We start from the raw sequence: 72,089 nt of genomic DNA on the forward strand, positions 1-72,089 counted from the left end.
AAACCTACGTTGTTGTTTATATCGCGTCTCTCCATGGCATCAAATCTATTTAGAAACAGCTCTAGAGATCTAGAACGATTGAAGAAATACCGATATAGACTTTGACCGGGACGCTTCTTGTGTAGCGTGGAATGATATTAATGCCCATTGCTGATATAAATGTTAGAGCAAATACATTGAATAATATGATTAGTGCTTTATTTGACAAACATGCCCCGCTACGCATTGTTAAGACCGCGCGCCGAAATCAACCTTATATTACTTATAATATTAAGAAAATGATAGGATTAAAAAGAAAAGCATTTCAAAGATATCTAAAAGACAAATCTCTTGTTAAACGCCAGTACCATGTCGAACTGAGAAATTATATTAAGAATGCTATAAAATGTGAAAAAAAGGCTTACTTTAAATTTATTGTAGAACAAAATAAAAATAATAATAAAAAACTATGGCAGAATTTTTCAGAATGGGGGGTTCCTACAAAATCAAACATCGCTATTAATATTCCTAAAGAACTAAGTGACCCTAATGCAATAAATAATTATTTCTTGACCCGGATATTCAAAAGTTGATCCTAATACGTTAAGCTACTATCAAAACAACAAACTGTACAATAATGTACATTTTAGTATTAATTTAATTAATGAAACAGATATTTATACTAACCCAAGGGAAATAAAATCTAGTGCTTACGGTACCGACAATATCAATATAAAAATGCTAAACCTCGTATTGCCACACTGCATAACTCATATCAAAAATATATTCAACAGCTCAATCATATCTGGTAAATTTCCTTGTGCATGGAAATCAGCTAATATTCTAGTTCTTCCCTATATCTAAGGTATTGACGCCCGGTTCTTTTGGTGATGCCGACCTATCAGTATATTACCGGCTATATCGAAATTATTCGAAAAGATAATTAATTTATAAACAAATTTTAGAGTTTTTGGAGGCTAACAATATTCTTCCAATGGTCCAATCTGGATTTCGTGCTAAACATGGGGCATCTACAGCTTTGCTTAAGATTGTAGATGATCTTTCTCGCGCCATGGATGGTTCTAAGTGTACAATGTTAGTTCTCTTGGATCAGAGTAAGGCATTCGATTCGGTTAACTTTCAATTGCTTTTAGCTAAGCTTTGATTCATCGGATGTGATACTGCTGCATTGTCTTGGTTTGAAGATTATCTAAATGATAGGACACAACGAGTAAAGCTGAATAGTTTAGAATTATCCAACTTTAGCGTGACAACGAATGAAGTGCCCCAGGGTAGCATCTTGGGCCCACTCTTATTTTTATTATACACATTTGATTTGCCATCAGCGATTCATAAGTGTCAAATGCATATGTACGCTGACAATGTACAGATATATCTGGAAACTGCCATTGAAGATGCTGGGGACTCTGTTACTATTTTGAACGGCGATTTGGCTGCTTACGAAACATCGTGTAGTAACCATGGACTAATAATAAATTCTAATAAAACTCATACACTTTGTGTAGGTAATGCGAGGAGTAGAAACTTTATTGTTTCCAATTTTGATTTATCTATTGGTGGTACTCTGATCCAATGGGTCGATGTTGCCAGAACCTGGGAGTTTACCTAGACAGCGGCCTGACTGAACATCACTGTAATAAAGTATACAAACAAGCTATGTTTAAATTGAAGGGCATGTATAATCTGAAATTTTTGTTGGATGAAGCGACAAAACTTCACCTAATAAAGGCGCTGATATATCCACATTGGGACTATTGCAGTCAGATTTATTGCACTTTATTGACAAACTACAACCAAGCAAAAATACAGAGAGTACAAAATGCATCGGTGAGATTTGTTTGTGATCTACAATATAGAGAGCACGTAACTCCTCACCTAATTAAATTGAATGAGCCTAGACTCTCTTTACGTTTTCAATACCTTTATATTATGTTATTATATAAAGTCTATACATACAAAGTTCCTCCATATTTATACAATTTACTTATAAAAAGATCAGAAATCCATAGTAGAGATATTAGATTAAATACTTTTACAGTCCCGCGGCATTCTAGTTCAAAATTTAAATGTAGTTTTTCCTATAAGGCACCTTTATTGTTAAACCCAATACCACAGCTTACAGAATAACATAGCTTTGACACTCGCCAATTTTTCCCACGCTTGAATTTAAAACGCCCCACTCCGATAATGCGCTAACTGAATTAAGCGACCGACAGTCAGCCTCATTCAGTCGATGCATAGCCTCCATCGGTGGCGCGTAGGGCCGTATTACGGAAGATTTTAATTCGATTTTTTCTTATATTTAACCAGAGATATTTGGTTGCGTTTAATAATGAGAATAAAAAAGTATTTTATTTATTTGATACACCACACTTATTGAAATCGCTTCGCAATAACTTAATGAAAAATATTTTTAAAATAGATGATGGCAATATATCCTGGAAGTTTATTGAAACTTTTTACAGGAATGATCAAAATTACCCGATAAAAGCAGCACCAAAACTTACCGAGGCGCATATTAATCCAAATAACTTTCAAAAAATGAAGGTGAAATATGCGTCTCAATTATTTAGCAATAGTGTGTCGGCTGGATTAAACTTGTATATTAGATTTGGAAAGCTGCCTCCAGAAGCAACGGTAACACAAGAATTTGTACAAAAAATCAACAACCTTTTTTGATTTATTGAACTCATCTAATATTTTTGGAGAGCTACTTTATGCCAAAATGCCTATAATGGCAACATTAACCAGGAAAAAGTTCTTGAAGAGTGCTATAACCTGTTTGAGAATTTAGTAGTTCTAGATTCAAATGCAAGGCAAAAATGTTACCAAACGAATAAAATGTATCCAGGGTTGGAAAGTTACGTTAAGCAGTATAATGGATCTTTGGGATGAAATAAAAAATGAAGATGTTACATTTTTGTTTACAAGGAATCTACAGCAAGACTGTCTTGAAAACTTTTTTGGGTGCATCAGGCAGCAAAACGGTAATTGCGTTAACCCCACCCCTATACAATTTGTTAGAAGTTTTAGAAAACTTTTTTGTATGAAAATGTTAAATTCTGGAATGGAAAATAGCGAAGAAGATGCTGCAAAATTAATTCTAAAGATTGCTGATATTCCACAAAATCAATATGTCGATGTGTCCAATAATAATCGGCAAGAAACATCTAGAATCGATAAAGACTATGCGAATAGCGATATTTTACAAAAAAATTTTTTAGATATATTTCTGGATACCTTATAAAGAAATGTTTAAATATACATGAATGTTCAGTTTGCCGATCTTATGGAAACAAAGTATCGACTGAATTGGATGATTCAAAAGTATATTCACACTTTAGAGCTTTTCAAAACGATAAAGACCACTGATTTGGAGGCTTGCTAATGCCAAGTAACCCTTTTGTTTATTTTGTGTCCTCAATGGAGGCTATTTTTCAGAACAATTTTGAAGAACTTTCGTTAAATGAAAATATACTATGTAAATTCGTTAAATTATTTCAGAAAATTAAATTCAACCACCCTTGTCAAAATTTTCCGATAATGTATTTGTTAAAATTATGCGCAAAAGTTAGAATTTATTATACCTTAAAAAATATTAATAAGAACTTAAATGTAGTAAACAAAAACCGAAAGCTCCTAATTTGGAAACATTCGTAAATATCTATAAGTAATCAATGTACCTATTTCATTTTGCTGTTATTTCTAGAAATAAATTAATTAATTTGTTTTTTAAATGTTTTTCTTTGAGAATGCATATTTATTTAAAGTCAACAATTTAAAAAACGTGTATCTAAATCATGTTCTAGCACCAGTCGAATATTTTTTTACGTCACGTGTAAAATTTTTTTGAATACATCTCTGGGCTGACTGGCGCTTATGCGGCTATTGGTTTTGGCGAGAGAGCTCGCCGCTCTAGTGTTCCCCCTCTTCCGAATCGCAAATCCGAGCGTAAAAAGATCAAAGCGGCACGCTACACTGTCCGAGCTGGTTTTTACTTAAGCTGTGCCAATACTAGATATACTAGATTCACCATTTTCAAGATATAAATTTGAGATAAAAAATCGTTTGTTTGCTAATTAAAAATAATACATTATTGTCTACTAATTGAATTAATTTAAAATCGTTTTAATGATCAGCTGTTTAAAAAAAAATATATTCTTTATTGTAATTATTCTTTTGCATTTTTTTTATAATTCGAATTCTAAGTGCAGAATCATTTAATTTTATTTTATGGTGGAGTGGAAGAGTGGCTAACGCCAAACTCCTACCAATTATTGTGTAATATTGTATATTTGTAATATTACTCTTTATACAATAAAAATCATTATTTATTTATTTATTTATTTATATACTACTTGAAAGAAGTGCAAGTTCACAACTTACAACAACTGTAAATAATGTATTCTACAATATGATTTTTTCAATTTTCTGGTCAAAATACTAAAAATGTCACTTGTTAACGTTTCTTCTTCAAAATCTAATCCTAGTTTTAATCGAAACATTTTCCCTTTTCACCAGCAAATACACTATTTGTTGAAGAATATATTTGTCAAATGATGAACCATTTCTATTCCAAATCCATTATTTATTGTAATAAATATTTCTAATAAAAATGAATCTTGATTTCTTTTACACTTTAAAATTATATTGGAATTGTCAATACAGAATTTGGAAGAAATGTTTCAATTGAATTGTAAATTTAAAGTATAACTTCAAAATGATTTTGTTTTCTTTTAAATAATTAAATTATTTTAATGTATTTTTACAGGGTGTTTCAAAAAACATGTGCCATCTCTCGTGGGGAGATTCCTCAAGTAAAAATAAGATTTATTTTTCATATCAACATAGGTCTAATTCTGCTTTGTTTCATAGTTACAGGGTATTAAAATCTTAATATTCTTTCGATTTATTATAATTTTCTTCTAAGTTCTTTTAGTGATTCCAATGAAATTTTGAGGGTAAAAGTTACTATAAGTGCTACATATTTTAATGCTGAAAAAGTGGAGATAAATGCATCAGGGACGTGAATATGGGTTATCACTTGCAAATCTTTCCAAAAAAAAACATTTGGGCCACTGACTTTTTTTCTTTTGATATCAGAACTATGTAGGCTGTTTTATACCAATTAAAAGTTATCTCTTGATATTTTGTCAAATTCGGCCTCCTTGATGAGATAAACGCAATTTTATTAATCACGAGTAACAAAATAAAAATAAAATTAATAAATTATATATTCTAATTTATTATTAATAAAATTGCGTTTATCTCATAAAATAAAGGAGGCCTAAATCGACAAAATATCAAGCGACAACTTTTAGTCGGCATTAAATTGCTTACACTATTTCGCTAACATGAGAAAAAAAGTCAGTGGCGTATATTCTTTAAAAAAATACTCCAGTGATAACCCATATGAACGTCCCTGGTGAATACGTCGACACTACTTTAGCTTTAAAATATATCGTATTTACAGTAACTTTTACTCTCAAATTTTCATTTGAAACGCTGAAAGTGCATGGAAGAAAATTGTAATAAATCGAAAAAAATATTATGACTTTAACACCCTGTAGCTACGAAACAAAGCAGAATCGGACCTATGTTGATACGAAAAATAAATCTTATTTTTACTTGAGAAATCTCCCGATGAGAGATGGCACATGTTTTTGAAACACCCTGTATAATGACTATTTTAAATTTTATTCACAACCTTTTTTTATCAAATATAACACAGTAACCAATCTGACGAAGTGTTAATACATTTTTTTATAGAACCTAAAGTGTAAAAATGTTTGACTCTGTAAACAGTTCATGTGGCCAGTCTTCTTTTTTAAACTGTTGCGCGCTGGTTGGGAAGGACAGCATCTCAAAAAAATCTTAAGAACGTTATTTTGTGTGGTTACAATAATTTTTATTTCTAAATAACCACTTTGTTGAGAGACCTAAAGAAAAGTATTGTGAGGAGTGTAAAGAGACAATTTTGCATAGTTCGTGGGCTGGTCATCTACGATCAAACTCACATAAAAATAATTGCAAAACTTTGAAGGAACCAGGAGTACAAATTATTAAATCAGCATTCAAGGAACGCATAATATCATATAGAGTATCCACAGAAGAAAATATAGTAAATATTAAACAACATTTGGAATCAAAAAATCAATGCATATTAGACTGAATCAGCTGAATAAGCATAGATGTATTAAAATTAATATGGAACATTTTGGCTACTATTATAACCCCACTAGTGAAAAATATGATGTTAAATAATTTAATACACCTTTCAATGTAATTTGCAAAGGCACAGAAACGAAAGACTTAATGGAAAAACTTATAATAATTATTGATAAAAAAGCTGACGAATTTGCAGAAAGGGATTCTGGTAAGTTATATTCATATATATATATATATATATATATATATATATATATATATATATATATATATATATATATATATATATATATATATATATATATATATATATATATATATATATATATATATATATATATATATATATATATATATATATATATATATATACAGGGTTGTTCACCACATACGACACGGAGTATTGTAGCTAAACGATTAGATTTTTACCAATTGTAAGTTTTGGGTTCGTTGAAGGACTCTTAGAGCTACAATTTAAACATATTTTTACAAGATACAGAGTGTACCAAATAAATAAAAAATATCAAAGTTGTATTTTTTTAAATGGAACACCCTGTATATTATTGCATTTTTAGTTTCTACGATTAAAATAAAGGTAAATTTGATTAAGGTTTATTACACTTAAACCCTACCGTTTTTTTAAATTTTAAGGCTTCATTTCTCCGAGGATATCAAAGTTTTTAATACTAAATATTTACTGAAGTTTATTTATTGATCAGTTATTGTGTTGCAATAATAAAAATTATACTACCTTATAGAGAGTGTTTAAAAATTTATTTTAAATAATTACTAGCTTTAAACAGCAATAACCTATTTACTTTAAATAGAACACCCTGTATATTTTATGAGAATCAAATGCACAATTTAATTGTCTATCAAATTGTATTATACCATTTCATACCTATACCTTCAAGTTTTCGTAGAAAATGCATTTTCTTATAATTTAGACCTCATTTATCAATATACCCATGGAATATTGACATTTTAGATTGTTTTTATAACAACAAATGTACAAAATGTACAGACTAGTAATATTATCGTTATTACTAAAACGATAATATTACTAGTATATATATATTATATATATATATATATATATATATATATATATATATATATATATATATATATATATATATATATATATATATATATATATATATATATATATATATATATATATATATATATATATATATATATATATATATATATATATATATATATATATATAGTAAAATATTATCGTTTTAGTAAAAACGATAATATTACTAGCCCATTTGTATGCTAAAAGAAAACTATTTAAATCTTTATAAGAGTATACCATTAATTAAATATACCACCAGTATTTCCGCCCAAATACTAATTAACTACATACTTAATTGTGTTCGTTAATAAATTCTTCTAAATAAATGTGGATTTGAATCAGAAATCAATATAATAATAAGTTATGAAAATGAACGTCTCTGTTGTTATAAATAAGCATTTGTCAAAAAATTAAATATAATTTTTAAGATGTTACTTTTTACCACACTGTCTAATACACATGCATAAGTCAGTTTTTTAGTATTTGGAGCAATTATTATTAATCAACGCAAACAGTCAATTAATGTAGTTTCAACACTGGAATCATATTTTGGTCCTCTTTAACAAATATTTAAACAGTTTTTTTTTTAATTTTTTAATGAAATAAACGAACTATATCGACAATATTAGTATCTGTACTCTTTAAAAATTTGGTACATCTTTAAAAATAATCTAAAATGTCAGTATTCCATGGGTATATTGATAAATGAGTTCTAAATTACAAGAAAATGCATTTTCTACGGAAACTTAAAGAGATAGGTCAAAAATGGTATAATACAATTTGATAGACAATTAAATTGTGCATCTGATTCGCATAAAATATACAGGTTGTTCCATTTAAATTAAACAAGTTATTGCCGTTTAAAGCTAGTAATTATTTAAAATAAATTTTTAGACACTCTGTATAAGGTAGTAAAGTTTTTATTATTGCAATACAATAACTGATCAATAAATAAATTTCAGTAAATATTTAGTATTAAAAACTTTGATACCCTCGGAGAAATGAAGCATTAAAATTTATACTGCAATTTCACAAAATTGAAGATATTTCAAAAACGGTAAGGTTTAAGTGTAATAAACCTTAATCAAATTTACCTTTATTTTAATCGTAGAAACTAAAATGTAATAATATATAGGGTGTTCCATTTAAAAAAATACAACTTTGATATTTTTTATTTATTTGGGACACTCTGTATCTTGTAAAAATATTTTTAAATTGTAGCTCTAATAGTCCTTCAACGAACCCAAAACTTACAATTTGTAAAAATCTAGCCGTTTAGCTACAATACTCCGTGTCGTATGTGGTGAACAACCCTGTATACTCAATAGGCAAGAATTATACTATTTTTTAGGATGGGCTCTACTGAATCTTTTTTTAGATTAATACAAATAAATTCAATCCTCTGAAGGCATCCTCTTTCATTGAACTTCCAGTTGAAATTTCAAGAAGCAAAGCTGTTGTTATCATAAGAAATAATGATGACTACTGTTTTGCATGGTCAATTGCATGGATTTTGACATAGCATCATACCTGCAGTATTCAACAGTTTTAAACATCACAGGTAATGATTGATTTCCCTAGGTCATTAAAAGACATAAAAACATTGAGAATTAAAAAATATTTCTATTAATGTTTACGGCTTAGAAAAGTATTTTGATAACATTTCTAATGATCAGAAATATGAAGTAGTTGGACCTCTACATTATTCATGTGATAAGAAAGAGAAACGCATTAATTTGCTTCTGATAAATGATGATGACGGTAATTTTCATTTCATGCTAGATGAACTTCCATTAAAAATAACTTTAAAACAGTTTGGTGTTGTTAATTTAGACAAGAAGCAAAACAAAGGATCTCATTGGACTGCTTAAGTACCAATTTGGTCTATGAACATTTTTGTCATTGACAAGAAAGTGTTTTCGATAGGTTGGTTTCTTTGTATAGAAGGTGTAGATGTTGCGAAGTTAAAATTGACATCAAAATGATTATCCTGCATCGAAGTATTGGTATGGTATTCTATGCTTGAACTCACATGCGTCCTGGCGTGAGTAAGCCTACTGTTCCAAGCCAGGGAAGTTAATAATTAAGTAAGATTGTACCAGGACATGTTGTTTTGTTGTCTGATCGATGGTTCTATGTTTCTGGTTATCCAAGTTTTTTCCTAGCACAACACTTTCCATACTAAAACTTCTGCCGGTAGCTGGGCGCCATATATTCGAATTTGGTTTGGACTATTTGTTTCTTATTTATTGGATGTTTTACTTATTAAATGATGGAACACGTTTTTAGATTTGTTTATTCAAATTCAAATTCAAATTCAAATTCAAATTCAAATTCAAATTTCTTTATTAGACCCCATTAAGTTTTACAGAATAATATTAGTATTAATAAATGTGTGTCTAAAGGGATCGCACCGCGATTAAAAAACCGATACAATGGCACAAAGTGGCAGAGTGGTGCGACCCCAAATACAAAATAGAAATAAATTAAATTACAAAAATAAACAGAATTAAAAAAATTAAAATTTTATAAAAAAAGTGAAAATATAATTTTATCAGGGATGAGCGGAGATAAGCAGAGAGGCATAATGAAACAGTGTAAAAACCGGAACAGCAAACAATGACGGGCATATCAGAAGAACAAGATCTCACAAATCAGTCGAAGAAATTATAATATTTACGAATTTAGTAAATGATTCTTAATGTGTTTTTTATAATCTGTAAAGGATTGAAATTTAAAGTTATTAGAAACATGATTCCACAAATGTGGCGCTATGAAACTGAAAGATTTTTGGAAGTTAGCTGTTCGGTGTTGAGGAATTTTAAAATAATGCACTTGTCTAGTCGAATGATCATGGTCAACATAGTGAAACAATGAGAACAAATAGGGAGGCTGCTCTGTAGTTAAAATTCGTTAAATGAATGTCATTAAATGAAATTGTCGTCTGTTAGTCATGGATAAAATAGATACATTTTTAAGATGTGGCGTTATATGATCTCTAAAAGGAATGTTAAAAGAAAACCGTAGACACGAATTTTGAAGTATTTGAATTTTTCTAGAGAATCTAGCGTTTATAGATGTACCATAAACAACACCGCCATAACCAAATATTCAATATATTTATAAGTATTTTAAAAAGAAATCAAAACTTAGAACATGCTATTCAGTTAAAAAAGTTTCCACCAACCATCAACGCAACTTTTACCTTTTTAGACAATACGGAACTTCCTTGTAGAGTTCGTGTAAAGCTTGATTTTCATGCATCCGTTGTCCGACAATACGATGATACGACATTAATTTTATTGGTTGAATTTAAAGACTTCGATTAGTTAAAAAATTACGCAGTTTTTAAATTTATTGTATTTTCCTGCCTCCGTTCATCGGATGTACGTTAGTGTTATCTTACATTTTCGTTTCCACATTACGATTTCGCTGTTTTGGCGTTAAATACTACAGAAAATAATGCTGTCACAATTTTTAATTATCTCACCATTCTTCTAAATACTCTTACATATAACTTTCTAAAATAAAATTTGACAAATGGAAGAGAGAGATTTCAATACCTTACAATAATCAGCGACAATGAGGATACAGAGACAGTAAGTACGTAACATATGTGTGAGTAAAAGTTATTCACTTTTATCAAGCTTTAATTATTTTAAAATCCATAAAAACTACACAATATACGGCCAAGGACCTATTGATTTCTTGTGTTCAGGCAGGACCAGCCTTGTGGGACTCAAGACTGCCCTTGAAAGGTCGAAAACAACCAGGGATAAATTATGGCAAGAAATTGATGGACAATTTGGAGCAAATACTGACTTGTAGTTTTCTGTTATTGCGCTTTTACAGAAAAGGTGGCGAAACCTAAGAGACAATTTCGTAAGAATAAAGGGCGAATACAATCCTAGCCGATCTGTTGCAAACAAAAGTATTCTTCATTTATGATTTTACATGTTGGTAGTAATTAACAGGTTGAAGAAAATCTCTCTTAACCTGGAATTTCTTTATCACAAGGGTCTTGTGACTTGTGAAAAAAATTAACAAAACCTAGCTTCCAAATCCAACAGACGAATTTTATGTCCCGTTTTAATGGATGAAATGTCCATTAAGAAACAACTAGATTTTGATGGGGGCAAAGTATGGGGTTATATCAATGTTGGAATACCCATTGAAAATGATGAATTACAAGCAGCAAGTGATGCTCTTATAATTATGATTTTTGCTCTTATAATGCTCTTATAATGATGATGTTATTTCGCAAATGTCATTCAAGACGACGAAAAAATATTCTTATCGTTTTAGCTTAAAATTAATGGTAATTATAATTAAGACAAATTTTATTTAAAGTAATAATTGGTGATGGATTTAAAATAAATATAATGCAGCTTTAAAATAACTTCATACCTCCATTTATTTAGTATAAAAGTAAGTCAATATGTGGTTTTATTATCGATTATTCAGATATCAGAGCCTCTTTTTATTGTTTCTCATAAGTTATTTCGTAAATCTCATTCAAGATGAAAAAAAGCTTTAGTTTAAAATTAATGTTAATTATAATTAGGAAAACTTTATTTGAAGTTTAATTGATGATATGGGATTTAAATAAATATAATGCAGGTCAAAAATAACGTAATACATTTTATTTAGTATAAAAATTAAGCCAATATAATATAATTTTATACTGTACAAGTATTTATTTACGTTTTGCCCCATCGTAGTTGCCATTCATTCAGAATAGTGGATTTTAAATGTTCGATAGTAGGATGGTTTAACTACCTTAATATCAACTACTTCTAGACAAGAATGGTGTGCAGTATTATCTTCTTTTTCACTCCCAGCTATTCCAACATGGCTTGAAACGTGAAATAATATAATTTTATAGCCCTTCCAGATGCTCATGTCTTCCTTGTAGTTCACCCAATAGAATCGTTCTCGCAGCTTCCTCTCAAGTTGGTAGTTGCTATTCATTCAGAATAGTGGATTTTAAATATATTTGGTAGTCGGATGGTTTAACTATCGTAACAATAACTACTTTTAATAATTCTTTTTCTCAATTCTTTGCACTATAATTTGCATCCAACGTATTGTAATATTTTCCTTTGAATTTCGTTTCCTATTGTCCCATGGCTTGAGACGTAATGTTATAGCCCTTCCAGATCCTCATGTATATGTCCCTTTTCCTTGTAGTCCACCCAATTGAACCTTTCTCTTAGCTTCCTCTCAAGTTGGTAGTTGCCATTCATTAAGAATAGTGGATTTTAAACATGTTTCGTACTCGGATGATCGGTTAACTACTGTAACATCATAAATAAATTGTATACCAACACATAATGGCCAAACTTCAACAGACTTTAATATTCATAAACCTCATCAGAAGAAAATATTTTTTGATCCAAAGTTTTTTTTTTCGTTATTAGAATAAATTACCTGCAATTTGTTAATTCATTACAACATTGAATAAAAGATGCAAAGTGTTTATACATACTATAATAGATAAATCTTCATTTAAAATTATGTGATAGATCTGCTTGCTTGTAGGATCTAGACTCATAAACTCAATAATTTCTTTTATTGATATAACCAATAAAGTGGTAATGCTGAAATTTTGTTTTTGATTTGAGCAGTAGGGTCCATTATTTCCATTATTTGATGCTGTTATTGCTCTACAAAATGTTGATCTTTATCAAGGGATGTTTATGTGTATAATATTATTATTTATGTGTATAATAATACTGTATGATCGAAAAAACACGGCGTCCAGTGGGCTTGGAAATGAACATCTCGATGACATTCTCCATATCATTTTACATATAAAATGACAGCAATCTTCATTTCATAGGCATCGCTGACGCCGTTTTTTATTCGATCAAATTGTACTTACGTGTATAATATTCATTTAATTGTTCCTGTTTTAGTTGTTGGTGTTCATATTTTGGTTTTTTATTGTGTTGTTTCTCTACAAAATGTTAATATTTATGTGTATAACATTACTCTTTCTGTGTATAATAATACTTATGTGTATAATATTCATTTAATGATGCCCTTCTTGCTTGTTGCTGTTGTTGCAATTCAGAATTTAAATTAACCTGAGGCAGTAGGTAGAGCTTTATCCTCCAATATTTTCCTATGTAAATACTGAAGTGGACAGTATTTCTGATGACAATTTTATCACAAACTTTAACATCTTGTTCTTTAAAATGAAACTGCCATACCTTATCTGTAGATTTCAAAGCAATATCTAAATGCTTTTGACCATCACTGTAATCTAATTCTTGTCTGAAAATCAATACCTAATATTATCCTGATGATTTTGATTTTGATAGATTATTAAAATACAGCACTTACAGTTAACTATATTTCTTGAAAGTACCTACAATTTTATGTATTTCCTACTTTACTTGTTTAAAAAAATGCCAACAATTTGTGCATGTCTGTCAAACTTTAAAATCATTAAAAATAAATTTTATTTAGGTTGTAACTTTATAAAAAGGATTGTAAAAATATACTTTGTGACATGTATGTCAATAATCTTACGAAAAATGTTTACTACACTTTTGATTGACTCTAATTTTTACATATAATACAAATAATACAATACTGAATTATATTATGTATTTTACATACCGTAGGCTTTGCCTTTGCTCTTTATTTTTCCATCAGCTATTCAATCAACTTCGCACCACATACACTTTAACCATTGTTAAATAATAAATAAAGCACAAAATATTGATAAACAATAATTATTTTATATTCAAAAACTCTGCCTGAAAAATAAAAACAATTTTTTTTGGGTAATGTTTGGTTTACGAGTATTTTTATTCTCTTATCTATGGTTACTTTTCATTTTTTAGGTTCATGCGTTTTTAGCGCCACTGTGGTTATTTGGCGAACCCTTATTCTTCCCATTTTGTGACCACTTTTTAAATAAAAGTGCCGTAAGAGTTATTTCTCCTTACCTCTACACTCCATAGTTTTAACTGTTTGAAGAGTAATAACTTTTCGTCCGTATCTGTATAAAACTACTGTGTAAAAAAATATACATTTTCGTGACATTTTACGTAGAAAATGTCTGTTGGTAAAAATCGCTACGAGCAACTGTTCTTAAGATATTCAGAATGGAAACAGTCAATACATGTCATTATTGACAAAATATAAACACGTTGAGAGAGAGAGAGAGAAATAGTTATATATTATATTTTTTTTAAATTAATCATAAATTTTTCTTCGAAAAAAATGATGATAAAACAGTTTCTGTTGAACTTTTGTAACAAAGACATTTCAAATTTATGATTTCATGAGATGAAGACATGGTTTTGTCATTCAGAAAATCAGGAACAAAAAGCTTACTGTATATTAGATGCATGCCACCTGCTAAAACTTACTATAAATAATTTTGCAAATGTAAAAAAAATTAAAGATCGGGATGGAAATACTATTAATTGGAAATATGTTACAAAATTATTTGCATCTTAATAAATTAAATAAAAGCCATATTGAATGGCAAAGACAAAAAATGAAGATAACAAATATAACTTAAAAAAACTGTGATAAATCTATTATGATGAAGCAGTGTGGACGATGATTAATAATTCTTAAGAAAATTACATTGGAATATTTGTCAAAGTCCAAATCAAGTTTGATTTTATAAATTATGTTAGATTTATATTAATTTTAACATGCAAACACAGTAAGCAGTATACATGGTCGGACCACCAATGTATTCCAGAAACTTCGGCAGCATATTCTACAGATAGAAATAAGTAAAAAAAGCTCGTATAAATGTATGTCCTAAAATGCTTAGTTTCGGAGATACAGGGTGTAGAAGTTTTATTTTTATTTAGATTTTTTCCAAATAATTTTTAAAGTAACGTCAATATTTGAATGAAAATTGGTGTCTGTGAGGTTTTTGACATGAAAAATTCGATTTTGATGTCAATATGACTTCTATTTGTAGGGGGCGCCACCTACATTTGTTTTAACTGTTTGAAGAGTAATAACTTTTCGTCCGTATCTGTATAACACTACTGTGTAAAAAAATATACATTTTCGTGACATTTTACGTAGAAAATATCTGTTGGTAAAAATGGCTACGAGCAACTGTTCTTAAGATATTCAGAGTGGAAACAGTCAATACATGTCATTATTGACAAAATATAAACACGTTGAGAGAGAGATAAATAGTTATTTGACTGAAATAATAAATTTGGGAAATTTTTTTTTTTAAATTAATCATAAATTTTTCTTCGAAAAAAATGATGATAAAACAGTTTCTGTTGAACTTTTGTTACAAAGACATTTCAAATTTATGATTTCATGAGATGAAGACATGGTTTTGTCATTCAGAAAATCAGGAACAAAAAGTTTACTGTATATTAGATGCATGCCACCTGCTAAAACTTACTAGAAATAATTTTGCAAATTTAAAAAAATTTAAAGATCGGGATGGAAATACTATTAGTTGGAAATATGTTACAAAATTATTTGCATCTTAATAAATTAAATAAAAGCCCTATTGAATGGCAAAGACAAAAAATGAAGATAACAAATATAACTTAAAAAAACTGTGATAAATCTATTATGATGAAGCAGTGTGGACGATGATTAATAATTCTTAAGAAAATTACATTGGAATATTTGTCAAAGTCCAAATCAAGTTTGATTTTATAAATTATGTTAGATTTATATTAATTTGAACATGCAAACACAGTAAGCAGTATATATGGTCGGGCCACCATTGTATTCCAGAAACTTCGGCAGCATATTCTACAGATAGAAATAAGTAAAAAAGTTCGTATAAATGTATGTCCTAAAATGCTTAGTTTCGGAGATACAGGGTGTAGAAGTTTTATTTTTATTTAGATTTTTTCCAAATAATTTTTAAAGTAACGTCAATATTTGGATGAAAATTGGTGTCTGTGAGGTTTTTGACATGAAAAATTCGATTTTGATGTCAATATGACTTCTATTTGTAGGGGGCGCCACCTACATCTGTTTTAACTGTTTGAAGAGTAATAACTTTTCGTCCGTATCTGTATAAAACTACTGTGTAAAAAAATATACATTTTCGTGACATTTTACGTAGAAAATGTCTGTTGGTAAAAATCGCTACGAGCAACTGTTCTTAAGATATTCAGAATGGAAACAGTCAATACATGTCATTATTGACAAAATATAAACACGTTGAGAGAGCGAGATAAATAGTTATTTGACTGAAATAATAAATTTGGGAAATTTTTTTTTAAATTAATCATAAATTTTTCTTCGAAAAAAATGATGATAAAACAGTTTCTGTTGAACTTTTGTTACAAAGACATTTCAAATTTATGATTTGAGTCTAATAACTATTTTGTCAACATATTTAATTTATGTCAATGATGACAGGTATTGATGATTTCTATTTCAAATATCTCGAGAAACATTTCTCGTAGCGATTTTTACCAAGAGACCTTTTTTACGTAAAAAGTCACAGAAATGTATATTTTTTCACTCAGTAGTTTTATACAGGTGCAAAGCAAAAGTTATTAGTCTTCAAAACAGTTAACTTACATGTAGGTGGCGCCACCTACAAATAAGAGTCATATTGCCATCAAAATCAAATTTCTCATGTCAAAAAACTCCCAGACGCCAATTTTCATCCAAATATTAACGTTACTTATTCTTTATTTTTGTTTAAATATGTTTAAATAGTTTTTAAAGTTTGAGAGTGTTGTTTTAATTATTTCTTGTTTTTGATTTTTGAAGTTACTAGGTAATGATATAATTTTTTATACAAAATTCCAACCAGGTATTCTACATGGTCCTTCGAGCCGGATACTGGAAAGCGAATCTCTGGTATCGGACAAAAGTTGGTTTTGTTTGGCCGAAAAAATCTTAGTGGTTAAACGCTAATCAATACAGCATGTAGTAGTGAATCACAGCGACCGACTTTCTTCAGGTGCATCTCACTTGGATCAAGCCTGATTATTGTGTATGGCCAGAAAAGGGTTATGCGTGAGTAAGGTCTAATTCAATTTTTTATTGTCTTTACTTGCAAATGTACTTGTATTTGTTTTTTTTATTGCATAATCGCCCATTACTTATTTTATTTTTGTTTCATTAATTTTAATTATTTTTGTACGGTTTTGTTGATTACACGAAGTTAAAAAAATTGATTTATTTAAAAAGGCAGCGAGGCGCTGCACGGTGCTTCGTCCCATGGACAAAAATCGAAAAAAAAAAGTTAAAATTTACTAATATCTGAATATGTAATTTTATATTTATAGCAATGTTCAACCATCCTGTATATTATTTTTCATAAACAGCGTTTTTTGTTAGCAAATATTTTCACTAAAAATAAATTTTGCGATCATTATCTTATATCAGTGAAAAGAATAACATTCATAGTAGTTCTGTATATGGAGTTAAACGGTACGTACTTAATTGAAAGCCACTATGGATATTGTTAAACAAGGTATGTACTTTAAATTTATTTCTAAACAAGTTCGTGATTATTTAGTTTTTATTTATTTTTAAGATGATTTCTAATTGGGTATAAAAATTTTACGTTTTCAAACTTCAAAAAGGCATTTAAAAAAAAATATCAAAACATATCGTATTTATTGAATATTTTTGTTGTCATATTCATACACTTTTAATTTTTGTATAGTTCACCTGCGTCTGCTTGCGACGAACTTTATTTTATAATACTTTTCAGATGGAATAAAATTGATAAGCAGGGCCGATCTGGTTAATACTTGGCTTGATCATAAGGACAAGAACTCAAAATTATTTGTATTTCAAAAAATGTGTTCTTTATTAGATACTGATGAACCTTCCAGTCAAATGAGACACATTGTGCTTGAAAAAGCCCACTATGTTGGAGCGAACCGTCGGTCGCATAAAAAAGTTTCCATCTTTCAATTTATTATAAAACCTCATACCCAAGAAAAGGAAAAAATAATATATGGATATGGTCTATTAAAGAGGTAACTATTAACATCCGAACCCCTCATACCAACAAAAAGAACAGTAACAACGCGAAAAGTAACATATTAGAAAATGATGTACAGAAATATCTTATATGTGAGGATATTTCATCTACCTGTGATTTGGATACTATAAATTTGGAAGATTCTGTCAGCAGTGATTCTTCTGAATCAGAGTAGTTACGATCTATGCATTTTGTTGTCCTAAAGTAAATTTATAGTATCTTAATTTTTTTTTTAATTAAATATAGCATTAATGTTTTTTTTTCATTAAAGAAAAACATTTTTATCTTATATTAGGCTTATATTGTAGGAATCATGTTCTAATGTTATTTCAATTCTTTTTTATCACAGGATGTATTTAATACTTACACCGTTTTCATACTATAAATTATTATTTCCTTAGATGGAACACAGCTTCAACATTTTTATTATGTATAAGATTTTTTTCATAAACGTGGGACTAAGAACATCATCATTTAGTACAATGAGAGTACTCATCATTTGTGTTCAAATAAACCTAGTTTGAATAAATTGCCTACAATAAAAGAAGTTTTGCATTTTTGCCCTCTAGAGCCATATGTTCGAAGCACTGTGCGCTGTAAAGGCCAGCCTTACAAATTTTTCTAAATATGTTGATGATAATTTCAAAGATAAAACAGATTTTCCTGGTGCTCTTATTATTGAGTTACGCGAATAAAAGTGGTATTGAGGGTATTTTGCTTGAAAAGTTTGGTGATATTCAAGGTAAAATTGAAGCTTCCTGCGAGGACAGCGATTTAGAAAAGGAGTTTAAAGAAACGTCTGATTTTGAAAATAACTATTATGCCATATTATCTGTTGCAAAAAAAATATCTTTACGATAATGAAATTTCAGTGAAGGTTATGTAAGATCCCAATAAGATGCATCTTGTAAAAACCCTATTCAAAATATTAAGGTGCCAGACATTAATTTGCCTATTTTTGATGGGGCAATTCAAAACTGGATGGAATTTAGAAATACGTTTGATTCACTTATAAATAAAAATGGCAATTTGACAGATATTCAAAGGTTTCACTATCTAAGAGTCTCCATTAAAAATGAGCCTGCCCGTTTAATTTCTACTCTAGAATTTTCTGCAAATAATTATAAATTAGCTTGGGATTTGTTAGCTAAACGTTTTAATAATGACAAAATGATTATATAAAATCATATTAAAAAGAGGTTCAAAAGATATTCGAACACTTTTAAATGATCTCAATAAGAATATGCGGGCATAAGAGCAAATAGTTTTTTTTTAATTTTCTAAATTCTAAATTCTAAAAAATTCTAAATAGGTTTACCTATAAAAGAATGGGATATACCCATTGTTTATTTAATTGGGACTAAATTAGATAAAATCACCTCTCGGGAATGGGAGTCACAAAAAGCCAAAGCTCAAAAATTTCCTTCTTTAAAGCAGAGCTTTTTGATAACTTAGAACAAAGCCGGGTTGATAAAATTGCAACAAGGGGTTTATTTGCTGTTGATAGTAATTCTAATGAGTCGTTTTTTAATCAGGTTAACGAAACAGGAGCTAAATGCGTTTTTTTTGTAATCACACTATATACAAATGTGTCCACATTTTTTAAAGATTCCAATTAAAAAAAGAGGCGAATCTATTATATCCTTAAAACTTTCCCTAAATTGTTTGAGGCCGGGACATTTCAATAGAAATTGTAAGCGACCACCTTGTAAAAAGTGCCACGGAAAGCATAACATTTTAATGCATTATCAGCATAACGACAAGTTTAAAAAACTAATTTAGTTAAAGATAACGTACAAAAGGAAATTCGTCTACTTCGGCAAAACCTTCGGGTTTGGAGAGTTTAAATATCACAAACAGTAATTCTAAGAACTGCATGATAAGCGATGTTTTGTTATCGACCGCCCGTATTGATGTTATGAATAAATTTGGCCGCAAGCAAGAGCTGCGTGTTATTCTCGATAGCGGTTGTCAATCAAGTTTTATTACCGAACAAGCATCTGAAAAACTTGGCTTAGTTCGAGAAAATGAAAATGAAATATTTAGATCTTAATTTATCAGTAAAAAAATATAACATATTAAGATCTGTCGTAAACGTTCTACATCAAGACTGTTTCCCGAGCTACCAGGCCCTTGTACAAACCAAACAATTATATTTACCAACAAACATTAATGTCACTGAAATATCAGCCGAAATCAATCTTCAGGAAGTTCGAGAATAAACGGCGTCAAGCATTTTAAATATATTGACAACTGATCAGTTGAATTCTCGCTTAAAGGTAATTTGCAAGTGGGGTTTCGATGGTAGCTCGGAGCATAGTCTTTATAAAAAAAAATTTAACCAAGACATAAATAGCACGGATGAATTTATGCTTTTAATAGCGTTTTCACCCTTAAAATTAGTGGACTTAACAAGCGATTCAGTTATATAGCAAAATTCAAGAACGTCCTCAACTCTATTTTGCAGACAAACACAATAAAATTCGTATTTTTAAAAGAAAATGCAGAGTTAGTTCGTTAGAACAAGATAAACTTAAAAGAATAATTAGTCGGTTAATTGGTTACAACACCTGTTACAAGGAAAGAACATTAATATTTCATTCGAGTTATTATTTACTATGTTCGATGGGAGTGTTGCAAATATTTTGTCCAACACTAATTCCACTTCAAAATCTTTAGTCTGCGGAGCTAGTCCCAGAGAAATGAATAGAGACGTTGCACTTAATAAACTCCCTAATATTCAAAATTATCGTTTCGGACTATCCACGTTACACTGTTGGATTCGTTTTTTCGACTGCTTGTTACATACCTATTGCTTATCGGCTACCTTTTAAGAGGTGGCAGGTAAGGGGAACTAAAGATAAAAAATCTTTGAAACAACGAAAAGACGAATCCAACAGGATTTCAAATGTAAAATGGGATTGATGGTGGAAAAAACAAAACCAGGTTACGGGTCAACTAACGACGGCAACACAGCCAGAAGATTTTTTTATGATTCCGAAATGTCTGCTTCTATAACAGGAATTGATAAACAGTTAATTTTGAAATTTTCATTAATTTTAAGGGCATTAGTTAGCGGTTATAAAATAGACACCGCTAATCTTTGGCTTTTTCAGAAGAAGCTAGTTTTGTTATTCCTGAGCCACAACTATCGCTTGTATGCAGTGATATATATGTATTGCTACACGTCAAAGCGGGATGTTTAGAATTTAGAATTTAGAATGAGTGGGAGGGGGGTTAATCACTTCGACCTTACAGATCCATTGTGTCCCCCTTTCTTGAATCATAACTCATCATACAGTCCCAGGGCTTTGACAAAAGCCAGTATCTGGGACGGTTTTATAGAGGGGTAGTTCTCCATCTCCAATATCAGTCGTACCAAAATTCATGGCACGAATGGTTGTCGTCTCGGCGCACTCAGTGATGAGGTGTACTGGTGTTTCACCATCTTCCCCACAGAATCTGCATTCGCCGTTTCTTCTTAGTTTCAATCTACTGAGGTGTTCATTGAGGAGACAGTGTCCTGTTAAAAACCCCGTAAGCGGGATGTTAAATGCAAAAAACAAAAATCTTGTTACATAAGAACAAGCAAATTTCATTTTAGAGATATACAAATAAAACATTTATATCATAAATTGTATAATTATTATAGTATGATAAACTGATCTCGTTGATTTAATTTAAAATTTATTTTCTTTTTTGGTTTTATTAAAAGCTTGTTTTTAAAACAGGTTTTTTTACTATTCATTTTCTTGTTGCAGGTATCTCCACAATGAATACTACCAAGTGTCCTGTGCTTGTTGATGACATCGTTAAAAGAAGTAAGGGCGTCTCTGAGGTGAGAGAAAAGGGAATACTGGGCCTTATTTGAGCAAGCAAGGAACGGAAGGACGACAAACACCGAGGTTTCTATGGTTTGACAACCCTTTTGATTCATACCAGTTGTCGTAAAAATTACACCCGAATTGACACAATTAAAAAAGATGTTAGGGAGTCATCCACATCCAAGGAAGAGGCAGGGCCATCTCAGCTCAGGTCTTCAATTCCCAAATTTAACTTTAAGGACAATTGTTTATTATGTGCACAATGTACAAATGAAAAAAAGAAAAGTCCTTTGGACAAAAGGAGAATTGTTCATTCAGTTCAGACTCTAACTATTCAGTATCGTATCAGAGAGGCGTGGTTTATGAGGAAGGATTCTTGGGGTGAAGAAGTTCTTGGTCGCCTGTCCTCCATTAACGATCTTGTTGCTGAGGAGGTAGTATATCACAAAGACTTGTACCACAAATTTGTGAAGCCTATCAGTTTCCCTACTCCGAAATCTGAGTTACCGAAATACAGCCATGCCACACAGGCAATGGAGGAGATTTTCCCCCTACATGGAGGGAAACACGGATTGTCAGTTCTCTCGAGATGAGATACTGGGTGTTGCAAAAGGGGACAAACCCCAGTGGCGAACTATCAAGTCTGAGTTGGAAAGGAAATATGGGGACCGAATACTGATCACTCCAGGGACCAACAGACTCAATGTGCCAGTGGTATGTTTTAGAGATAATGGGTACAAAATTATTAGTGAAGCATGGTACGAAAAAATGGGTCAAAAATTGAAGAGGAGAGGTTGAGGATTGTTGCTAAAGCTATAGATATTTTACGTCAAGACATTTGAAGTGAAGTATACAACACAGACACATATCCACCCAGCGACGACTTCCTAAAGGATCCAGGTACACCGCCTCAATCTCTAACCTTTTTTATTGAGGGACTTCTATTGGGAAAGACAAAGAGAGTAGAAGAAACTAAAAGAAAATGTGTTGCCCTGGGAAATGCCATTATTGCGATTATCAGACCAAGGAGCTTCTTATCACCCCTATGGTGCAGCCTCTCGTTGCTTTTGTACAGAAAGTACGCTTCGAAGCACTTGATTGACCTCCTTGCCAGTTTGGGCTTCTGCGCATCATACCACGAGGCTCAAAAGTGGGAAATTTCTGCAATTTACTCTGCTAAACCAACCATATTTTGGTTGCTTACCCCTATTTTTTACGGGTTCCTTGTGTGGTGTAGCTGGCCTCAAGGTGGATTTATTCCAACGGCGATGCTTTGCCTTGGGTTTATTTTTAGAATACTGGTCATCGTGATGAGGAAAGATGATATTAAGGATATTCAAACATTTAGACGGGTATCTTCATCCCGCATGGATAATCGGTTGATAACTGGAGGAATACATATGGGAGTATTGGTACTTGTTGCCATTATTCTTTTCATGGCGGTGAGGCCCCTTGCTTATGCTCATATGGAAAACGTTGCGTCAAGCACCGGAAGAGCAATCACGGAGTTTTCTATTTTTCAGTTTGGGTTCTCGTTGCAGAACCCATACTCAATATTGAGGACATTCTGGGGTTTGTTCGTGTGTTCTTGGCTTTTCTTTGATGATTTGGTTACACCAGGAGTGGCCATTGGAGTGGCCACTGAGGTCAAGAGGAAGTCGGATAAAGATCTTGGGCGAAGTTTGGCTGGGATTTATTCTAATCCATGGTTAATAGGTATGTTTCTCATAGTGTCGCAACACTGGGTTATGGGAAGTTATTTTCATCTCCTGCTGATGTGTACATCAGTCGTTACTGCCGGAATAACGTGGTGAATGGTTGGAGCCCCAGCCTGGAGAAGTAGAGGACAAGTCGTGGTACTAACGGAGACCGTGGTGGCATGGACCTTTTTGGTGAAGGAGTGACAGGACGGAGAACCTTAGTGGTTAACGCCACTCTGGTGATAGTTTTTTTTGTTTTGGTTGTCTGGAACATCGGAGCTATATGGTTTTGACCTGTGTGGTTGGATTTTTCATCCACAAGAGTGAACATAAAGGCTATTGTTTTGGGCTTCTTGACTGGGAATTTTTGCCTCCTATGGATGGGCTTTACATCTTCAAGGACCTCCCTTGGTAGCTTGCAAGGAGCAAGTGCCCCCGCTTATAATCCTGTGGTGGACTTACATTCAAGCAAGGCTTCTGAACCTCCCCCTGAACCTGGGGAAGGTTTGGTAACCTTGTAGGTCTGATGAATATATATGACGAAATTTGCTGATGGATTACGGACACGAATATGGCTAACGGAACAAGACATTGGTAGTATGTTAATTCCTGGGGTTTTCGGTCATCATTCAGGTGTGGTAGTCGACCACCTACTGGAACAATTACTGGGCTTGCCACACTATACGACCAGGAGTTTTTAGTTTTATCATTTCATTTTCATTATCATCCCTATCAATTCAAAATGTACTCTACAATTTCGACTATTGGCTTGAATTTTAACTAATTCCGATGATTTGTACGAAGACGACTTAGGAGGTTTAGATTTACTGTCTATGACAAAAAATGCTGAAATGTAGACATAGACGGTTTTGATTTGAGCAGTTCATTTATATTCTTAAACTATTTTCGATATTATAAAATATCTACTACTTCCACATTCCGAAGGGAGAGGAAGTAAGTACATAGTAACGGCAAAAAAATCAATTTTTTTTGCTTAAATCAACTTAAAATGTCTTGCAATGTAAAAGTAAACCAATTTTGGCAAAAAAAATTGTGTCTGTTAGTTTACGCGATAACTTTTGAAGGAATGGACTCTATTAGTGATGAAGTATTTTGACATATTATTTTTGATTCCAAACAAAGAATTTAATATAAAGAATTTAGTTCTAATTTTATCGTTAATTGATAATGTCAACCTAATAACTAAAAAATCGTGGTAATATAACTTTCTTTTAGTTACACAGATAATTTTAGCCAACAGAGTTCATTTTCTGAATAACTAAGAAGACATCTTTGTTTGGAAACAAAAATCTGTCAAATTTAATGACGTCACACTAATAGAGCTAATTGAGCATTGGGTATAGAGGGTTTAATCCATAGGACATTGGTTCGGATTGTTTTTGAAAAAAAAATCGTTAAGATGGTTGATCGACAAAAAAATGCTTTTTTTGTAAATAAACTAGTAATATTGTTTTTAAAAGATTTTTAAAAGACAGATATATTTTTAAGCCAAAAAAATGGGGTGGGAATAATAGGGGATGAAAATTCAAATTTTTCAAAGAATTGATTTGTAGGTATGTTATTTTATAGGTTTTTAAGTGTGTACATTTCAATTTTATTTTTTTAATTTTGACAAAAAATAAGCAGTGGCGCTATACATTTGATTTTAAATTTATATATTTTCTTTATTTTTTAATACTGATAATGATGTGGAAGTATTGATTCCATTGGCAGCTGGCAGCGGTTTTTTTCTTTTTAAGATGTATGGGGGTTTCAGCAGAATAAGTTTATGGTAAATTTAGTGACAAATTCCCATAAAATTTTGAACGAAAATAATGATACAACTTCTTCAAATATGGATTGAAATATGCATCAGCTTCGCAAATGGTCAAAGGAAATAGCGACAATGATGCTTTAGTGACAAATACAAACAATGACAAAACTGATGGTGATTGTGTTGAACTCCAGAAAGAAATAGAAGAAGCTCTTAAAGTTTTGATGAATGACTGTGGGGAACAAAATGAAGAATTATTATCACTAAGCGATCACTATTGTAAATACTTTTTTACTTAGCAAAAAATTTATTTTTACATTAACATCGTAGGCGCTGCAGAAACGGTATCTTCCAATCTGGAAAGTGACTACAGGAATAACGGGCAAGACAATTTAAGACCTAATGATAATTATATTAAGAAGCCTGCTACTTCAACTATTATGGTCAACCAGGAGGCAGATTATACTGATACTGCCCAGCCTGGTACTTCAGGTATTTCTATGACCAACCAGGATAATGATGAAGACTTTGTATCAAATGAAAGTGATTATGAAGAGAGCGAAGATGATCTTGATATGAGTCAACCCATGGAAAAGGAAAATTCAGATAAAGAAGATAGTGGACCAGAAAATAATGAGATTGAAACCATTGAAGAAGAATACGTTGAAATCAGTAGAAGAAAAAGGAAGCGAAAGGCTGACACTGCCTGTTGGAAAAGACAAGAATGTAAAATTAAACGTGAAAAGGGTGAAAAATATGATGAGCTAAGGAAAAATACAGACGGAAAATGGACAACTTATGCAGCAAAACCACCTCGTAAAATGAAACATTTCTGTAACTTTAAGATGTCGGGAAAATCTTTGAAAATACGATGCCGTTTTTTTACAGAAGAAGATAGATAACAGATTTTTTATCTATTCTGGAAAAACATGACTTGGCCTGAAAAGAAAATTTATATTTCATATTTTTTAGGAACAGGGGCGTTCTGAGTCACAGAACCCTGTGATGGAAGCAGTGAACGTGGCGGCACCACATGCAGTTGTGATGATGTCGTGTAAATGGGACATGACAGGCGTCTACGAGAGACAACAGCCAGAGGAAACGTCAGATACTACAATGTTTGTTACATTTTCTTTGAAAATTAATAATATTCTGTAAACCATTAATCATTTATAGACATTTTCTTTTTTTAACTTATTAATTGTAATACATTTATCTAATTATATTTATTTTTAGGCCATGAAGTGGTTTTGTAAAAAGGGGAGGAGCCAGAGGATATTTATCCGTCCACTTCTGGTAATTCTAAAGTAAACTGTGCTTAGCTTGATTTTAATTTAATTTGTTTTTTTAGGGTTGGGCATTTAAAAATTGTCGATGCGACTTCAAAGACCACCACCTTCACAGCTGACCGTCCATTATGTGCTGCCAAACAAACGGCTAGTCGAACTGGTAAATAAATAATATACAATATTTTCGTATGGTGTTGATTTTAATAATTGTGTTACAGGGTGACAAGGTCGGGCTGCCCAAAAAGAGGCAGACATAAGGATGCATAAGGTGGAAGAGAGCATCCAGCAACAACTCCAACTAGACAGTATTAGACAAAAAATTGAAGAGGAAAACCTGCAGGCAGCAGTTTTAAGAAAAAAAGTAGCGGAGAAAAACCTGCGGACCACCACAGAATCCCGAAAAAGGCTGAGACGGAGGCTGAGCTAGCTATGCTACAAATGCAATTATTTAAAAATAAAAATAATATGTAAATAAATCTTTAAAACCAACACATTCTTACTACAATTATTCTGGCATTAATTTCAAATAATAATTTAAAAAAACACTTTGGTTGAATATACTACTACCAGTACTATTCACAAGCAAAAAATAATACTAATTATAATTAATTACGCCTCGTGATACTTTATTTGTTTATTTATTAACGACTCATTGTAATTTTCCCTATAATTTGTTAATTTTTAAGTGCAAGATAGAAACACTTGCAGGTAAAAAGAAGTGGAACTGAGTTGGTGTTCGACAGTGGTCGCGTTATTAGAACTCTGAATTCAAAAATCGATATCTCGAAATCCATTAGAAATAATTGATTGTAGTTTCTTTCAAAAACTTTCTTAATATTTCTGCTATATTTTCTTCGCAAACAGTACGTGAAAATCTTTATAAATAAAAAGTTACACGACTGCTGAAAATTGCTATGCACTAAAAGTAAATGGATTTCTTTTTACTTTTTGAATGGAAAAAAACAAGCCTACCGAATAATTCTTATTTAAACATCTTGCAAAAGATGTTATTCTTATTTAAACATCTTGCTCACGAGGTTTTCTTAGAAAAGATCACGGGTACTTAGTCTCAAAAGGAAGGCCCCCGTTTTCGCGCTCCCGTCGCTTAAATAATCTTTCCCGTCGGGAACCACGAACCACGTTCGGTTACCATCGTCCTACGACCCATCAAGATTCCTTACAGTAAAAAAAACGGTTTTTACCCGTCGATCCTACAAAAACCATTTGCTGTTTGTACCAAAAAAAAAACTTCAACGTCTCCATGCAAATCGACGAAATATTTAACACAACTTTATCAGCAAATAATTTTTAGTATTAAAAATATTTTTCAGTTTTAGACTAGATCATAACAGTTCTAAAAATAAAAATAAACCATACTAAGCTTGTCTAAGAATTATTTGTTACCATAATCCTTCAAAACAAATGAACATATCAAATTCTACTTATATACAGTATGGTTCATAAATCCACAAACGCTATCCGTCCTGGTGATCAAAAAAACAAATATTTAAACATTTACCATGAGAATATTAACGATAAAAAAAGTAAAAAAGTTCGGTCCCAAGGCAGGATCGAACCCGGGCCCTTCGGTGTACCAGCGAAGTACTTTCACGCCGCGCTATCGTGCCGTGTTTGATTTATGTTCACGGCTAGCATTTAACAGGTTAAATAAAAAAAATAAACGGACTTCATTACACATTATTTCCTAAGTTAATGGACGATGACATAAAGTTTTATCAATATATTCGCATGTCTAAACATAAGTTTCACAGAGTATTATTCAGTTATGGAGAACTACTTAAGAAACAGAATACTACATTTAGGGAGGTTCTAACAAAACAGAAACTGTGTTTAACGTAAGCATTGAATTTAATTTATCAAATTAATTTAAATGCATTAAAAAAACTATATAAAACTAAACTAAAATAAATTACTAGTAAAATTAAAAAAATGGAATAAGGTAATTATAAAAAATAATACGTCCAGTAGTGGCGCTAGACGAAATGTGGACGTCGGCGATATCATTTTTCTAAGGCCTCTTTCATTATCCAGTTAGTAATAAATTGCTAACACAAACCATGTGCATTGAATAAAAAAATTAAGGAATGAGCATCAACAAACTCAGGTGGAGAGCGACCCAACCCAACCCAAAGTAATGAAATACGGTGGCGGCGGCGGCGGTTCCGGGGAAGGGAAGAGAAGAGGAGGAGCTAGGAGGAGGAGAGTGGATAACAATTCGACTTCCACACTCTTTGGAGTTCGTCTCTCTCGAGATGGTAATGGGAACGAGCACCACTCGCCTATAAAAGGTTTTTTACAACCCACTCACCACAAAGGGGAAGAGCGATGGGGGATTAATATGGCTGACTTAAATTTCAGTTTATCAGTGGCATTCTAATTTATTCATAACGTCTTAAAATATAATCTAGGGTAAACTCAATAATTCGCTGATGGTTTTGTTTTACTGTAGCCAATAAGTACTATTAATTGTTAGAACTGCTAAAAATATGTTGCATATTCTTATAGACTGTCATAACAATATCTCTCGACATAAGACAACAAAAACTATGAGTATTCTATTGACTGCGTTTTAATCTAGGTTTTGTTTCTTTGTTGTGTTTTAACTCTAGGTTTTGTTGTTGCTATTTCTATATATTTACAGTCACAGATTAATAAACCCTTAAGGCCTGGTTTTTCTGACCAGATCGGCCCGAAATATTTCGGTGATATAGCACGAAAAGTTCGTTAGCGTTTCCGGCCAAACCCAGTATATGTGTAGGACGCAGTAGTGGTTTGTCTAGATCGGAACGAAATTTCGGGAACGTATGCGGACAGCAGTTCGTCTGTATCAAACTAGTTTTGATTTGAACGATCTCAAATGGGCGTAGTTCGCCGAACTTGTTAGGTTAGGTTAAGGTTGTGAAAAAAAATTGTGAATTTCGGCGGATTTATTTTTATAAAATTACTATTTACAGTATGTGTGTAAAGTGAATCAATAAATTAATTAAAATTCGAGTGTTTATTTCTCGAAAACATATTTAGACCCGTCGATTATCTTTTCTTGTCAGGCATTTGAATAATAAAATTATTCACGGTGTTTCTAAAAAAGTTGGGCTGTTTATTTTTTTCCTGAAAAATGCGCGACAAAAAAATAAAAACGACGGATCAAAACATGTTTTCAAGAAAAATCACCAAATACCTGAATTTATGAATAGGGAAGTTCTTGTTTCCATTTTGTTGCCCATCGATGGACCATCAGAAGTAAAAAATAGATGATGAAAAAATTCTGATAGTCCACCGATAGGCAACAAGATGGAAACAAGAACTTACCTAATTTATTCAAAAGATGTCCGTCGGTAAGACGTACAACAAATTAGATTTTTCTGCACTGGAAGATGAACTATTAATTGACAAAGTTAAAGAAAATCCTCCATTATATGCGAAAAAATTAAAAGTTACAAGGACATGAAAATAAAAGATAATATTTGGGCAAAAATTGCAAAGGAAATGGTAAAATCCGGGTATAATAGAACAGGTAAGTACAAGCTAAAATAGAACAACTTATTTTATTTCATTTTTTCATAGGTAGTTAAACTAAACTGCTTCACGGGAATTAGGGATATTAGTAATTTTCAAATATTTAAATACATAAAAAATGCACAATAATAAAATCATTTTAGGCCGTATCCCTAAATCATGTGCAGCAGAATGTATCTATACATAATATTTAACACATTATTTAAAATAAATGTTTGCTGAATGTATGTAAAACGTTAGTTTGAAGAGAGCTCATCGTCATGATATCGTGTGCGATTTATAATATTATTTTGCCACCCAACCCTGCCAGCATCTTTGTTAAAATAATCTTTAAAAACTTCACGAACATGTCTAGCTGCAAAAGAGGGCCGTCTGTTCTGAGAAGGCGCTAAAGGTGAAAAGGTTTCAGCAGGAATTGGCGGATTTGAATGGGTATTTTCTTCTGGATATGGTATTTTAGAGTCCCTTAGCACATTATGTAAAAGGCAGGTGGCAAAAATAATATCATCAATAGTGTCGGCGTTTTTTACGCCAATGGGCGTAAAATAAATTCTAAAATATTGGCTTAATATTCCGAATGCATTTTCCGTAGTTCTTCTTGCTCGACAGTGGCGGTAATTATATGCTGCAATTGTGGTGTCAGATGCAGATAAAGTTTGAGGATAGGGCTTCATCATAGTTTCTGTAAGTGTAAATGCACTGTCTCCAAGGATAACATGGGGCTGTAAAGTAGTTGTGTTTGGAAGAACTGCCGGTGGTGGAAGACTGAAGCTACCTGCAACAATTTTTTTACCAAAATTAGATTTACTGTACACCCCAGCATCTCCTTCACCTCCATAAGCTCCTACATCAATGGCTACAAACTTACAGTCAGCATCGACAAGGGCTAACAAAACTACAGAATAATATTCTTTGTAATTAAAATGTAGCGATGCTGTGTTTGGGGGACAGACTACTCGAACATGATTTCCGTCAATCGCCATGCAACAGTTTGGAAAATTCCAGCGTTTGTAAAATTCTAGGGCATTTCTTTTGTGTTGATTTTCGGTAGGAGCTGGCATAACTATATCAGTCATCTTGTTACGAATAGCAGACAATACTTGTCGGACAATAATACTGATCCAACTATGACAAATTCTGAATGAAAATGCTAATGATCGATATGACTCGCCCGTGGCTAAATACCTGCAACAAAAAATTATAATCAGGGATAATAAATACCTATAAGAAATTAAAAATAATATTAAAATACCTATAACAAAGTAGAATATTGAAAAATATTACCATTATTTTTAGGTGAAGAGTGCAAAAAGAGATGGTCTAACCTACGAGACTACTATGTTAGAAAGAAAAAAGTGAATTCTACCGGAAGTGCAGCCAGTCAGGGAAATGAAAAGTTTCATCATATGAAATTTTTGGATAGCACAGCGTTCGTACATCGAATGTAAGTAGGTACACAATTTAATTTTCTGTTGTCATTAACGGTATTTTTGAAATATTCTATTTTAGCACAAAATCCAGTGTATCTGCTGCCGCCGTCGCTGATGGAGAAGTAAGTGATGACAATGAGCATGAAGGAAATGGTTCTGATATAGAAAGTCAAAATGAAGAAACGGAAAATCAAAGTATAATAGAAGAATTACTCATAGAAGTAACACCCATGGAGGAAAACAAAGAAATAAACGAGACACAAGAAATTACAGCAACACCAACTCAAGTCAATAAAGTGGGCAAAGCTGATCTGATCCAAATCGAAAAAATAGCCGGCACAAAAAGAGTAACACAAACCCAAACACGTGGGAGAATAGATGCAAAGAAGGCCAGAACACAATTATTCCAAGATATTCACAAAGGAAGATCCGAACGAATGACATTACTTCGCGATATAGCCCCATATTCACAGAGCCACTACCTCAGGGCCTCAATCAACTGAAGATCCGATTGATCTGTTTTTCAAATCATTGGCAGCAACAGCTAAAACACTATCGCCGGGGTATTTGGCAGAAGCCAAACGAAAGATCTTCCTTGATATGGCCGAAATTGAGGGGAAAAATATCGAAGAAAAATATCCACCATCAAACCTTTCCCCTTTGCAGACAGTGTACGTATCAACGCCAAGCCCATCCCCTTCCCTATCATCACACTCTGACGATTCTTCCTCGGTTTGTCATCTCATAAGACAAAGAGAATATAATATAGCTTATAGACATCCCGGCGGTCCCGGCCTTAATCCCGTCAGCGGCGTCGGTCCCGGCTCTACTTACAACACCGATTCTAATAATCAGAAACAACTGATGTCACCAGACGGTACAGTACAGAGCTACTTAACTGATTTTACGCCATTATAAATATGTTGTTTAATAAGATAAGTACGTTTATCTACTATTTTTACTATTTTTTTTATGAAAAAGAATAAAATATTTATTTTATTAGTTTTTTATTTATTTTTGATATATTAACTATAGATCTATGTAGGTACGTATTTTTGAATTAAAAACTTCTTTTGACGCATTCGCCTCTTTTTTTACTAAGCAGCGAATTAAACTGACCCGTCATGAATCATGCTCATTCACGTTTTATCCGGCACTTTCATATAATCGTTTTTCAATAAAAACTTACATACCTTAATGTGAGACATAACTTTTCCTCGGGAGAGATAGGAGTCGGATGTTTATTTGTAGGTTACGAACTGATTTCATTCTTTATGTAATTTAGTACAGTATAGAATAGTTGTGAAGTTAAACGGAAAAATTCTTTGAACTTTGTATCATTATCCGAAAGATGCTTTAACACTAATAGTTTGTAAGCACCTTCTTTGTCCCTATTCTCAAACATTTTCAGAACTCTATTATGTTCAGAACATACTTCTAATAACGCATAGTACTCATCATCATCATCCTGTTCTTCTTCTAAAATCATAGCGATAAAAAAATCCATTTAGAAGCGTAAAAAGAACCTAGGGTACGTACAACGCAAAATTTTAATGATTGAATAGACCGAACTGAAATACCTAATCATAACGAATTTAATCTCCGACAAACCACACGCAGACGAAACTTCGGAACGAACTGAGTTCGGTAAATTAGAGCGTTCTGTACGGAAATATTCACCGAAATATTTCGGGCCGATCTGGTCAGAAAAACCAGGCCTTTAGGCATTCATTCTAATTTATTCATAACGTCTTAAAATATAATCTAGGGTAAACTCAATAATTCGCTGATGGTTTTGTTTTACTGTAGACAATAAGTACTATTAATTGTTAGAACTGCTAAAAATATGTTTCATATATATATATATATAGCATATTCTTATAGACTGTCATAACAATATCTCTCGACATAAGACAACAAAAACTATGACTATTCTATTGACTGCGTTTTAATCTAGGTTTTGTTTGTTTGTTGTGTTTTAACTCCAGGTTTTGTTGTTGCTATTTCTATATATTTACAGTCACAGATTAATAAACCCTTAGGCATAACATCCAGCAGCAGCAATTCATTTAATTTTTTTCCCTTTCAAATTTCGATTTTGGATCGTAACAACACTCCCCTTACTGGAAAAATAAAAAAAGTGAAGATAGCTCAGAAGAGCGAGAGGTCAATGAGGACCACGAGGTACAGCCAGTAGCAGTAGTTGGCCAGCGTAGGATCATGGAAGTCAACGAAATGCCCGAAGAGGCGGTTGTTATCGAAGCAGTGGAAAGATTTCACCCTGCGGTCAATCTGTTAGCATCGTTGCTTTTGACAAAACTGACCCAGAAACAGCAACAATATCGGGAGTTAGGCATCACCAGGTCAAAAGTACAATATATCATCCCAAGATATTTAACAAATGAAAGGATTTTGGTATATGTTGCAGACAATTTAAGACTAGAACCAATGCCGAGCTAGATCTAGCCCCACACAAGAGCAGGATGGGGAGTCTGGTTGAAGTGTTCTGTACAGAACCTAAAGGTGGCCAAGACGTAGAAATGCGCTACTTGCGTAGCAAAGTGAGAGTTAGCGTTCGAACTGACTAGGGACACCAGCTCACAGTGGCCGCGGGCGCATTTGGTTTAGTGTTTAAAGTCCTGGGCATGTTACAGTTGTAATAAATACAGTCAGGTTCCGGCGGAGTGAATCGGAACTAGAAATGACATTTTTAGTTCAGATACTACTGTAGCTTGGGACGAAAGGATCATTATATGCAGGACCAGTTGACTATTTTAATTTAGTCCGGCCTGTTATTTCAGAGACTGTGTCTAAGATGGCAAAACAGTGAGAGGTGACACTAAGCAATGCTTTAATTGCCCACCAAAAGTGGCAGAGGCTGGATACGATCTAAGTTAGGTCCTAACTTGATTTCTACTTCGTTTTTATTCGGACTACAAATAGGTGTTGTACTACAGGTTGTGTACGGAAGGCTGGTACAAGTCTAGTACGGACAATTCACAGGAAGAACTCCAATACAATTCAATGTTCAAAACAGCTCCAGTGAAGAACATGGAAACTTTACGAGCAAAAAGAAATACGACAATAGAAAAAGAAGGAAATAGAAAAAAGGCCTGAAATAAATAAATCTATCTCAGCTAAGGTATGAAAACTTATAAAATGCTAATGAAACTTTTAATATTACATTTTAAATTGATTTTAGGATAAGGACAATACTAACCTCGGATCTTATGTAGCCTCGATTAAATCTTTGGGATTGTTATGGAAGCAGACTGTCACTTGTGAAAATAAATCCCTTGAGACAGCTTTGCCAAGGGTGATTTATAATACGACCTTCGCAATTATAATCAAAATTCACTAAATAACTCCAGAAGTGCTGGCTGAGGCGCGGTTGCGACCGGTGATTCAATGTTGTCTAATTTTTGTAATTTATAATTATAATAATTTTTTTTGTAATTGTATACGGCCACGGAGTGGGGTTTGTCATCTCGTAATATATTCGTTTATTTTGGTGAATTATCATTTTATTGCTAATTCCCCACGTGCCCGACGATATCAGAAGTGGTTGAGAACATTTAGTGTTGATGTTTTGTGAAGTTTTGTTTGTCTCAAGTTCAGATACTCAGTTATAAATCGCAATCGAAAAAAATCATGTTGTGAGTGGTATCTTTAGAAGAAAACTATACATCGCCGTCTAAATAGTACAAAACACCGTATAACACTGTTCACGTCGGCAGTACTTCTATTTTAAAGTGACCACATTTTCACTGAAACAAGGCGGGACCATAGGAAAGCAACATATGTATATATGAAAGCTCCAGTAGACCAAATGAACGGTTGGTCTGTTTTGAATGAAAGTTTCTTGAAAAGGAATTGTCTGTTTAGAGGACATAAAGATCCAAAAGTTAAGTAATCCAAAAGTTAAGGTAAATAGCATATTGATCACTCTCTTTCAGGCATATTGATCACCCTCTGCAGGCATATTTACTGCCCTCTGCAGGCATATTGATCGCTCTCTTCAGGCATACTGACCGCCCTCTCCTGGCATACTGGAGAGGGCGGTCACCCCTTGTACACCCTATTTGATTTTCTTTGATTTCTACGAGGCATATTGAATTAAAATAAAGGCTCGTTTTCACGATGATAGATTATGCGATAGTTGCTGTCATGAGAGACACTATCGCATAAACTATCACCATGTAAATACCCCGATAGTTACTATCATGCTGTCGCGACAGTGCTCTCGGACTATCTCGCTTGATGAGATAGTTGCAAGTACTTTCGTGATAAGTTGTTGTTTTTTGAAGAGGTGCACAATTTTGTGTATTAAAATTCGGTAAAAAAATGAGCAGCCAGCGATTTGACACGATAAAATTTTTGGAAGAATATGAAAGGTTTCCATGTTTATGGAAAAAAAGTTCCCCCGATTTCAAAAACAGAGTCAAGAGGGATCATGCAGAAGAACTTCTGCTACCCATATCAGGACTCTCTACAATAAAAGAACTCAGGCAGAAAATAAGGAGCATTAGATGCACGTATAATCAAGAAGTTGCTAAAATAAGGAAATCCATGGGAACTGGATCGGGCACCGATACTGTGTATAAACCAAAACTCTCATGGTTTCACGTAGCTGACAGTTTTTTGAGACAAAATTTGGGAGAAAATGAGTCACAATCTAATTTGGTAAGTTTTGTTTAATTTTCAGCTTTATTTCATACAGGTTGATCAAGTAAATGGATCATAGTTTTGAATTGTTGGATTTTTTCGAATGTTGCTAACTAAAATACTGCTATACCGGGTATCCCTTATTAATAGTGGCTCACCCTTATAACTTTTATGTTTTACTTATTATAGCCCTTTAATGTCTGATACCATATATCAGACATTAAAAGGTTATAATAGGTAAAAAATAAAAGTTATAAGGGTGAGCTACTTTCAAGGGACACGCTACAGTATGTCCGGCGATGGTAGACAAACGGACCAAACATTTTATTTTCCGAGGAAACGATATTCTTTATAAAAAGTTTTGCTTTCCAAAAAAATACGATTATCGATAAAATAAAAAAATATACGCAGGGTGTCCCAAAAGTTAAAATTTCAATTTTTTTTACAAGAATAAAATACCCTTATTTTAAAGAATGTCTTTTCCTTGAAAATTTAAATTTTTGCTCCGTTTGCCCTCTTGTCTACCCTATTACCGGACATACTGTATGTTAGATTTTGAGAGATAAACCACCTAGGAATTATTATTTGCACAAGCTGGTGGGAATTATTAGGATTTTTTTAAGGAATTATAAGAATTATGAGGACTTTTAAGATATTGAACACCCTTAGCTGATCAAATTATATTACTTATATATTTTTTGACATATCCTAAATTATAAAATATTAGAAGAAATTTATGATAATTCATTATTTGGATGAATCTTCGCAATTACTACTCTATCATTTTGTATTGCCAATCGAGTGCTCCTGGCCCTGTAAAATAGTTAGTTAAGTCTTCTCTTTTTTGTCGAGCTTCTGGCAAATAATTTCGCTGCAAAGCTGCTCTTACATCAGCCAGACCATTTTGTCTAGGAACATTGCGCCAATTTCCAGGAATTATTCGCCCTGTCACGTGATCTTCAATATCAGCTGTTACTGTTACTTCATTTCCCACTTTTCTTATCCAGTTGTGCAAGGCACATGTAGCTTTTATTAATTTTACTACTGTGGTAGGAGCAAGTAATATTGGAGATCTGAATATACGAAAACGCGAAGACATTATGCCAAACGCATTTTCTACTACACGTCTGGCTCTACATTGTCTATAATTAAATACTTTCTGGGCAATACTTAATTGATTTCGTCGAGGATAGGGTTTCATCAAATATGGCTTAAGTGGAAATGCTTCGTCTCCTAATATAACGGAACCGTCTGGTTGGTTCAATATGTTTCTTTCAAGCGCTTGATGAAGAGAGGATTTAGCAAATATTGAACCATCGGAAATGCTGCCATAACTCCCAATATCAATAAAAATAAAATTATAATTATGATCCACCAGGGCCAGTAGTACAATACTAAAGGTTCTTTTGTAGTTAAAGTACTGAGAACCGGAATTAGGAGGGCACTGAATTAAAACATGTTTTCCATCAATTGCTCCTATGCACTGCGGAAAATTCCAACAAGTTTCAAACCCATTTATAATTTTTTTCCAGTCGTTTTCAGTTTTTGGTATCTGAAAATGAAAACACATTTATTAAAGCAATTAAAATCATTCTTTTATATTATTTTATTATATTATTTCTTAAAAAAATAGTGTATATACAACAGGGCTGCGAATCTTATATTATTTGCTTCGCCCACTTCTAGCGGCTCGGCCGTGAATTCTGGGCTCAGCTATAATAAAAAATTCTCAGCCTATAAGGTAATGTACTATTATTATATTATTTATCTTGCTTTTTGTTGTAGATGTTGCCAGAACAAATTTCAGAAGAAATCCAGGGAAATGCACCCTCAATAGTAAATGAAGACTCGACACAAGAGACATGGGAGTGTGAAAAAAACCCTTTTACAAATTCAAGAGAGGCACAATCATGTTTTAAAAAGCTTAATGCACAGCCGATAACGCCAAATCAATCTTCACAAGAGCCTAGTAGAGATTATGAAGAAACCCCCTCTGTTAATTCGGCGAGAAAAACAAAGACTCGGAAAAGACTCGCGAACAATGGAAAAAGTAAGGAGGATGAATCGTTGGACCAGGCTGTTAAAGCTTTAAAAGAAGTAGCATCTGTTGCCTCCAATGAATTTGATGCATTCGGACAACATGTTTCTTCCCAACTTAAGTGCCTTCCATTACAAGAAGCACTACTACTTCAGGAGGATATCCAGAAATCTATAACAACTGTTCGCCTGCGTTGTTTAAGAAATCAAAATGTAATCAACACTTCATTCGACAAGGAAACACGGACCACTACTTCTTCATCAGAAATGTATCGACAAGACGATACATCAGAACTATCAAGTTATTCAGGGGAAAATAAACGATATCATTATCAGCAGGTTCCAAATGAAGTGCAAAATCAAAATGGCAATAATCCTTTATTTTCCCATGAAGCACAGGAGACTATTTGCTCAGAAAGTTATTTACAAGGCAATACAGACTCCTCAACTTCTTCAGGGGTAAATGAACAATATCAATTTCGGCATCAGGGTCAGATGCAATTAACAAATTATTTCAAGAATTGGGCGGAAAGTGATGACGCCGGTGTTGATTTCAATTAAAATAGATACTTACTTAAAACTTAGAATATTCTGTTGATTTTGTTTGAACATTTTTTGTATTTTTTTTTGTTTGAGATTGGAATTTTGTAAATAAAGTTACTGTTTACCTACCATAACATATTCTTTTAATACTTCGTATATGGCATCAAAAACATATGGTAAAAACTGGCTTATAGTACACTTTGGCACTCGATAAAGGTATTGCAATGATCCCAATGAGTCGCCAGTGGCAAGGTATCGACAAGCTATTTGAAGTTTTAGTTTTGCTGATATAGGTTCTCGCATAACAGTATAATTCTTTTCTATCTTGCTACAAACCTATAAATAAATAAATTTATCTGTACCTAGTGAATAATATAACTTTTGATTATTTTGGAATTAGGCCTATACTTACTTTATTTAGTAACGTATTAAACATTTCCTCATTCATGCGTAAAAAGTTTAAGAAACTTTTCGGATCTTCTACAGCAAGTTCGTTCAGAAGTCTTTCAGAAGCACCAAGTGTAATTCTTCTTGCTATCCATTTTCTCACCCATATCTTCTTCGTTTTCCTTTTTTTCTACGTTGAATTTTATTAATTATTTCACCAATAACAGCTGCTACTGCACAAATTTTTGCCCTGTCGGCCATTTTGCTATATACGATCCCGATATTTTTTAAAATACGTGTAAACACCTCACTTTCATGATGGAACAATCGAGGTGACTATCATGAGAGTACTATCATGATAGTACTATCACCGTCAAAACGAGGCTTAAAATACGAAATTAAAGCGTCTCTACCACAATTTTTTGCGGCGTCTATCCCCACTGATACCCATAATTCGAGAAATTAAAAACCTTTGAAAACATAACCTTATTTATCCTAAATCTCCCTCAAATAAATCGCAAATAAAATTTCATTAGACCTATAATATTAACTGTATAAGAAACACTAAATGTATAAATTTTGTTACTTACCTGAATGTATTTGTAACAAACATGTCAAATATTTCTTAGCAAAATATATTATTTTCTTTTTTTTTTGCTGTTGTGATTTACTTGTCAAGGTTAACCATAACTATTTATTTGAATTTAAGCGCGGGCGTCTGTTTAGAAATTGGCGGTAAATAATCTAATATAAATAATTCTTAAGAGTGATATCTTTGCCTGAAATAAATAAATCTATCTCAGCTAAGGTATGAAAACTTATAAAATGCTAATGTAACTTTTAATATTACATTTTAAATTGATTTTAGGATAAGGACAATACTAACCTCGAATCTTATGTGGCCTCGATTAAATCTTTGGGATTGTTATAGAAGCAGACTGTCACTTGTTAAAATAAATCCCTTGAGTCGGCTTTGCCAAGGGTGATTTATAATACGACCTTCGCAATTATAATCAAAATTCACTAAATAACTCCAGAAATGCTGGCCGAGGCGCGGTTGCGACCGGTGATTCAATGTTGTCTTATCACCGCTGACTCAGGAGAGGAATCGATACGGCCACGGAGTGGGGTTTGTCATCTCGTAATATATTCGTTTATTTTGGTGAATTACCGTTTTATTGCTAATTCCCCACGTGCCCGACGACATCAGAAGTGGTTGAGAACATTTAGTGTTGGTGTTTTGTGAAGTTTTGTTTGTCTCAAGTTCAGATACTCAGTTATAAATCGCAATCGAAAAAAATCATGTTGTGAGTGGTATCTTTAGAAGAAAACTATACATCGCCGTCTAAATAGTACAAAACACCGTATAACACTGTTCACGTCCGCAGTACTTCTATTTTAAAGTGACCACATTTTCACTGAAACAAGGTGGGACCATAGGAAAGCGACATTTGACCGATACTGAAGGCTCCAGTAGACCAAATGAACGGTTGGTCTGTTTTGAATGAAAGTTTCTTGAAAAGGAATTGTCTGTTTAGAGGACATAAAGATCCAAAAGTTAAGTAATCCAAAAGTTAATGTAAATAGCATATTGATCACTCTCTTCCAGGCATATTGATCGCCCTCTGCAGGCATATTTACCGCCCTTTGCAGGCATATTGATCGCTCTCTTCAGGCATACTGACCGCCCTCTCCTGGCATACTGGAGAGGACGGTCACCCCTTGTACACCCTATTTTGATTTTCTTTGATTTCTACGAGGCATATTGAATTAAAATAAAACACGAAATTAAAGCGTCTCTACCACAATTTTTTGCGGCGTCTATCACCAGTGTATGGGAGAGATGCCGCAGCGCATTTTTTCCTGATACCCATAATTCCAGAAATTAAAAACCTTTGAAAACATAACCTTATTTATCCTAAATCTCCCTCAAATAAATCGCAAATAAAATTTCATTAGACCTATAATATTAACTGTATAAGAAACACTAAATGTATAAATTTTGTTACTTAGCTGAACGTATTTGTAACAAACATGTCAAATATTTCTTAGCAAAATATATTATTTTCTTTTTTTTTTGCTGTTGTGTTTTACTTGTCAAGGTTAACCATAACTATTTATTTGAATTTAAGCGCGGGCGTCTGTTTAGAAATTGGCGGTAAATAATCTAATATAAATAATTTTTAAGAGTGATATCTTTCCTAACCAGTCAAAGATGGCGTTAATAAGACTATATACAAGGGGAAGGAGAACAGGGAAAATATGGTTAATTATAAACCGATCAGCCTTCTTCCTGGGGTTTTCAAATTGTTTGAAACTGTTATGTGTGTTATTTTTATGACAGTTTGTACCGCCATATAATCTAGTGCAATAGGGACATATCGACAAGTGTTTCACGGAATACGGTCTGTTATGTCTGGTTTATATATTATGAGTTATTTTTCTTGGGAGCGACCCTGTCAGGTCCGGTCTAAACCTTAATGTAGGCGATTTTGGCCGTTGTATCGTTCACAGCTTTTTTAACTCTTATTGTTTTTCACCTTGTTATTTTTGTTAAAGTTAATAAAGTCAATTAATTCCAATTGGAAGTCGATTTTCATTTATAACTGGCGCAGTCGGTAGAATTCTGGAAAGATAACGCTGTTAATATTTGTTTTCGAGCATTAATTCCGGTATTGTAAAACGTAAGAAACATAAGAAACAATTGCATCCCTGTCACAGTTAGCCTGGGTCAAGATGTCAAGAAAAAAAAAATATAAACTTTCAGTACTTTGTTTTTTAAATGCCGATACCACTGGCTTCAAAAAAATATAAAAATTAAAATCGCCGACGTACAATTGGGGTCTCTACACAAATTTAAAAAAAAAATTCAACCAAATTAAAAAGCGCGTAAAAAGTTTTGTTAATAATAAATAACGACCATCATCACCAAAAGGTATGCTTACTTTTGCCCCCCTCCCTGTTTCTAAATCCAGGAGGTTGGGTCTTTGCACAAATTTAAATAAAAATAAACAAAAAAAAAGGTTTTTTTCTAAGATTTTAGTGATAAAATTTTACTTTATGATCATAAGTATTATTAAACAAGTAAAACTACAAACTAACAATTAAGGAAGTACAATTAATAACTTTAACGCACACTGAATTTAGTCTAAAAAGGAAGAAAACAATTTGGTACTAGCTATAAGTAAATAAATAAATTTTAAACATTTTCGTTCAGTTTGAGTTTCCCCAAAGAAATCCAGCTGGAAAAACGCCAGAAGCCTGACTTTCCCGAGACAACTCAACTGAAAAAACGCCAGAAATATGAGTGCCCGTACCTGGTCATCACAATCAACTTCTACGATCCAACTAGTAGAACTTACAACTAGCAGTATTGGGACAAGTCGCTTGATTTAGTCGTACAAACTGTTAGGTAAACCTTTTTTCTGTCCTTTCTTTTCTTTTACATTTTTTTTCTTTTATTTTACAAGGTTTTATTTTATCAAAATGACACAACCTTCTAACCAAAGCCAACCCTTTCACTTATTCTTTTCGTACGATAAGGCATTTAAATTAATTCAAAATGTTAATGGTAGTAGAACATAATTGCATAATTTTATAGACGATGTAGACTCTGTTTACAGTCGTTTCGATCCTCAGGATTATGATTTTTTTCAACTTAGTGTAAAACCTAAATTAGAAGAGCCTGCTTTCGACCATATAGCTTCATTGGAACTAAACGACTGGCAAACAAAAAAGGACGAATTATTAAAGGAATTTGGTGAAACACTCGATATTCGCTGTTTAGCTTATAAAATGGCACCGTGTCGAAAAACATTTGCTGAGAATTCAAAAAATGGTAAAATATAATACTGCATACGATGAATCTGTTCAGACTTTTTTACGAGAATACTACGAAAAATCCTCTTTGCACGATCATGTGTTTACAAAAACCTATATCAATAGTAGAAATTAATAAATTTAATAAATTATTTCGAGAATCAGCAATTTATGCGTTCTCCCTTTAGGCAATTAAGTAATAATAATGTCATAAATAAATATTTCGAAATCATCCATTGTTAATAACAAAAATAATCACTTTAGGGTGGGGCATAAACAAGGTTTGCATTCGTGGTCATTCAGTTCAGAACGGTCAGTGTTAAAGGAAACATTACAGTATTTCGAAATTATTGAAAATGGCCCCAGGGCGGCGACCCTCCATGTATCTGCGGGGCGACAAAAAATTGTTATAATGGCGGCGCGACGGACGGAATCTGTAGGGGCGGCAAACCTCTCTCCTAGGGGCTTTCCGCCCCGGGCGCCCTTAACCCACGCTACGCCACTGATGGCCCCAACTTCTCGCACGGTTGCGCAAAATGTCAGTCGACAGTCAAAATGTGAAGAATATGATGAAGTTATTTCTGACAGATGTTTTAAAGAGCATTCTAGTATCGACCTGCGAAAATGCGATTTCAAGCGGATTTGGATAAACAGCACTACAAAGAATTTAAAGAAGTTTATTCAAAATCAGAGGAAGCTCATCAAAGACTAACGTTGCAGTATGGCGGAAATAGAAAAGATACTTTCTATGTTGCCTTCGACTATTTAGCGATGTGTATGTTTTTGTAACTACAATTAATTACAAATTAACACAACTGTGTTAATAAAGCAATTTATTTGGTGAATGTTCATCTTATTATTGTATCTCTTCCATTTCACTGCACTTTTTGTTTGAAAAAAAAATATCTGTTAGTTTATCATTAACCTCAACATCACTGTAATTTAATCCACATTTATTATAGTTACAAAATATTTGTATTATTTATATTCATTTTGAAATTTTTTTTATACCATAGGAATGAAAGAAATATATGTCAGAAGTTTAATTAAGCAGTATATTTACCGTTAAAATTTGAAATCAATATAAATAAATATGTATTTTCCTAAACATTTTGTTTTTTTACTAAATACATACAAATGAGCCTTTAACTGTTCAATCATAAAAATTCGGAACATACATAAGTTTATACAAACATACGTTTATATTACGTTTATACGAACAACAAAGTACTCCGCGCTTTACTAACTCGACCATAGAAATTTTTTGAGCTCAGCAAAATGAATCCCTCTCTTATCCTCAAACTTCTTCAAATAAACCCTTGTTAATAAAGCTTCTTATAAAAACTTGTTCTTTTTGTAACAAATTAGGACATAATGTAGAGTCTTGTTATGCTAAACAAAACCTCGGAAAAATTGAAAACATTACGTTGCAGACGCACTATCTCCAATTAAAATTAATACCGTTGAAATAAAAACATACCAAGAATTCATTGAAACAAGTGATAAATCAGATTTAGCAACAACTAAATATTCAAATTATCAACTATATTTCGATAAGCACAAAAAAAATATTTCTTTACAATGATGAAAAATAATATACCCTTTTGAGATCTAGAAACCTTAACCAAGGCTTTGGCACACAGAACGCGATCTGTCGCGGCGGGCAGCGATATTTGACCGCAGCAATTTTGTATTACACAAAAATGTACGAGGATGGGCACACTGAAAGCGGTCTACCGCGGCGGGCAAGGTTAGATCGCGACGACAAGCGATACACTTGTACAAATTTACAAATTATCGCGCGATATATATTATATTTACATCTTAGGTTATTTTCTATGTTTACATCCATCAATGAAATTAAAAATGTCGGAAAATAATGAAATATTTATAGAAACTGTGAGAAGCTATGTGTTTTTGTATGACACTACACATGAACATTATAAGAATATGTTGAAGAAAAGTGAAGCATGGAACGAAATAGCAAAAACTCTCAACATGACTGGTGAGTACATTTTATTTATAAATTAAAAAATACAATATGATAATATTAAAATAAAATAAATAAAGATACATGGTTTATAAACTGCTGAAGTAATCGGCGAATTTTTCTCGTACTTCAAACGCAGCAGTATTCGATCTTCTGTTGGTCGGTCTTGTGTTTAGTAGCGCTCGTATTGGTTCATCTTGTTCCTCTGTTTCCATATCTACATATTCTTTAGTATTGTTTTTTGTAATAATATAGTTGTGTAGGCAGCATGCTGCTTTTACAATCCAGTCAGCCGTTGCAGCATCTGTTTCTATGGCTCTTAAGAAAACTCGCCACTTCATAGCCAATATGCCGAATGCATTTTCGACTACACGACGTGCTCGGCTGAGCTGTGAATTAAATTTTTTTCTTCTTGTGTCATTAATGATTCCAGTTTTTGGGTATGGTCTCATCAAATAAGTTTGCAGGGCAAATCCTTCGTCACCTACAAATACATGTGGTACTGGGTCGTCTCTTCCTGGAAGTGGTCTTGGAGGTAAAATAGTTTTATTATCAATATATTGTTGATAGAAAGCTGAATTTTCAAAGATAGCGCTATCGCTATGACGCCCATAATTGCCAATGTCCACTACCATAAACTTGTAATGTGGGTCTACGATAGCAAGGAGTACTATGGAGAAATAATTTTTGTAACAAAAATAAGCTGAGCCACTACGACGAGGACATTTTAGCTTAATATGTTTTCCGTCTATACTTCCAAGACAGTTCGGGAAGCCCCAAAGTACCAAGAAATCCTCAACAGATTGTAACCACATTTTTCTGTTGGGTGATGGCAAATACTTTGGCTGTAGAGTTTTCCAAATTTCTTGACAGACATTTCTCACAATTTTGGAAACAGTTGATCGTCCTACCCGATAAGAAAAAGCTATAGTCTGATGGCTGTCGCCGGTCGCCAAATATCTGAAAAAGAAAAATACATATCTTTAACATCATGATGTAATTATTTCATTGATGTTAATGTATGAAGTGAATGTTTTTTTTTAAACATTGATGTTAATTAACTTCTACTGTTTCAAATGCAAAATTTAAATAAAATACAATAATTTAAAGTGATTTAGAATATTTTAAAGAGGTCTAAGTACTTTATCTAATTGATTTATTTCTGTTTCAGCTGAATCAGCAAAACAAAAATGGAAGAATTTACGTGATTCCTACGTGAGATACAAGAAGTTTACAACGGGTAAAACTGGTCAGGCCAAGAAATACCATAAGTGGCCTTGGAGTATCCATATGAAATTTTTGGATTATACTCTTAAACCACGTTTGCATAGTAGCAATGTACCAACAGAAATCTTATCAGAAACTGAAGATAGTCAGTTCTCTGAAGCAGAGAATTTGTTGATGTCTGATGATACCCAAGAAACAAATGCATCTCGCGAACGATCTTCAACACCTTTACGAACACCAGCCCGACCAAAAGAAAAAAAAAATAAGTCCCGTAGTCACCCATCAATAGAAAACGGCTCAGATGACGTCGATAAAGTCATTGACTTCTTGTCAAACAAAAGAAGCAAACAGGGCATCGATGATGTTGATCATTTATTTTTGAGTTATGCTGCGACCTTCAAAAAATTCAGTCCATTGACTCAGGCCAAGTTGAAGGTAGAGCTTGCCAAATTATTTGCAGAAACTGAAATTAAAGAGCTAGAAGCCCAATCACCACCAGCGATAGAGGCATCAGCATCACATTCTCGAGCTTCTTCGGTCAATTCTTTACATTATTTGGACCACAACTATTCCGGGACATCGCAACATTTGGACCCCAATACTCAAACACAAATATATAGCGAAAGATCGTCATGCCAATCAAATCTTTTTTCAACAAAAGATGTTTATGAAGAAGCAAGCGACATGATTGAAAATTCCGAAGATATTTATCTTAATGTAACCTAGATAATAAATAAATTTACTCTAAATGTTATTATTTTAAACATTTGAATTTCAATGTTGATTTTGACGTTTCTACGCCATTTTGGTCAAGTTTAAACACTATAAATGTTTGTATATTAATATATTAATTATAGTTTATTTGTAAATTTCACATAAAGTGTCTATGACTTTTAATTACCTCAAACAAATAGCTAATCTTTCTCTTGTATGAATTGGTTTTCTCCAGTTCGTGGTGCACTTAGCAATATTTGCCTTTAAAAGGTCATGCAATTCTTCAAAACACAATCTCGACATGCGGAAATATTGAAAAAACTTGTCTTCATGAGACTGTAGTTCAATACAGAGGCGGTGGTATTCGCCAAATTGGGCCCTCTTTTTATTGATGGGATGTACCCAGTAACGTTTTTTCTTTTTCTTTTTTAGTAGAGCAAAGAGAAGAATTTCTTCCTCGTCAGAGCTAGACATTGCAAACACAGGCACGTTAGGTTATTTTCTATGACAGGCACGTCCGACTGCAGAAAAATATCGCATCCTGTGTGGCGTTATAGATCGCTTTACCGCAGCGAAGATCGCGCGAAAGTTGCCCGCCGCGACAGATCGCGTTCTGTGTGCCAAAGCCTTTAATTACTCGCGCTGGTGTATTTTGTACACCAACGCCATTTTTGTTACTGCCATTAATCGTATAATTTATTTCGTGACGCTGCACCCCCACCTAACCTATGTCTGACGTGTCTGGAATGTAATGACTCAGTTATACGCCAAATGCCCGACTGCTCAGTGTGTTTTTACGCAAATTTTAAAACTTTGTTACTTTGGTGCCTAGAATACACCGTGCGGGAAATTGTGTGAATAATGTAAGTATTCAATATTCTATATTTATTCGTTGATTTCATTATGTGGTGGTGTTGTACATGAATATGTTTGTCATATGCATCTGACTTTGCTTACAATTAGACTAAAAATATTCATTTATTTATTTAATTTTTGAATTTTAGGTCTACTATTCCTGTAAAAAATCCCAAATGCGTAACGGAAGAGGAAATGAGGGCCTTCTTGGAAGCTGGGAGTTCAGATGAGGAAGATGACCTTGAACCGAAAGTGATTACTCAAAGTGATCATGACAGTACATCAGAACTGGAAGGCAGTGATCGCGAAAATGAGATTTCTACTGACAGTGACACTGATGATAATGCCGATAAGAGTTTTTTTTTGGAAAAAATAGGACTATCAAATGGAGGAGAATACCTTACGTTAGTAAGTTTGCTAAAACTTCTAGTAAAAATATTGTAAAAATATTGCCCCGTCCTAACCGTTGTGCGTCAGGGATAACAAATGAACTTGACGCGTTTCAAAAAATGTTTACGAATGAAATGATCGATGACATTGTTTTGAATACAAATAAATTTATTGAGAGCCAACAACCAAATTATTCCACAGAGCGAGATGCTAAATTGATAACAAACAATGAAATCTTGGCTTTTTTTGGTATGTTGTTCTTATCAGGATTGAAAAAAGTCAATCATACTAATTTTCACGAACTTTGGATGCAAGATGGGACAGGTTTTGATTTATTTGCAGCGTGTATGAGCTACAACCGTTTTCTTTTTATTTTGTCTAAAATCAGATTTGATGATAAAGAAACTAGAGATGAAAGGAGAAAAACGGATAAATTGGTAGCTATTCGGAATACTTTCAGTAAATTTGTATCAAATTGTAAAATAAATTATTGTCATAGCGAGTTCTTGACAATCGATGAAATGCTAGTGCCATTTCGAGGACGCTGCAGTTTCATACAATACATACCTAGTAAACCGGCAAAGTATGGATTGAAACTGTTTGCACTATGCGATGCCAAGACGTATTATACTTCCAATTGAGAAATTTACTGTGGGCAGCAACCAAATGGACCTAACAAGCTCTCTAATTCTCCACATGACATTGTAATAAGACTTTTGGACCATGTAGAAGGAAAGAACCGTAATTTGACTTGTGATAACCGGTATACCAGTTGTCCACTTGCAACGGAACTGTTGCAAAAAAAGATCACACTTGTGGGAACTCTTAAAAAAAAATAAGGCTGATATTCCTATTGAATTTCAGCCGCATAAAACAAGAGTTATAAATTCAACTCTTTTTGGTTTCCAGAAAAACCTGATGATGGTGTCTTTTGTACCTAAGACAAATAAGGCAGTTGTATTGATATCTACCATGCACGATGATGCTGCAGTAAACATAAATACACATAAGCCCGAAGTAATTCATTTTTACAATGAGACTAAAGGAAGTGTTGACACAGTTGACCAGCTTTGTGGAAACTACTCAGTTTCACGCAGAACTAATAGATGGACCCTGTGCTTGTTTTTTCATATGCTAAACATAGCTGGAATTAACGCACAAATTCTATATAATGGAACACATTCTGATAACCCAGCAAAAAATCGAAGAACGTTTTTGAAAACAACGGCCATGCTCCTAATGGAAAACATCTTGCCGAAAGATCAAAATTGAAAAATTTGCCAGCGAGAATCAAACTGCTATTGTCCAAGTATAACCAACCCGATGAAAACCTAACTTCTGCAGAGCCACCACTGAAAATAAGGAGCCGTTGTGTATTATGTGGACGCGCTAAAAACAGAGTGACTACGATGAGATGTACATCGTGTCAAAATTTTGTTTGCAAAGAACATACTACAACCGTAATAAAGTGTCAAACTTGCCAGAATTTAGGCGAAGTGGAAGAAGAAGAAGATTAAAGCGCTTTAAAATTAAATTTCGTTGTACTTAGTTGTTATGTTGTTCCTATATATTTTTCAAATGTTTAACTTGTTCCTAATAATTAGCGATGGGAACTATCGAATGAATTAGACTATCGAATGGTTACTGAATGAATGATTTCAACTATCGAATGGTTTTATTCGAATAAAATCATTCTTTCATTTGTATACTAAAGTATATGTGACAACCTCGCCGTGCGACTAAATGGTTATCGTTGCGCCACGAGCCACGACTATCGAATGCTTTTGATAAATGAAATTTAGTATTCGTTTGATTTTTGTGTGCGTCAGTGCATTATTAATTCTTCCAAATTTTTATAACTTCGCCTTGTAAATACTATGCTATTTTTGCGTTTATTAAAATATTTAAAATACTAAAATAGTAGTTTTTTTTAATTGACGATTGTGTGCGAGGTGGTCAAAATTTTTCCGAAAATTTGTGTGATTTTCCGTAGCCCGATCTTTCAATTATTTAATTTTATATGGTATATTATGGTTAGGTTAGATTGCATTTTTTTAATGGGAAATTTTGAGAAGTATCAATTTTTAAGAGAGATGAGATGAACTTACAATTAATTTTAAAAATACATATTTGTATTTTAGATGTTTTAATAATATTAATTAGTTGAACTAAATAATCATATTTAAGTAATGTGCTTAAGTAAATGGTTATCAAACTCAAATTTTGGGGTGAGAAAATTAAATTGAAAGTTTTACACGTGCCAATTTAAAAAAAGAGTTAACAATGTTTGTATTTTGTTTATGCTAATTCTCTTACATGTAGTTTTTTGGCGAAAAAATATTTCATTTATTTTTTAAAGTAAATGCCGGTAAAAGTAAATATTATTTTTAAATAGTAATATAAAGTAATAAAAAGTAATATAAATAATTTTGATTTCTAATTTTTTATTTATATATATTTTCCTTCCATTACACTGCATGCTTAGAAAATTAATAAATGTTTATATTTCATGATTTTAAAATTTGTACAAAATATAACAAATTAGTTCTGTAATTATTATTATTTAATAAACCAATGTTGCCATTTAGAGACTATATTATTTTTAAATAGGATTTAATATAAATACTTTTGACTTTTATTTGTTGTTTATATTTTGCTACTACTTAAAAAAATGTTTATATTATTAAATGATTTTAAATTTTGTTGTTAATAGGTATAACAAATTATTACTGTTATTATTATATATTAAACTAGTCTTTGCTTAAAAACATTAAAAATCATTTTCCTACATCCAAAATAAAAAGTATTATTGCAGTGTAACAACAGAATATTAATAAAAAAATGCAAAACATATAGACATACTATCCCTAACTAACTAATGCTAAAGAAAAATATTCTTTGCTAATACCAACTAATACGAATATATGGCAACAGCGCCCTTCATAATGTATTTTCTGTGTAAATACTAGTAGTGGGAACTATCGAATGAATATTATCGAAACATTCGATAGTTGCAATTCATTCGAATAATTCGATAGCTAGTAAGAAAACATTCGTCGAAAACTATTCGAATAAAAATATCGAATAGATGCATCATCTGCCTTGAAATATATTAATTCGGCAGCAAAAACCATTCATTTATAAAATTCATTCATTTGTAAAATTCATTTATTCGTCAGGATCGATTATAATAAAACATAAACTGGATTTTAGTTGTCGCCCGGCGACGTAGGTTTCTTCCCTAGAAACCCGACAGCGGTCGGCCGGCGGTCGGTGGCAATGGTATGAAAAAAGCCGGCATCTTTGATTTTGAGTCAGATAAAGATAAGGACACATTATTTTTTTTTATTGAGGTGCTAGTATTTACACAGAAAATACATTATGAACGGCGCTGTTGCCGTATATTCGTATTAGTTGGTATTAGCAAAGAATATTATTCTTTGGTATTATAGTTAGTTAGTATAACTATATATTTTGCATGTTTTTTATTAATATTCTGTTGTTACACTGCAATAATACTTTATATTTTGGATGTAGGAAAATGATTTTAATGTTTTTAAGCAAAACTGGTTTAATAAATAATAATAACAGTAATAATTTGTTATACCTATTAACACCAAAATTTAAAATCATTTAATATAAACATTTTTTAAGTAGTAGCAAAATATAAACAACAAATTAGAAGTCAAAATTATTTATATTAGATCCTATTTAAAAAATAATATAGTCTCTAAATTTTTTTGTGTGGCAACGTTGGTTTATTAAATAATAATAATTACAGAACTAATTTGTTATATTAACAACAAATTTTAAAATCATGAAATATAAAAATTTATTAATTTTCTAAGCATGCAGTGTAATAGAAGAAAATATAAATAAAAAATTAGAAATCAAAATAATTATATATGTGTATTACTTTTATTACTTTGTATTAGTATTTAAAAATAATATTTGCTTTTACTGGCATTTACTTTAAAAATAAATAAAATATTTCTTCTCAAATATCTACATGTAAGAGAATTAGCATAAACAGAAAAATACAAATATCGTAAACTTTTTTTAAATTGGCACGTGTAAACTTTAATCAATCCATTTAATTTTCCCATCCCAAAATTTGAGTTCGATAACCATTTACTTAACCACATTACCACATTACTTAAATATGATTATTAAGTTCAACTAATTCATATTACTAAAACATCTAAAATACAAATACATATGTATTTTTAAAATTAATTGTAAGTTCACCATTCATCTCTCTTAAAAATTGTTACTTCTCAAAATTTCCCATTAAAAAAATAATACCATATACCGTATAAAATTAAATAATTGAAAGATCGGAAAATCACACAAATTTTCGGAAAAATTTTGACCACCTGCACACGTACACAATCATCAATTTAAAAAAAACACTACTACTTTAGTATTTTAAATATTTTAATAAACGCAAAAATAGCACAGTATTTAGAAGGCAAGTTATAAACATTTGGAAGGACTAATAATGCACTGACGCAGACAAAAATCAAACGAATACTAAATTTCATTTATAAAAAGCATTCGATAGTCGTGGCTTAACGATAATCATTTAGTCGCACGGCGAGGTTGTCACATATGCTTTAGTATACAAATGAATGGATGATTTTATTCGAATGAAACCATTCGATAGTTGAAATCATTCATACAGTAACCATTCGATAGTCTAATTCCATTCGATAGTTCCCATCGCTAGTAAATACTAGCACCTCAATAAAAAAAATAATGTGTCCTTATCTTTATTAGACTCCGCAAAAAATCAAAAAGATGCCGGCTTCTTTCATAGCATTGCCACCGACCGCTGTCGGGTTTCTAGGAAAGAAACCTACGTCGCCGGACGACAACTAAAATCCAGTTTATATTTTATTAAAATCGATCCTGACGAATAAATGAATTTTATAAATGAACGGTTTTTGCTGCCGAATTACTAGAATACAATATTTCAAGGCAGATGACGCATCTATTCGATAATTTTTATTCGAATAGTTTTCGACGAATGTTTTCTTACTAGCTATCGAATTATTCGAATGAATTGCAACTATCGAATGTTTCGATAGTATTCATTAGATAGTTCCCACTACTACTAATAATTATATAATATAAATTGCAATCAACAAAAAAATAGCGTTTTTTTTTGTAAAACAAGCTAATATTAAATGGTGTACAAAATACACCGCGCGGGAAAAAGTTCTAATAATGCGGCGCGAGTAACTAAGGGTTAAAAGACATGTTTCAAATCATAGATTTTACTTTAAATGAAAAAAGTCAACAATACGTTTTCCACTTGAGAAAAAAATCAAACTCTAACACTAGTTAACTATGACGAATCGAATTTAGAAATTTTGTTCGAACAACTAGCGAGTCTACAATTAAATACTGAACAGTACTTCATAAATAGTTATCATATCTATTTCCAAATACAAAGTTTACTGTGTGTTTGAATATAGTAAAATACCCAGATGAGGACGAAGTAGAGAATATTATTGAGTCACTTCATACAGAACACTCTAATTATCACAAAGGGTATCGAAGAAACATACAATAAAGTTCCTAAATTATTTTATTGGAAAAATATGATAAATGATAACACCATATTTATAATATAATGTGAAATATGATAACGCACAAAAATAGACAAACGTTGCAAAAAGTGTCCTCTCAATATAGCAGTCTCCACAGAGACACTTTGACAAAATTTCTCTTGACCTTTTAATTATCGATAAAACATTTTTATATTAATGGTTATAAACAAATAGCAGGTTTAGCAGTGACTGACTAAACTAAGAAAAAACTCAAAATTTAAGTGAGGGTGCAGTCAATAATCACCACACAGGCTAATAAAACTACTTTTTCAAATTTGTCAAGCTTTCGCGAATTTTATTCCCATCATCAGGACAGTTTGACTGAGTCAATTAGCAAAAACAACATCCTCTGCACAAAAAGGCCTTAAAACTATTTCCTTATAAAATATTAAAATACATATCCAACGACATCACTTTTTTCAAAGCAAAAACAAATTTTTAACTTTACTAAGACTAATTTCTACATTATTGTAGTTGTAGTCTTGGTAAATTGTAAAATTTTGTTTTTGTTTTAAAAAAAGTAATGTTATACAAGGTTATACAGTGACTCCGGAGTCACTCTTTGATCGAGCTCGAAACAAAAAGTAATATCGTTGGACATGTATTTTAATATTTTATAAAGGAAATATCCTTGTATTCCAATGTCATATGATGCTAGTTTTAAGACCTTTTTGTGCAGAGGATGTTCTTTTTTGCTAATTGACTCAGTCAAACTGTCCTGATCATGGAAATAAAATTCTCGAATGCTTGACAAATTTGAAAAAGTAGTTTTATTAGCCTGTGTGGTGATTATTGACTGTATCCTCACTTAAATTTTGAGTTGTTTCTTAATGGTTATCATTCATTTAAAAAAATACGCTCAAGTTTGCTTGCTAAAGGATAAAATTGCAAAAACAAATGTTAATAAACCAAAAATGTTTATACAACATTATCAGATTCCTCGGGAGCTCTATGTCGATAATGGAACTGAATTTGTCAACAAACAGTTAAAATATTTGTGTAGAAAATTCCATATTAAGCTAAATGTATGCTCTATCGAACACTCTCATTACACAGCACAATTGCAGCCACTATTCGCTGTTATTTGAATGAAACCCAAAATAATAAATTAACTGATAGGTTACTTATTGCAATAAACTTATACAGTAACTCTCCACAAGCCCCATTGGAGTTATCTCCGAGGGAAGTTTTATTTTCACATTCAAATATTTGTCGATCCATTCCAATCTAAGCAGATTTCTGAGCAGCAGGTTAAATAAAACGTTAAGATAAGTAGATTTAAGACAAAAAGCCAAACCAACTCATTATCGAGTATCGAGCGTCCAGTATACCGCAATCGGCTGCCGTCGTATTAACAGAGGTCTGTCTTAAAACGAGCATCCGATATCCCGATCAATTGTCAAGCTACCGTACTCTCGATACTAGTCTGGCGAAGTTTTGAATTGGCGTATAATGTAAATTTCGTTAACTGTTTTTTTTATTTAATGAATTAAGTATGGAGTGGCACTTTTATTAATCGATTTCTTCTGCTGAATCCGCCCAATGTTTCAATTTCCAAATATACAGGGTGCTTTAGAATGGGATGCAATATGCATGAATTTTGATTAAGCATAAACTTTTAACTTTAAATTATTTTTGTAAGTTTGTATCATATTCTGCATCCTTGTTAACTTACTTCGGGACGTTTTTGTCATTTTTTGCCTACTATGCAAAACAACCATTATACAATAAGGTAAATATTCAATCATTGGTGGTACCAAGCCGCGTACAGACATAGAACAACACATCGTATCGTGACATCGTCGCGCAACAAGTGTGGACGGTACATCGTAACAGCGTAACTGTCCAGTACTTTAATAGTACTCTTTATTTTTATATTTTTTTATCGTTTTGAATGTGGTAAATACGCAACTAATGTTACACTGTATTATGTATTAGGATTATTAATCTGTAGCTCAGGTTAAGAAAAGCTGTCATTCGTATCATTCATTATCTTGATTTTACACAATTTGTTAATTTCATCATCATTCTCAATAATACAGCAAATTATCATTATAATTACCTATGTGTAAATTTTATGTTAATTAAATGTTTAATAAGCTATCGAAGAGAGAAACTAAAAAACAAGACCAGCAATCAACCAGTAGGTAACACCGAAAAGCCGGGGTTCGTACATTTTGGTCCTACGGAGCCGGATTGGATGAAAACGCATGGAATTTTCAACAAATTCACAAACATTTTGGTTCAATTAACCATCAAAAAATCAGGTCCTTCGAAACAAAACACTGTAAGTACTGGGAAAACGAACATTACAAAGGGGTACAACAGAAGCAAGCCCGCCGTTTCCAGTCGACAAAATCCTTCCAGAAACTTCCATGTTCGGACGCTATTTTGATTATTGAAGCCTTGAAACACGATATATGCACGATATATAACCAGATATTACGAGATCCAGATGCCACGCTGATAACGCTGACCCTGCTGTTTGGTGTTTTAATTTTTATTTTTTCATTTCAGAATATTTTAATAATTTTCACATTTTATCACACAAATACCTACAAACATCTTTGAGAGCGTATATTTATCATATATAATCTGTTTTAATTTCATATTACCTGAATCACGACTGAAATAGAGATGTCTAATGACAAAATTGCCAGTTTGATTCAAAATCGTATAACAATTTTCGAAGCATTGTCTCGATGCACAAATCAAGTTAATCAGTTTTCAGATCCCATTAAGATTTATGAACTTCAAGCTCGGTTAGAGAAAGTTCAACTTTTGTGGACTGAGTTTTCAAACATTCAAACAGAATTAGAGCAGCTCGATAAGGGTTCCAATCATACTGAAGTGAGATTAAAGTTTGAAGTTTCATCTACAGTCTACAGGGAGAGCTATTTTAGACACTCATTTTTCTAAATTATATAATCAAACTAGGCCTAACCAAAAATCAATCCTACCATGGTAAATCATGATTTACCTAAACTAAAATTACCAGATTTTTATGGTAGTTATGAAAAATGGCTACAATTTGCTGATACTCACAGATCTTTAATACATAATAGTAATTCATTATCAAACATTGAAAAATTCTAGTATCTTAAATCATGTTTAAAAGGAGATGCTGCGAATTTTTTAACTTCCTTAGAGGTCTCCGAAGCAAATTATGACAAGGCCTGGTCACTTTTGAGTGACAGGTATGAAAATAAAAGGGCTATAATACAGACACACCTAAAATCATTTTTTTAAATGCCAGTAATAGCAACGGAGTGTCATATTGCTCTAACGAATTTAATTGATACCTCATTGATCTCATTTTTGAATGACAAATGCCAAGTTCTTGAAAATCAAATATTCCTTCTCAAAAAACAAACCAAACGAACAATCAACAAACAAACGGTATCAACCAGCACAATGTAAGCCAACGGTACCAACCAACAAACAAATCAAGCAAGCAATCAACAAACAAACAAACCAAGCAAACAATCAACAAACAAACGGTATCAACCAGCACAATGTAAGCCAACGGTACCAACCAACAAACAAATCAAGCACGCAATCAACAAACAAACAAACAAATCAAGCAAGCAATCAACAAACAAACAAACCAAGCAAACAATCAACAAACAAACGGTATCAACCAGCACAATGTAAGCCAACGGTACCAACCAACAAACAAATCAAGCACGCAATCAACAAACAAACAAACAAACCAAGCAAACAATCAACAAACAAACGGTATCAACCAGCACAATAAGCCAACGGTACCAAGCAACAAACAAATCAAACCAGCAATAAACAAACAAACTAAACAAACAATCAACAAGCAAACAAATCAAACAAACGGTATTAACCAGTAAAGAAAATCAGGCGAACAGGTCAGGCAGCTGCTATCAACCAGCAATCATGCCAATCAAAATTCATTCGTACAGTAACTCTGCATCACTAATGCAATTTAAATGAAACGGGGCGTCGATGTGTAACAACAAACTGTTGCGCGACGATGCACAGTGTTGCGTCCCATGGACAAAAATCAAAATACCAAAGTCATTTAAGCCAAATGTAAAAATAATGCTTTGCATCTACAAACCTAGTAGGCTTAGATAAACAAATTAGCAGCCGTCAAATTGTTGACAGTAATTTCTGCTGACAGCGTAAAGTCGCATTAAAAATCTGTCCCGCGTGTTATAATATATATATATCACATTTTCAAGAAAGTTTTTAGTGTTATAACGTGAGACGACTTAATATTGTGAGAATTTCATATAATGGACAACAAAATTAGAGGTAAGAACTTTAAGAATTTGGTAAAATATATTTTATTGCTGCTTAGTTTTCGATACATTCATTCTCTAAAATTGTCTATACCAAACGTTGCAGAAATAATTTACTCTAATATTTGGCGAATCTTATAAAAAATATATGTCAAAATATATCGGAGAAATTTTATAAATTATTTTTTGATGTATTCAGCTAAATGGCACTGCTTTTGATTTTTACGAATATTTGCGAATTTTCTTTATTTTCGTTTTTTCTTAGACGTGAACATTGTTGTCAAAAATAGCGAGTTATTTGAACATTGGCTCAAGTCGAAGAAATCAGAAAAAACAAATAATATTTCTCTAAAATTGAAGGCTTTACTCAAAAATGAAGATATTTCGGATGAAACAGTGCATGTTTTGCGTAAAAAAGTTCATTTTTTGCATGAACTTGGAGAAAATATGGTAAGAAGCTAACAGAAATCGCAAAGTATTTCAGAAGCGACATGAACTCTGGTTAAATTCTTTTTTTACCCAAAGTATAACATCTTTTGCTACTACGAGTTCCAAAAACGCTGGTTCAAGCCGTGGAAGACCTCGAAAATCTTTTGAAGAAGCCTCAATAAAAAACAAAAAACGAATAGTAGAGGAGCTCTTAACAAAGCCAACTGCAGAATTGCGTTTCGCCGTCGAAAGGTCAGAACCAACATGTTCAAAAAAGACAATTTCACCAGGTCTTAGCGCAAAACAAGCGCTAACATTATATTTAGATCTTAATTTGTTAGTAAAAAGATATAACATATTAAGATCTGTCGTAAACGTTATACATAAAGACTGTTTCCCGAGCTACCACGCCCTTGTACAAACCAAACAATTATATTTACCAACAAACATTAATGTCACTGAAATATCAGCCGAAATCAATCTTCAGGAAGTTCTAGAAAAAACGGCGTCAAGCATTCTAAATATATTGACAACTGATCAGTTGAATTCTCGCTTAAAGTTAATTTGCAAGTGGGGTTTCGATGGTAGCTCGGGGCATAGTCTTTATAAACAAAAATTTAACCAAGACATAAATAGCACGGATGAATTTATGTTTTTAATAGCGTTTTCACCCTTAAAATTAGTGGACTTAACAAGCGATTCAGTTATATGGCAAAATCCAAGAACGTCCTCAACTCTATTTTGCAGACCAATAAAATTCGTATTTTTAAAAGAAAATGCCGAGTTAGTTCGCTTAGAACAAGATAAACTTAAAAAAATAATTAATCAGTTAATTGATTACAACACCTGTTACAAAGGAAAGAACATTAATATTTTATTCGAGTTATTATTTACGATGTTCGATGGGAGTGTTGCAAATATTTTGTCCAACACTAATTCCACTTCAAAATGTTTAGTCTGCGGAGCTAGTCCCAGAGAAATGAATACAGACGTTGCACTTAATAAACTCCCTAACATTCAAAATTATCGTTTCGGACTATCCACGTTACACTGTTGGATTCGTTTTTTCGAATGTTTGTTACATATTGCTTATCGGCTACCTTTTAAGAGGTGGCAGGTAAGGGGAACTGAAGATAAAAATTTTTTTGAAACAACGAAAAGACGAATCCAACAGGATTTCAAATGTAAAATGGGATTGGTGGTGGACAAACCAAAGCCAGGTTACGGGTCAACTAACGACGGCAACACAGCCAGAAGATTTTTAATGATCCCGAAATGTCAGCTGCTATAACATACTAATTGATACGAACAAAACTTGTAAACAATACGAATTGATAAACAGTTAATTTTGAAATTTTCGTTAATTTTAAGGGTATTAGCTAGCGGTTATAAAATAGACACCACTAATTTTGGTGTTTTATTAAAAGAGACGAGACAATTATATTTACAATTTTATCCTTGGTATTATATGCCCAGTTCCGTCCATAAAGTTTTGGTGCATGGATGTGATAATCCAATTTTTCGAATTGCCAGTTGGCCAGTTGTCAGAAGAAGCTTTGGAAGCTCGGCACAAGGAAGTGCGACAAATTAGATTATATCATTCCCGCAAAACGTCGAGGATTAACTCAAATATGGATATCATGAGGACTCTATTATTAACCTCTGATCCGGAACTATCAAGTCTTAGACGAACTACTTCTACAAAAAGTTCTAAGCTTGTTAGTCAAATTAAGGAATATCTGTTACTCGATAAAACTTTTGATTCCGATCAGATATCCTGCTGAGTTAGTTCCAGACTTAACCAATAGCGAGGACGACGAAGATAAAGAAAATGAAGAATCGGAATGATTAAAACACACTTTTTTTCCTATGTAAATATGTTTATAGTTAATAATGTACCTAGATAGTTTTATAGTTTGAACTGACCTTTATTATATCCGGAACAAATCAAAATTTATACTTAGATAATATTATAGATCGTAATGATAGATATTGCAATAATAAGCCAATTCAAAACACTACAATTTTTTTTACCCAGTGACTTTTGGATTATCCTGTATAATATAACTTAAAAAAAAATTGGGTAAAACGTTTTTGACAAAACAACAAAATTCAAAGCCTTTTAATGTTAAAAGAAAATACGAATTTAACCTTTTTCAAACTGCCAGTTTTATCGGTTTCACTCTGTATAAATTAATTATAATTGTGATTCTATTATTGCTTTTTATTCTTCTGTTAACATACTTGATAATTACAAAATATAGTTAAAATCTGAGCCATGCAAAAGAAAAAATGATTTTTGTCCTTGGTCCCTATACCCTCGCGACACTGTGCGATGTTACTATGTTTTGTTCGATGTCTGTACGCAGCGCAGCTTAATTAGACGTATAAGTACGGAGAACGATTCATAGGATTTTTCTGAATTTTTTATTGTTTACAAATATGATGATGCTCTATCGATCTAAAACCTTTTAAGAGCTTCGACGTTGCCGCATCATCAAAAAGTAGTAGTAACTTTGATAATTTTTAAAAAATACCCTGTATATTATTGAATTTTTCGATTTTACTAAATATGCAAAAAATATTTTATGTCCTTAACTATTTTGGAGCTTCAAACAAATAAAAATCAGCAGTTACTTATTTTATATCAATTTTAATTATGATGGCAAAACGATTAAAGATATAGGATTTTTGACAATGGATGGAGGTTTTTATTGGCATTAGGGTGATTTTTTGCTGAATGTTTCAGTTTTTAAATATACAGGGTGCTTTAGAAAAGATTGATTGGGTAATGGGATGAGATAGAGGAAAACAAATTTCACTTTCCAATCCTAACAATAATTATCAAAAAACAAATAAATCACTGTAATGTCAATAAAAGCCATCACCTATGGTAAAAAATTCATTAGGAAAATACACGGCTCCAAAGAAATGCCAAAAAAATCAATATAGTTTAAGTTTATATTATGTAAAAATTCTATAGACCTATGAATATACAGGGTGATCGCGAAAGTTGAACAGCAAAGAAAATTGTATATTAATTGACGGTTCTGTTTAAATCGCAACATTTTAAATTGCGCTATTTAAGTTTAAAGTTGCGTTATAATATGAAACATCATGGTTGGTTTGGTTAAATTTTTTATTTTTAATTTCCCATGAATAAAATAAAAATTAGGATATCTTATTTTGGATGATCGGTTTCCAGGCATCACGTAATGTATACAAACTGGATTTACATAGCCTACTCTAAAACGTTGAGTTAGTTTACTTAGTTTGCTCATTTTTGGGGCTGAACTGAAGAAATATGACAATTTTCGAAAAAATGCCATAAAATCGTAGTAAGCCGAGATCTCCACAAAATCTCGAAAACGTCCCGAGGTCTTAGCCGACTATCGTTAGGGATGGGTATTACGACCCAAACTCAACTTCCCTATAAATGGCGATAACTCGAAATTTTGAAAAAAAAACATGTGTTTATTTAACACCCTGTAGTATGGGCTATGTGCAAAACAGCGCATTCCCAAAATTAGACATGAGAGTCGAAGAATCGACTATTCAGGATTTCCAAAAATTTTGAATGATATAGCGCTGATCAGTTAGTATTAAAAAAATCCAATTGAAAGAATTTTCAGAGCTTTTCAAAATTATTAAAATAAATGACAAAAATAAACTGCTTCTGTACAGCACAGCCCTCAAAATTTGAAAATTACAATTTGTTCAAATAAAACCGTTTTTTTGTATGTCCAATTTCGAAATTTCTTAAATAATCAGTTTTTATAGCGAATTTCATGCAGCCCTAATTATATAAGTTTTCCTTTCAGCAACACGTATCTTCGGATGTCTATCGTAATATCCTGCTACCTCAGAAGCAACGAGAACTTCAAGTGCTGGTGCTACCACCATATGTCCTGCAAGAACTTTAATCTTTACGAAAAGTTCTTTTTTTGGAAAGGGAGGTGTTATGTATGTGACAGTTTGTGCGGCCATATAATCTAGTGCGATAGGGACATATCGACAAGTGTTTCACGGACTACGGTCTGTTATGCCTGGTTTATTTATGAGTGACAGCTTTAAGTGTTTATTTTTCTTGAGAGCGACCCTGCGAGATCCCGTATAAACCCTAATGTAGGTAGATTCAATTTGACCGTTGTATCATTCACAGCTTTTGTAACACTTATTGTTTTTCGCCTGGTTATTTTTGTTAAAGTTAATAAAGTCAATTACAACTTGAAGTGAAGATTTTCATTTATTATAACTTGTATGATCAGATTATGCTTTTTTTCTTAGACTGTCGTCTATGCGACAATCAGCATAGTTATCTCAAAGGAAAAACAATAAAGACAACTATTTCAGTTCACTCGGACACACAGTGCAGCGGATGGTAATTCTAGCATGACAAAACCGTTTTGTTAGAAATAAGCCAAAAAATATGTACTGATAAGAATAAATATCAGACATTCCAATTAATATAAAAAGCAACAATTGTTTTTTGGTATTTCGATACATTTTTTTCAACCAAAATTAGTCCAGCAAGTCCAGTTTTCTGTCCAGCAAGGCAGAGGTCATATGAAAACAAAATATTTACAAGCTGCAAAATTGGAATTGCATGGTGTTAGAGATAATACATTAAAATAAATTCAATCGTTCCATATTACAAAACGTAGCTATCCTGCGAAATAAAGAGCGTCATTAATCCGATGTAATTCACCAAATTAATATAGGAATTCTACAAGGCAGTATATCGGGTCGACAATTCTTTTTATTATTCATACTAACGATTTGAGTAATGAAATTTGTCAACCACAAATAACTCTAACGTCCTATGCGGATGTTACAAATTAGCTAGTGTCAGAGGTGAGAATTCAGGAGCCAAATTCAAACCAAATTATTGTTAAATGAAACTGTAACAAAAACTTTCCTTATATTGAAAATTTAAGTCAAAATGTTGCAAACGGCTACTCTTATATCGGAGGCGGTGGGAACAAGCTTTTGCTTCTGCACTTGGCTAAAAATATGATACCCACCTATACCTTACACTCCATACCCAAGGACGCCACTTATTACAAAAAGAGGCTGATACTTTACAAAGGATAGTACAAACTGAAATAAGAAAATCTGTACAAGTGTATTAATTGAATGGAAACTAAAATTAGTATAGCTATTAAATATTTTGAGAAACTGGATCAACCAATGAAACAACTCAAATACCCAAAAAAAAGATTTATTTCTTGTTAGAAATTATTCGGTACCTATTATATATATATTAATATACAAGAATTATATTTAAGAAACTCTACCTTAAAACTTGCTTAAAATCAAATTATGTTATTTTTAAATATTATTGAAACAATTATAATATCAAAAGAATACTTTAGAGACGGTCTTGGTCATATTTGAATAATAAATATTTAAATTTTTTTTTAAATATTTCGAAGATTCATGAACCTCTTTACTTATATACTATAGTTAGGGGAAAAAGATTAAAATCTGTACCCGAGATTGCCCTTACAGGTCAAATATTGTAACGTTATAAAAGGTTAACATAAAAAGATGTTAAATCCGAATAATCAATTAATATAACATGATTATTTTAATAATTAAATACAAATAAAATTTAAGCAATGCTGAAGGCAAATACTTAAAGTGTTAAAAAATATAAAATGTAACAAAATGTTAAATTTAATAAATTAAAGGTTAAAGTAATGCTGAAGGCAAGTACTTAACCAGTTAAATGTAAAATGTTAAGAATAGTAATTAAATTAAAAAAGTAATTGTTAATTTCTTAACACACTAATGATTATTTAAAATCAGATTTATGAAACGTTAGTTTACTATAAAAAATATACTGGCCTTGTATACCAAATTATACTAAAAAAGGATCTTCTAAATAATACAAAAACATTACAGCATCCAACTTTTCCTCAGAGGGGATGCAGGGCTGAAATCTAACCGAACGGGCTGCTACTGATTACTTCGGTGATTGAAAAACTCATAAGAAAAACTTGTAGAAAAACTTGGCGATAAACTTCTAGAAAAATGTGTAAAAAAAATTGCAGAAAAAAACTGTACAAAAAAATTTAAAGAAAAATGCGGAAAAAATGTGTAGAAAAACCTGAAAAGAAATGCACGGTATACATTACATTTAAAAAAATTCACAGATTTTGCAACATGCGCAACCATCATAGGCGTATTGAAAATACCAGATACAAGTCGGCGGTTGTCGGCAATCATCTGTTTTTTACATTTTATATTAATTTGTGACGTCATTTGGAAGAGCTCAATAGAAATATAAAGAACTAAACCTTGTTTGGAAAGCAATTTGACATTCGTGACGTCACCACTCCGGCAGTCTATGGTGCGTCCAGACCTGACGACCCGAGCGCGAGACGAGAGCAAGACAAGAGCGAGACGAGAGCGAGACATTTTCTATCCATTTTTTACGCCAACCTGCTACGAGACAAGCCGAGTGGGATCATAGTGAAAGAAAGCCAAACACATATTAAATTGCAATTGAATATAACAAACGATGGCCAAATAATAATGCATATACAGTAATAAATTTTTGTATCTTTAATATGATATTCGGTCTTTAACATGGTATTCATCGTCGGTTTTCCCCCTTTTGGCTGTTTTCCCCTTTATCCCTTACACGGCGTTTTTTACATAATACGTTTTTTAACGTTTTTAGAACAAAATGTTAAATAAGAAAGTTATTGGTAAGGTTAAGAAGCACATTTTAACATTACTATAGAGTATACAGGGTAATTCAAAAAATGTTGCGGATATAACATATTTTCTAATGGGAATATTCTATTTTTATTTTTATTATTGGGTTATACATACGTACAATTCGGTACCTTTTCTTGCCATTTTTTGATATTATATATCTAAAATTAATAGATGTTGTAATAATTCAATTTGCTTAAAGAAATGTTGGATTTCGGTAGGGTAAAAATTATCAGTGACATAAAATTTGTAAATTCTATCAGAAAAAATGATAATACATACGATGTAAGATTTCAAAATTTGAGATTACTTAATTTTAAATCGTCGAAATTTATAAATCAGAGCTAATATCTCGCAGTCGGGCGGGCCTACCAAAAACACGTCCAGACTTTCGAGCTTTCTTTGATCGGCCGTTGGAAAACCGACAGGGGACGGATAGCAACGAGGCTCCGTGGGTTGACTCGCGACGTTCTCAAAGACTCGTCCACACAGCGAATTTGGAATGCTCTTCGCGCTCGTCTCCCCGAGTTTGGACGCACCATCGTAATAAATATTAACTATTTCTACTATCATTTAATAATTATTCTGATAAAAACACGCTGGATTTTTTATTTTAGAAATCATACAGGCTATAATCATTAATATGACTATATGTATTAACAATACTTAAATTAAAATTTATTTGAAGGAATGCTACTTGAAAAAGATGCTCATCGCGTTATCGATGTCGGCGTCTTGTGACTGTTGTCTGGCTGATTGGCCGTTTAGGTACCTTTAGTTTGATTTCAGATAATGCAGATTTTAATGTGCCATTTATGTTTTTATTTTGGATTTTTTTTACATATTTGGTATACTCTATGAAGTGCTCATGTCCATTTTTCAATTATTAAAGTGCCTATTTAGATACCTACATTTAAAATTAATTAATTAGTGTATAGTAATTGAATTATGGGTTTGTTTATGTTTTATGAAATGTATTTTTTTTTCTATTAAAATAAACATAGCTTTACTTACAAAATCGCTAGCTAGCCATTTTTAAATACAGGCTGTTAATTAAGTATCTGGCCAACTTCAGAAGGTGATTCTTTGTGTTTTTAAGGAAAAATGTTAATATAAACATGTGTCCGGAAATGCATAATTTTAAAGATACAGGGTGTCAAGTCCTAATAGACATTTTTTTATTGATATTTCAAAGATCCGTTGGCCGATTTTGTTGAAATTTCGCCGTGTTGTGAATTTTGGATAATAATTATTATTTACAACAATATTCAAACGGTAAAAACTTTCTTATCAACTTATCCCAATAAATATTTGACAACGCCTTGGACTCATTTGTTTTTAACGCCTGTTGGCGGTGGAAACCATGCAAGCTTTTCTTTGTCCTAAGTTGATAATTAAAAAAATAATAATCATATAAAAAAATATGGTAATTAGTCTAAATTGATTATTTATGTGATTCTGCTCTTTCTCGTATAATTTACCCCTTGTTTCTCATACGGAAATAGATTAAAATAGCCAAACTGTACCTAACAATCCATGCCTTGACATATTTTCTTTTAAAATATTATCGCTTTCTTTATCCGCCGGTCCAGACTCGACCTTGCCCTATTCGCTCATCAATGCCGGCTCTATCAACTTAAGTACGTGTTGACAGGCAGGTTATTGAACCCATGTTGCTTCTAGCATGTCGTTTTTTCAAAGATGGGTCCCATATAAACGCGGCCAGAAGTATTTTCAATACTAAAAAACTTGAAAAATTTACGAAGGTATTAATTTACCTCATTGTGAAGGCACTTTATCAATAATTTAACATTTCTTCTCAAATAAGGGCTGGACACTTGCCATCGAAAAAACTGGAATCTAAAAGAAATGCATGAAAAAGTTTTTTCAAAGAAAATATATATGGGGCCTTCATCCATTTATGGGATAGCAAAATTACGATATTTTCCCCATAGAGTGAAAAATACCAGTCAAATAAATTTTTCTGAAAAATGGCACAGTGACCTCGGCAACGTCCGAATCCGACGAGACTATTTTGACGTTTCCTGTCTTGCCGCATACACCAGGGTACGATCCAATTAAATATTTTCAATAGAGGGCGTTCCGAAATTTAAGTGTTATAGAAATGTAGAATAACTTCGACGTAAATTGATAATAAAACAAAGTAGCATTTGGAAAATGAAAATGCTACAAAACTAAAACAAATGCTGTAATTTTCAATACAAAAATAAATCGCAAAAATATACCAGCCAATATCAATATTGATAACAATAATTTGGCATTAATATTGATGAATTCCTGCGGCGTGTTTAAGTATTGTAGATGAACGTCTACCCTAGACGAGCCTTTTACCTCTACTTTAAAACGATTGAAATGCAATCGTTTAGTTTTATGATTGTTTTTTTATGAGAAGTTTTGATAGTTTTATGTTTGATCGTAGTGTTTTATTTTGCTGTGATCGTTTGACAATTGACATTGACGAACTGTGACATTCGATGAAACGGGTAAGCATTGGTAAACATAAGCAATTTATACTTTGGGGTTTTATAAACAGAAGGTTTTATAATAGAAAGATTATTTTTAATAGCTGTAAAATTATAATTATTATTAATAAAAAATGGATTTGGCTTTAAATATATTTAGCAGCTCGAGTAGTTCGAGTTCGACGGAAGAAGAGTTTGAGTACCATCGCGAAAGTCAGAGAATACCAAGGATAAATTATTTTTTAGAAATTATTGCACAATACAACAACAATAATTTCAAGAGCACTTTCGAGTTAGAAATGAATTTGAGCACCTTGTGGTGACAATTTTTCCCGCATTGCAAAGACAGGAATGTTCAAAAGGAAGATTGCAAATACTAATGTGGTTGCTAACACACCTGATAGTTATAGGTAAATAATAAAATAGAAATAAGTAGATAATAAATAATATAAATAAAAATATCTATCTACTTAAAAAAACATATTTCTAGGTCTATTGGATGTGGTTTTAACATGGAAAATCTTCATTGTTTATCTGTTTTAAAAGAGTTATATCAGCGCTAAATGAAGTTGCGCCACGTTATATAAAATGGCCTGACAATGTTGAAAGAAGGGTACTAAAACAAACCTTTCAACAAATAGCTGGTCTTTCAGCTGTTCTCGGGGCAATAGATGGTACAGATGTAGCTATCAAAGGGCCTTCTGAAAATCCAGAAGTTTACATTAACAGAAAATGTTTTCATGTTATAACTTTACAAGAAATTTGTACACCAGGATTAAAGTTTATAGATTGTTTTACAGGATATCCTAGTTTCGTTCCAGAAACTCTGATATTTACAGCTTAATCTAGAACAACAGAGATCATTATTTGGAACTTGATAAGCATTTAATAGGTGACAAAGCATACCCCATCTTACAATGGTGCAGACCATCATATATTGATAGAGGAAATCTAACTAAAAAGCAAAATAATTTTAATACATTATTATATCAGAAATGCTAAAAATAAAATTACTGACGATGGCTGGTTAAATTGTAATATCTCTAGACTTTTCCGGTGTGTTTATAAAAAAAAATGATTTTTCCTTTTTTCTTTAGTTAATTATTTATTCTTTTTACCAAAGAATTAGTAGAGCATCTTATGTTTTTTTAATTATTATATATGTTGTTATTTATACAGGGTGTCCCAGGCTGAGCTTGCATTAGAAGTTACTAGAGAACTATAAAATCTAGATCGGAGATTTTTTTCAAAACGAGATCTATCGATTAAAAATATTTTCAATATGGCGGCACTTCCGGTAATACCAAAAGTTGACAGCAACTTTCTTATTTTAAATGGGTACCCCCATTTTTTATTACATACTTAAATTGTCTGTAAAATTTTATGAATATTGATATCAAACAGTCTGTATCTAACATTAACCCTTTTTTTCAGAAAAAAAAATATTTAAAATTTTTGGAGAAAAAGTAACTGCCTGTCAAAAAAAATTGTATAGCCTAAACGTCAAATTTAGTGATTACCACAGCCACTGTGACCTAAAGAGAAGACATGTGACTATTTCAAAAATTAAATTATCTGAATGTCAAAATTCACCATAAACCATTATGGAAACCCACTTTTCTTATTTCACTAGTGGAAAGGTTTTTTAATTTGTTACTTTTTGATTATACATGTTCCTATACCTAAAATAAATGGTTTTTATGTTATTTAAGATTTAGTTGGAAAGCGTAATTTTTATCTAGCTTCTTTTGATATTAAGTATCAAACCAGTCAGACAAAGTATGATTCATCGTACAAAGATATAGAGGGGATGAAAGAAAATGGTAGGAATGTCAGATATAGGAAAAACTAGAAGTTCAAAGAGAGCTAATAAGCCCGTATCAATAATTTAATTGATTACCTGAAAACAAAATAAATGTTTCCAATATACCTAAAATTGAGCCGTGCACTGCACAATTCGATTAACTCCACTTTTTGAAAAATCATTGGTAGTATATTCAAAACTTTTTTTTATTTATAACATTTTACCATTTCTCTAATGTTTGGAAGAATGTTGTAAATGTAAAAAAGTTATGAATATACTTTTTTTTTTAAATTTTGAAGAACGTCAATATGTTATTGGCCTTCTAAAGCTGCCGAAATTGAAAGAATAGTAATTCAATCAATCCCTCCCAATAAGTATTAGCCGCACTACAAGGTGCTTAACCTTCCAGTAGTCACGCACGGTGTCTGAGACCGGGCGATCAAATTATTCGTTATAATTTAGGCTGTAGTGGGGGTGGCGGGCCGCGGTCCTAGCTATGTTCCTCGGCTCGCGCGTTCAGTGCTGCCAGACCTACCGTTTTTACGGTAGATCTACCGTTTTCACCCTAGTAGTTACCGTTCTACCGCACAGACTACTAATTCTACCGCAATTTTAAAAGTAGAGAAAGTTACCAGAATTTATTATCGAATTTTTAAAAAATAAATTAAAAAGCATATTATAATATTATTATAAATCTACTATCGATAAAACTATGAATAACGATTCGGTGCCTCATCTCTATGCAGACGTCACAAGTCACAATTGAAGTAGATATTTCGGGAATTCCCAGAAACGACCAGCCAGGTCATGTTGTTTCGTAATAGTATACATAATCAAGGGTAATAGTAATATATTTTATCCCTTGATTTTGATTCGTATATGATTCGTATCGTGTAACGTAGCTTGTGTGCGGTTTTTTAATATTTCGACCATGAGGTAAGTAATTTAATATGCAATATCGACATTCTAAGCATCTATAATGTATTATATTATTAGTTCTGATGAATCTTATTTAACTGATGACCCATCGGTTCCTACCTCCAGTAAGGCCAAAAGAAAAAATATGCACAAAAATTTAAGAGCGAATGGGAATCAGAATTTAAAAACTGGCTAGCACCTGGGAAAACGGATACTGAGGGCTATTGCAAAGTTTGCCAAAAGAATATTAGCGTCAGTTCGGGAAAATTACAACTTGTAAGACATCAAGACAGCGAGGCACATCGGAAAAATGCAAGTCCGTAAAAAACAGCCAACTTTAACATCGCTTATAAAAACTGGAAAAGAACGGACGAGTTTAGATGTGGCCACAAAGAGCAGATTTGTATATTTCTGCTTTTGTGGCAGAACATAATTTGCCATTTACTGTCACGGAACACATTCCTCAACTTCTGGCAAAAGTTTGTTGCGGCTCAGATGTGGCCAAAAATATTAAATGCAGTCGGACCAAGACCACATCTATAGTAAAAAATATTATTGGGAAGCTAAGTTCGAAAAATATTTATGACATATTGAAATCTGTCAAATTCTCACTAATAATAGATGAATCCACTGATTTAAAGCACTACTAAACATTTAGTTTTTAATTTGCCGATATTTTGATGGCAACCAGTAAGTGTTATTTTATATTTTAGTCTCGAATATATCAAGTTATTATTTATTTATTTTAGAATACGAGATCGATTCCTAACTCTAATAGCAATGAAGAGTTCCAAAGCTGTTGATATTTACAGGGAGATTGTAAGTTTTCTAAATAAAAATAATGTACCCTTTTTAAACAACTTAATTGGGTTTGCCTCAGACGGTGCCAATGTGATGGCTGGGGCACACAGATCAGTAATGGCAAAAGTTAAAAACTGACATTCCTCATATTTTTTTAATGAAATGTGTTTGTCACAGTTTTTGCGTTATGTTCATCAAGTGCTTGTATGAAACTTCCAAGGGCAGTTGAAGACTGCATTAGAAATATTTATAATTACATAGCAAATAGTCCCAAAAGAATTGAAACCTTAAAGGAATTTCAAAATTTTACGCATACAAAAATCCACAAAATTCTCCACCCTTCTCAAACCCGTTGGCTTTCTTTAGAGGCGGTTGTGTGTAGGATTATCGAACAATTTAATGCCCTGAAACTCTATTTCATTGATGCTGTCACAAATGACAAATTGTTGGCAGCAGAAAATATTTTGAAAGTCCTTCAAGACCCTTTAACCTTGGCTTTTCTGTTATTTTTACAACATATCTTGCCACTTTTTAATAGTTTAAATAAGGAGATGCAGTCGATCGAACCAAAATTATACAATCTACATATTCGCATGTGTGAAACTTACAGAACCCTTCTGGATTATTTTAT

The 72,089-nt window shown here is 32.3% G+C and overlaps 7 protein-coding genes and 1 pseudogene across 8 annotated transcripts; 5 read left to right on the top strand and 3 right to left on the bottom strand.

The window, feature by feature from the left end:
* The first annotated feature begins 25,334 nt into the window (after positions 1 to 25,334).
* LOC115877021 lies at positions 25,335 to 27,256 on the top strand. Its single transcript, XM_030893084.1, has 5 exons — positions 25,335 to 25,804; positions 25,856 to 26,643; positions 26,762 to 26,821; positions 26,877 to 26,974; positions 27,033 to 27,256. The coding sequence occupies exons 1-2, from the start codon at positions 25,636 to 25,638 to the stop codon at positions 26,425 to 26,427; spliced, it is 741 nt and encodes a 246-aa protein (XP_030748944.1). The 5' UTR covers positions 25,335 to 25,635; the 3' UTR covers positions 26,428 to 26,643; positions 26,762 to 26,821; positions 26,877 to 26,974; positions 27,033 to 27,256.
* A 3,008-nt stretch (positions 27,257 to 30,264) lies between these two features.
* Positions 30,265 to 32,727, top strand: LOC115877023 (trihelix transcription factor GT-3a-like). 2 transcript variants are annotated; one of them, XR_004049273.1, is made up of 3 exons: positions 30,265 to 30,349; positions 31,648 to 31,803; positions 31,861 to 32,727. XR_004049273.1 is itself a non-coding variant. In XM_030893086.1 (3 exons), the coding sequence occupies exons 1-3, from the start codon at positions 30,280 to 30,282 to the stop codon at positions 32,282 to 32,284; spliced, it is 642 nt and encodes a 213-aa protein (XP_030748946.1). In that variant the 5' UTR covers positions 30,265 to 30,279; the 3' UTR covers positions 32,285 to 32,727. The 2 variants fall into 2 exon arrangements, 1 of the variants encoding a protein (XP_030748946.1); XM_030893086.1 differs by having other exon boundaries at positions 31,648 to 31,795.
* On the bottom strand, positions 30,515 to 33,045 carry LOC115877022 (protein ALP1-like). Its single transcript, XM_030893085.1, has 2 exons — positions 32,975 to 33,045; positions 30,515 to 31,536 (listed from the first exon to the last, which is right to left on the bottom strand). The coding sequence occupies exon 2, from the start codon at positions 31,425 to 31,427 to the stop codon at positions 30,588 to 30,590; it is 840 nt and encodes a 279-aa protein (XP_030748945.1). The 5' UTR covers positions 31,428 to 31,536; positions 32,975 to 33,045; the 3' UTR covers positions 30,515 to 30,587.
* Positions 33,046 to 35,759: 2,714 nt separating this feature from the next.
* LOC115877024 lies at positions 35,760 to 39,159 on the top strand. Its single transcript, XM_030893087.1, has 2 exons — positions 35,760 to 36,464; positions 38,232 to 39,159. Exons 1-2 carry the CDS (start codon positions 36,126 to 36,128, stop codon positions 39,042 to 39,044), a joined length of 1,152 nt encoding a protein of 383 aa, XP_030748947.1. The 5' UTR covers positions 35,760 to 36,125; the 3' UTR covers positions 39,045 to 39,159.
* On the bottom strand, positions 37,117 to 39,560 carry LOC115877026 (protein ALP1-like). Its single transcript, XM_030893089.1, has 3 exons — positions 39,439 to 39,560; positions 39,156 to 39,362; positions 37,117 to 37,998 (listed from the first exon to the last, which is right to left on the bottom strand). Exons 1-3 carry the CDS (start codon positions 39,472 to 39,474, stop codon positions 37,219 to 37,221), a joined length of 1,023 nt encoding a protein of 340 aa, XP_030748949.1. The 5' UTR covers positions 39,475 to 39,560; the 3' UTR covers positions 37,117 to 37,218.
* A 5,292-nt stretch (positions 39,561 to 44,852) lies between these two features.
* LOC115877027 lies at positions 44,853 to 47,606 on the top strand. Its single transcript, XM_030893090.1, has 2 exons — positions 44,853 to 45,237; positions 46,394 to 47,606. The coding sequence occupies exons 1-2, from the start codon at positions 45,087 to 45,089 to the stop codon at positions 47,173 to 47,175; spliced, it is 933 nt and encodes a 310-aa protein (XP_030748950.1). The 5' UTR covers positions 44,853 to 45,086; the 3' UTR covers positions 47,176 to 47,606.
* LOC115877028 (protein ALP1-like) lies at positions 45,236 to 46,333 on the bottom strand. The gene has a single exon (XM_030893091.1). It carries the CDS (start codon positions 46,035 to 46,037, stop codon positions 45,312 to 45,314), a length of 726 nt encoding a protein of 241 aa, XP_030748951.1. The 5' UTR covers positions 46,038 to 46,333; the 3' UTR covers positions 45,236 to 45,311.
* A 23,945-nt stretch (positions 47,607 to 71,551) lies between the features above and the next one.
* LOC115877233 overlaps positions 71,552 to 72,089 on the top strand; it is a 1,299-nt pseudogene continuing 761 nt past the window's right edge.

The sequence above is a fragment of the Sitophilus oryzae genome, unplaced genomic scaffold (assembly GCF_002938485.1).
Source record: "Sitophilus oryzae breed Bouriz unplaced genomic scaffold, Soryzae_2.0 scaffold_1442_pilon_pilon, whole genome shotgun sequence".
Lineage (NCBI taxonomy): Eukaryota > Metazoa > Arthropoda > Insecta > Coleoptera > Curculionidae > Sitophilus > Sitophilus oryzae.

Bases quoted from the DNA above. Each gene is read 5' to 3' on its own strand.
- LOC115877022 (XM_030893085.1), bottom strand. From the start codon at position 31,427: ATGACTGATATAGTTATGCCAGCTCCTACCGAAAATCAACACAAAAGA.
- LOC115877023 (XM_030893086.1), top strand. From the start codon at position 30,280: ATGAAAATAAAAGATAATATTTGGGCAAAAATTGCAAAGGAAATGGTA. The intron at 30,350-31,647 runs GTAAGTACAAGC...CATTATTTTTAG, and splicing joins ATCCGGGTATAATAGAACAG to GTGAAGAGTGCAAAAAGAGA. The intron at 31,796-31,860 runs GTAAGTAGGTAC...ATTCTATTTTAG, and splicing joins ACAGCGTTCGTACATCGAAT to CACAAAATCCAGTGTATCTG.
- LOC115877026 (XM_030893089.1), bottom strand. From the start codon at position 39,474: ATGAATGAGGAAATGTTTAATACGTTACTAAATAAA. The intron at 39,363-39,438 runs GTAAGTATAGGC...ATTTATTTATAG, and splicing joins TTAATACGTTACTAAATAAA to GTTTGTAGCAAGATAGAAAA. The intron at 37,999-39,155 runs GTAGGTAAACAG...TTTCATTTTCAG, and splicing joins TATTAAAAGAATATGTTATG to ATACCAAAAACTGAAAACGA.
- LOC115877024 (XM_030893087.1), top strand. From the start codon at position 36,126: ATGAGCAGCCAGCGATTTGACACGATAAAATTTTTGGAAGAATATGAA. The intron at 36,465-38,231 runs GTAAGTTTTGTT...TTTTTGTTGTAG, and splicing joins ATGAGTCACAATCTAATTTG to ATGTTGCCAGAACAAATTTC.
- LOC115877021 (XM_030893084.1), top strand. From the start codon at position 25,636: ATGGTCAAAGGAAATAGCGACAATGATGCTTTAGTGACAAATACAAAC. The intron at 25,805-25,855 runs GTAAATACTTTT...TTAACATCGTAG, and splicing joins ATCACTAAGCGATCACTATT to GCGCTGCAGAAACGGTATCT.
- LOC115877028 (XM_030893091.1), bottom strand. From the start codon at position 46,037: ATGTGGTTACAATCTGTTGAGGATTTCTTGGTACTTTGGGGCTTCCCG.
- LOC115877027 (XM_030893090.1), top strand. From the start codon at position 45,087: ATGAAATTAAAAATGTCGGAAAATAATGAAATATTTATAGAAACTGTG. The intron at 45,238-46,393 runs GTGAGTACATTT...TTTCTGTTTCAG, and splicing joins AAAAACTCTCAACATGACTG to CTGAATCAGCAAAACAAAAA.